The sequence below is a fragment of the Haemaphysalis longicornis genome, unplaced genomic scaffold (assembly GCF_048455015.1).
Source record: "Haemaphysalis longicornis isolate Haplotype H1 unplaced genomic scaffold, Haemaphysalis longicornis Haplotype H1 scaffold_8, whole genome shotgun sequence".
Classification (NCBI taxonomy): Eukaryota; Metazoa; Arthropoda; class Arachnida; order Ixodida; family Ixodidae; genus Haemaphysalis; species Haemaphysalis longicornis.
The window spans coordinates 172,378,144-172,449,989 of record NW_027526445.1 but is presented as its reverse complement, the minus strand read 5'-3'; the positions used below and the strand labels follow the sequence as shown (position 1 = coordinate 172,449,989).

The 71,846-nt window shown below is 48.3% G+C and overlaps 3 protein-coding genes across 3 annotated transcripts; 1 reads left to right on the top strand and 2 right to left on the bottom strand.

Moving 5' to 3' along the window:
- Positions 1-3,263: 3,263 nt before the first annotated feature.
- Positions 3,264-4,949, bottom strand: LOC144148579 (uncharacterized). The gene has a single exon (XM_077680094.1). It carries the CDS (start codon positions 4,947-4,949, stop codon positions 3,264-3,266), a length of 1,686 nt encoding a protein of 561 aa, XP_077536220.1.
- A 207-nt stretch (positions 4,950-5,156) lies between these two features.
- LOC144148578 (uncharacterized) lies at positions 5,157-7,439 on the bottom strand. Its single transcript, XM_077680093.1, has 2 exons — positions 6,439-7,439; positions 5,157-5,292 (listed from the first exon to the last, which is right to left on the bottom strand). The coding sequence occupies exons 1-2, from the start codon at positions 7,437-7,439 to the stop codon at positions 5,157-5,159; spliced, it is 1,137 nt and encodes a 378-aa protein (XP_077536219.1).
- A 6,960-nt stretch (positions 7,440-14,399) lies between these two features.
- Positions 14,400-51,241, top strand: LOC144149134 (uncharacterized). Its single transcript, XM_077680672.1, has 6 exons — positions 14,400-14,578; positions 27,740-27,861; positions 32,767-32,885; positions 43,056-43,169; positions 44,353-44,463; positions 51,165-51,241. Exons 2-6 carry the CDS (start codon positions 27,785-27,787, stop codon positions 51,224-51,226), a joined length of 483 nt encoding a protein of 160 aa, XP_077536798.1. The 5' UTR covers positions 14,400-14,578; positions 27,740-27,784; the 3' UTR covers positions 51,227-51,241.
- The last annotated feature ends 20,605 nt before the right edge of the window (positions 51,242-71,846 follow it).

Below are 71,846 nucleotides of genomic sequence, written 5' to 3'. Positions count from 1 at the left end.
AAAGTTGGAGACCGCCGTTTTCGAGTCGCTTATTATCGTGCGACAATCCGGTGTGTGCAGCGCCAGCACGATGGCGTATTCTTCTGCCTGCACTGGCGTCCTGCACCGTATGCTGCCTGAAGTGACGAGTTCTCTGGTGCTTGCGTTGATGACCACCGTCGCGTAAGCGTTCCGTATATTGTGATATTTGGCCACATCCACATAGTAAGTATGTGGATCGTTGGCGTGGCTTTTGGTTAGAGCCAGAGCCCTTGCTGGTCTTCGCTCTTGATCGTTCTGTGGATGCATGTGTCTCGGTACAGGTGGTATCCAGATCTTGCGCAGTACGTCTCGGGGTAGAGCGGCCGCTTCTCTTGGCGAGGTGTGTGGAATTTCCATGCCGATCCGCTTCAGGATGGCTCGCCCCGTTCTGGTTTGAGCCAGGCGTTGGTATTGCGCTGTTCGTTGTGCATCCATGATTTCTTCGAGCGTATTGTGTACGCCCAAAGCGAGCATGTGTTCTGTGCTCGTGTGGTGATATAATCCGAGGGCGCTCTTGTATGCCTTACGGATGGCGGCGTCGATTGTTTTCTTCTCGTCTGCCCGCCAGTTGTGGTAGGACGCTACGTATGCGACGTGACTGATTGCAGATGACTGTGTTAGTCTCAGCAGGCTGTCCTCCTTCATGCCTTGCTGTCTTGTGGCCACCTTGTTGATGAGCCGAACGGCTCGAAATATCTTTGTTTGTAGTTCGTTTACCAGGGTCTTTTCGTTGCTGCCCTTGTCTCTGAGCCTTAGACCCAAGACTTTGAGTGTTTTGACCTTGGGAATTTCTCCCCCGTCGCCCGTCTTGATTGTGATGTCCACTGGTCTCTCCTTGAAGCGTTTGCCTCGTGGAGTGATTAGCATCAGCTCTGATTTTGCCGGTGAGCACTTTAGCCCCGTGGGCTGTAGGTAATCTTCCACCGCTGACACCGCCTCTTGCAACGCCACCTCGATCTGTCCGTCGCTGCCTTGCGTTGTCCAAATCGTGATGTCATCTGCGTATATCGTGTATTTAACGTTCTGGATGGTGTTTAGCCTGTTGGCAACTCCAATCATCACGAGGTTAAAGAGCAGTGGGGAAATCACCGACCCTTGCGGCGTGCCCGTGCTTCCCAATTGTTTGGGCGGGAGCTGTAGGTCCCCTGCTACTACACGTGCGGTGCGTCCGGTCAAAAAGTCTTTGATGTATGTGAAGGATCCTCTTCCCATGTTGAGGTGAGATACTTGCTTGAGGATGGCCGAATGGTGCACGTTGTCAAATGCGCCCTGTAGGTCCAGCCCCAGTACCGCTGTGTTGTCTTTGGTCTTTCCGTCCATCACTTCGTGTTTTAGCAGTAACATGGCGTCCTGCGTGCAGAGTTTGGCCCGGAAGCCGAGCATGGTGTCCGGGTATATGTTGGTTTCCTCCAGGTATTGCTGCCAGCGGTTCAGCAGGACGTGTTCGAGGAGTTTCCCGGCGCATGACGTGAGGGATATGGGCCTCAAGTTTTCGATGCCCGGTGGCTTGTTTGGCTTTGGTATTAGGACCGTCTTGGCGGTCTTCCATTGCTGTGGTAATTTTCCGTCTTTCCAGCACCGGTTGAAATATTTAGTGAGGGCGGATATTGCCGTATCACTTAAATTTCTCAGTGCCTTGTTGGTGATCTGGTCTATCCCGGGCGCCGACTGGCAATTGATCGATTGGAGCACCGCACGCACTTCCCACTCCTCTATATCTGCGTCTAGCAGTGCGTTGTCCGCGCCGGTGTATACCGGTAACGGATCCACCGGCGTTTCCGGGAGATATTTGTTGTTGAGGCGCTTTTTCACCTCGTCTTCGCCCAGTTCTGTGACCGCCTTGTGCAGGGTTCTGTTGAGTATGTATTGTTGGGTTCCTTTGGTTTGTTGCTCATCCAGCAGGTGCCGTAGTAGTTTCCAGGTCTTGCCCTTGTGTACCTGGCCGTCTGCTTCTTGACATACAGCGTGCCACTGCTGCCAGCACACCACCTTACTGTGTTTTTCGATTTCGATGTTAAGTTGTGCTATTCTTTTCCTTAGTTTCCTGTTGTGGCGTTGTCGTTTCCAGCGATTTCTAAGTGAGTTTCGGGCTTCCATGAGGTGCGCGTGGCGGCTGTCGATTTGTACGCCGTCTGCTTCGGCGTCGACCGTTTGCATGGCGCTCTGGATCGTGCCGTTGAGCAGGTTCGCCCATGTCTCAATGTCCTCTATGGTTTCCGGGCCGTTGGCTTCTAATTTCTGTCTGTAGTCATGCCAATCCACAATGTGCTGTTGTCTGCTTTCCTTGATGTTGCCTCGGATGGGTATCTCTATCTCGAGGATCTTGTGGTCGCTTCCCACTGTCTCCTCGGTGTTTCTCCATTTCACCCTTAGTGGCCTCGTGGTTTCGCCCAGGAACGTCAGGTCCGGGTTTGTGTCCCGCTGCGTTGATGTTAATGCGTTTCTTGTTGTGGTTTCCAGGTCGTTAATCAGCTGGTAGCCCATTTCTGTCATGTCGTCCAACAGGTGTTGTCCCTTCTCGGTGGTTTCTGGGTAACCCCAGAGTCTGTGCTGTGCGTTGAAGTCCCCTGCAATGAAATTGATGTTGTCCCACGCGATCTGCTTCGTCTTCTGGATGAGTGCCTTAAACTTTTGCTTTTGTTGCCTTGGGTTGCTGTAGAGGTTGACTACCGTGATGCTCGTGCGCCTTTTGCGTTTGCCGGCCACGATTTCAGTTGTCACGTGTTCAATAGCGCGGCGTGGCACGAAATCGTGTTCTATTACTGTGAGTCCCTTCTCCACCAGGGTGCAGACTCCCCTCCCCTTTTTCGATCCCGTGTCACGGGCGCTTGGGGGGGGATTTCGCAAACGATCTGTACCCTGGTAGCGTCGGTGCTTCGTTGCTGAGCGTTTCTTGTATGATGATGACGTCCCGCGTATTTTCGGCTTGTAGTATGTATTGTTGAAGCTGTGCTTTCTTCTTCTGAAAGCCGTTGGAGTTCCATTGCCATATTATTAATTTCCCGCTGCGCTGTTTTCGTGCTTGGTGGTTACCTTGTTCCTTTTTAGCAGTGCTATCTATTATGGTTGGGTTAGGTTCAGCGCTTGTTGTGGTATAATGCCTGCTGCAACGAGTGCTTGGATGATTACGTCCATCTTGCGATCGAGTGCGTCGACTTTCTGCTCGAATGCTCCGACTGTCTGGTCTAGGCGGTCTATTTTCGCCTCCAGTTGGTCCTGGCGTTCTTCGAGTCTATCCAGCCTCATGTTGACCCGTCTTTCCCGTGCGACTTCGAGCGCCCTCCGTTTTGGTGTGGTCCGTACGGTCTGTCTGCCTCTCCCGTTTCGGTTTCGGCGTTGTCGTTGTTCTCCGCGCTAGGTTGTGCTTCCATCTCGATGTTATCTTTTTCCTCCTCCGGTGCCGGGGGTTGCGGGGTTGTTTCTTGTAATCTTGGCTGGGGCGAGTGCTCCCTCAGCTTCAGCGCTTGATTGTTCTGCGCATCGAGGAATGAGTTCAGCCTTGCAGTTAGCTCGGCTAGGCTCCTCTTCAGCTGCTCATTTTCTTGTCGTAACGCTCTGTTAATTTGGTCTAGCGCTGCATTGGTGTGTACCGTTTCTTGGGTCTTGGCGGCTTGGGCCCAGTTGAGCTGTCTCGCCCGTTGTTGTCTTCCTTGGTTGCAGTACATCTTCTCTTGCGAGGTAATTCCCCGGCTCGTGGAGCGGCCTCTGCTTTTATCGCGTTTCCTCGAACGGCTGCGCCCTCTCCGGGTTCCAGGCGTCTCGCCTTGCTTTTGTTGCTGTTGTTTCCATTGTCCTCGCGAGGGCGGGGGCAATTCTGGGAAATCCACTTGCGATAGTGATGACCTTTCATTGTTCTTCTTTGCCCATCTGCGCTGAGTGACGACAAAGGGCACTTTGTATTTGCGCGTGCAGCCTTCCGTCCCCGTGGCGTGAGCTCCGTTGCACAGCTTGCAATGTGGCTTGCATTGCCCGGCGTGGTCGGGTGCCGGGTTCGGTGCGCCGCACGCGAAGCAAATTTTGGTCTCCGGCGTGGGACACACGTCGGCGCGATGTCCGATCCTCCCACATGTTCTGCACACGTCGTAGTGCTGCTTGTAGATTCCGCACGGAACTCTGCACGGGCCGTACTTGACACTCCTCGGAACCTTCGTCCCTTGAAGTAAAATGACCACCGATGTTGTATTGCCAATTATGTGTGCTTCCAGCGCTAATGGGTTGGCCGGGTGCACAATGTCGTTCTGTATGTCTTCGTCCGTGGAGTCCAGCGCTATGCCTCTGATGACTCCCTTCGCCGTACCTTGAGGGGCGGTACGGTAAGCGTATGTTTCGTAGTTCTTGCCCCCGATGTACAGGGAGCGTACGTTTGCATATTTGTTTGCTCGATCTTCATCTGGTGTGCTTACCACGATGATGTTTCGCGTCGGGTTTGTGCAAATGGTGTCCGCCATGGCCATGGTTTTGGCAACGCTCGCTGCTGTGGTAACTGCCGATAGGACTACGTCAACTTCGAGCCTTGCGAGGCAGAGTCCTCCCCTTGGTCTCATGATGACTTTCCGCTCCCCCTTCGGTAGATTTACCGGTAGGCGCGATGCTTTGGTAACCCTTGCTACGATTCGCTTTGCTTGACTCTCACTGAATTGCGAGGTGGACTTGCTGTTTTGAGTGTCCTTGCTAGCCTGGGGCTGAAGTTGGACTTGACTTACTTGCTTCGTTGCGGTGAATTTCCAACCTGCGGTGTCTCTCGGGTTCAGGTCGCTGCCTTGGACCGCGATAATGGTGCGGCCGGCGTTGTTGAGTACCTCCGTCGTCCTCGACGGCGTGGTGGTGTTGTTGCTCTCGTCGGCGCCAAGTTCCATGTCCTCCATGGCGAGGGCCGCAATACGGTTGTGGGTGACAGCAGCGTTGGGTTGAGATGATGTCGAGGCCATCTTCGGAGTCGAGGAGCCGAGCGCGGCGAGCGCGCTCGGCTCCTCGCCGAGCTGACGCCGGCAGCCCGGGCGGGGCTGCCGGCGTCAGCTGTGCGCCGCGGCCGTACTCGAGCTAAGCCTAGGCGAGGCCAGTTAGGCTTAGTTCCGCGCTCACCGGTAATCGGCGAAAATTCGGAACTCACTCGGTAAACCGGGCCAAAAATGGTGTCAGTAGATTCCAGAGATGTTCACGGACACAATGGAGTTGAAATCCGGTCGCTCAAAGTCAATTAACTCGGCGCAATTAGTGAAATCTGCGGAGCTCATGCGGAGCACGTCTACTCTCCACGGCGACCGCAGCGCCCTCCTCCCCGGGAGGGAAAGATGTAGTGGCCCGCAGAAGCACCAGGTGCCGCCATATTATCCGTAGATGCCAACATGTGGCACCACCTCTGTAATATGCGTACCCACACACACACACACACACACACACACACACACACACACACACACACACACACACACACACGCGCACGCACGCACGCACGCACGCACGCACACACGCACACGCACACGCACACACACACACACACGCACGCACGCACGATGTGCAGTGCAGTGTATCTGTACAGCCGACATAACTACTTATGCTTACGAACAACCATAGTCCATAGCAGTCATGAAACACTCTATATAACGCCAGCGCATTTGATTACCTGAACAATATTCGCGCTCATTCATACTGCTTTGATTGTAAGATACGCAGTCTCAGACGATTGTGTACAGGATAAAAACGCATCGTTGCTCCGATTGTACTACCGCCCAGACCAACCTGCGAAACCAGTCCGTAAAGGATACCTTCCGTTGTCAGTAGAGTGAACTAGAATGTGAGTTGTAACACCAGCTACGTAGGCCTCACGTTTAACGTCGGGTGAGCCCATGTTCACAGCCAGAAAAGGTCCCTTCTGGCTTGTCACCACTGCTGTCGTAGAACAAAGCCACTCAAATTCCATCAGGGAGATTTTACACATACACCCAACACACCAGCAACAAATAAAGCCAGGACGTTCTCGGCAGGAGATAGGTGACGACGCTACGAGTAAAAACAGCCCACAACGACTTCCTCACGTTCAAATGACGACTTGGCAAGACACAAACGGCGCAGACGACTTTAGAGCCTTATGATGCACTACATTCATAACAGGTCCTACACAAACTTCGTGGACAAATCGCAGACATCAGAAGACGCCATTGTTTCTTTTTTTTTTTACGGGTGCTTTATACCACTAGTAGGCGCTCGTGGCGCATCCACCCCACTTTCGTTAATGCGTGAAACGTTTCGATGGAAATGCTTACACGCGCAGTAATATTTTTACTTTTTATGATTATCCTTATTACTACTTAATGCATAGACGGCTTCTGCGTATTTGTTTTTTGTTTTTTTTTATTTTTGTGTGACGTCACCGGAAGTTTTTGCAGTACAGCGTTTTGGAGACGGAAACACGCGGACGCGGCAGATGCCTGTGGTTTCTCTTTTCGTCTAATTATTGGAGGCTGAAGATTTGCTAGCACACAGCAGACATGAAAAGCATCAGCCATGCATGGGATGAGCTCAGTTGGCACTTTGGTATTCAAGATATTATATATTTTAATTCTCTGGATCATTCTTTCAACGTGTATCCTCACTTGACCTATATTGTACGTGTCTCTAACCTCGTCTGGTGTAAACTGAGAGGCATGTAAAAAAGGGGGCATGACAAGAACGACGTTCTGGTGGTTCCCTAAAACTGTTTGAATGCCTGGGAACCTCTTGTCGGCCAGAATAATATATCCGGCCTGCACAAGGTCAAGAAAACGAGAATCTACAGTGACGTGGACATCTGACAGCCGGCCACCATAAGCTTTTGAGCAGAAACAAATCACACCTCCCGGTGTTATGCCTACCAAACACTTCAACGTGTATGCCCCTTTGTAATGCGAATACAGCACTCTCTCTTGCTGCACAGTTGCTGGCTGCTCAGTCCGTACTTCTGTGCATTCAATGATCATCGTGCATCCTGGGTAATGCACCCTAAAGCTGCCCGGCATTGTAGCAGCAATCACACTCAATGGGGGGCGAAAAATCCACTTTGTTGTTGCAACAGCACTTGTCCTTAAAATGCTGTTAAAATGGCGTGACGCTGATGTCTCGCTTACACAAAACAGGACGGCCAGTGAAGAATAGGGGATTCCAAGCTTCAGTTTCATCAAAAATAAGAGAAGCTTGTCCTCAAGTGTCACATCGCATTTCCCCTCTGTTGAAAGGGGCAACATGCTCAGTAGCAACGCAAACACTGTAGTGCTGACATTGCACAAGTCATGCAGTGCATTGGCCGACTTAGCAACGCTGTCAAAGCCAGAGAAGTAGCTGGTTCGGTGGTCGGGGCCACAGTGCCTGCTACTGACCTCTTGCTGGTGCTGGACACGGCTATCATACCAGTCGACATGGGTCACTTGAGTGGATGCACCCATGTCATTGATGAGGCACAAGAAAACGGAGAATGTCTTGTTGACACCTGAGCGTCTTCTGTTTGTGTTCCCTGCATAAAATTCAAAAACAAAGGAAGAAATGCTAAATGCAGTGCAAAGCTTGCTTTAGTCTGTCATCGTGCACAAGATGATGCAAAGTACGTAAACTTTTCTACTAGCAAATGAAATGCACATTTTTTGTAGTGTTACACACAAGAAAAAAATGGAACAATATACATAGAGCAATACTGTTGACTTGCTGCCTGTCATCATCATCATCATCATCACCAGCCTATCTACGCCCACTGCAGGGCAAAGGCCTCTCCCATGATTCTCCAATTATCTCGGTCCTGTGCCAACTGTGACCAATTTATCCCCGCAAACTTTTTGATCTCATCTGCCCATCTAACTTTCGGCCGCCCCCTGCAACGCTTGCCTTCTCTAGGGATCCACTCTATTACCCTTAATGACCAGCGGTTATCTTCCCTTCGCATTACATGCCCTGCCCACGTCCATTTCTTCTTAATTTCTACTAATATGTCTTTTACACCAGTTTGCTCCCTGACCCACTCCGCTCTCTTCTTGTCCCTTAATGTTACACCTAGCATTTTCCGCTCCATTGCCCGCTGAGTCGTTCTCAATTTAAGTTGAACCCTCTTAGTGAGCCTCCAAGTTTCTGCCCCGTAGGTGAGTACCCGTAAGACGCAGCTGTCATACACTTTCTTCTTCAGCGACAATGGTAGGCCGCTATTCATTATCTGAGAATGTCTGCCATATGCACCCCACCCAATTCTGATCCTTCTAATTATCTCTGCCTCATGGTTGGGATCTGGGGTCACAACTTGGCCCAAGTAGATATATTCGCTTACCACTTCAGCTGCCTCACCACCTATCTCAAACTGCTGTGCTGTCTGAGATAGGTGCCTGTGCCTGTGCTACGTAATAATGCACTGCTTGAAATAGGATTGCATAAAAGCACCACATGTTCCCCGTACAATGTGAGGCATGTCACTCAAAAGCTTACCGTCGAGGTTGCTGCAACATGAAGCTCAGCAGCAACAGCGGAAAGCAGCTGTAGTCCAGAGTTGTCTTCGCACGGCTGGTCCGAGTCGGTTGAGGCATCAACCGTGGCAAAGCAGCTAGTGCCACTGGCTTGTGCTGCTTCAGATGTGTTGGCTGAAGCAGGTCCAGGGAAATCAGCTAATGCAGTGGCAACATGTGACCCAGAAGCAGTAGCAGAAGCAGCAGGCGACGACAGACAGGGAATGGCGCTGTTTCCACCTGCACATTTAACAATATGTAATGGTACTGATTCTTATACATATAACAGACTTTTGTGGCTGGTATATTTGCAAGCATACATTTATTTCTTTGGCAGGAACCAACTGCTTCATTCTGGGAAAAAAATAGTTTCAAACATTTAAGCAAAAAAGCCTGGCACACCAAACGAAAGGTTACCTTTTATATCTAGCCACTTGAGCAGTGGGCGAAGTGGATCGCTTCTTGTAGACTTTGGGGAATATGGTGGGTAAATACCCTGGGTGGTTCTGAATCGTGCTCTTTTCTCCATTCACAAAATGCTTAGAGCACACCCTGGAGTCCCGACTGGGGTACCAGGTCGAATCCTCCGAGCTGGAACAAGTAAAATATGAGCAGTGACGTTAACGGGCAGTAGTATGAAGCTGTGTCAATAAAATACGTCATTAAAAACAAATGCAACACGCACACAATTACTTGTGCAGGCTTTACCACCTCATGCACTTTATACATTGTTTTCCTTCCTTGAACGCTGCTACATGTTTTCGCCGTGTTTAATAATGCACCACACATTGTTCACTAATACTGCACTTCTGATCAACCGGCATGAATTAACAGCGAAGAGGTCCGCGGATAAAAAAAACGCGAGCGACAGCGCCGGGCTGCGGACGCCAACGATGGCTCACAACGACCGCGCACCTTTGCTAAGCACGTGTACGAGTGGTTAAAGCTGCAGGTATGCGAAAATTGAGTTCAGAAAATGGTAAAGTATAATATCCGTGAATTTGATGGCAAGTTACTGAACTACAGACCACCAAATATGTTACGATGTCGAGGTGACCGCTTCGTATCAAATCCAGACTGAGGCTCAATGAGAAATAATTAACGTCCGTAGTCGCTTTCAGAACATGTTGTGATTTCCCGAACAAGCAAAGTTCACTTACTTCAGTCGCCGCTAGGCGACAATCCACTTCTGTCTCCGTGCTTTCTCCCAAGGCTGCGACGGGAAGCAGTAGAGCTTCACGCCTGGCGTGCACTCCGGACTGTGGCATTCCTTGACGCAACCCAGTTCTTTCCTTGCCCCCAGTCTTTTTTCCTTGCGACTGTGGGGTCCCCGCATGATTGCGGGGACGCCATCGAGCCGTAAACTGCAGTAACGTCACCGAAAAATACAAAACCGAGATCAAACTGCCAAATCGCCCACGCTACGCAGCAGCAGCGAACGCGGGCATACGCGAGCGAACGCCTTGGACCTTACACATTCAGCCGCCAGGTGGCATGACCTGCATGTCAAACTGCATTTCAGGAAGCCTATAGAGCCTCTTCAGTTCGTAGGATCACTCACCCTGGAGTTTTGCGTACGATGAAATTCCTGTCAGTATCCAGGTATCCATTTTCGCATGCCTTGAAGTTGATGTTGAATTAATCGTAACACTGTCACCGTAAACACCGAAATTTACTACACCGAAAAGCGACACATTTGCTTGGCGTCACACCATCTACACGAGCACATTGTCGTAGAGTCGAAATTTCCAGCACCGGCAACACGTGCCATGCCCGCGCACATGAGCAAGGAGACGAAATGTGGCTGACTGAGTACATTCAGGTATAAGCAGGTCCATCGCGATAGCAAATGGTGCGGAGATACCTGCCCATCTTTCGATCTTTTTCTAACTTGTTCGCTGGTAATTATTTTTTTGGTAAATACAAGACCGCTTAACGTTTTGTTTTCTTCATCCGAAAAAGTTGTATCTGTTCTCAGTACTCAGGCAAAATTGTCTGTCACTTTCATTGCTGCGCGCAGAAATACTAACACAGGGCGGGCAGCACGGCCGTGTCCTTCGGTACCCATCACCAAAACCAGTATGCCAAACAAGCAACAGAAAATAAAACTGGAAGCAGGGGTGTCCCCTCTACCTTTTCATTGCTTCCAGAATTTCCTCACCGCGCCTCCTTCGGTCCGGCGTGGGTTGCTCTCCCCCTTTCTCAATGACTAATTTGAAAGTGGGCTCCGCGGGAGAAAGAATGCGGTTGTTCGCAGCTTCCACCATATTTCTGAGAGAGCGTAGTGTGGGCCGCGAAAGTTATTTCCAATCTGCTTCGACGCTGTGAGGGCTGTTTTCAGAGAAGCCCGCTTTTTCACTTGACCGCGGCAGCGAAGGGCCGCAGAGGAAGAATTCTCCAAAATTAAATGTCTTCCAGTCAACTTTCATTTGCAGGCTTTGCCGAAGCGCAGTATCCAAAGTTGCAACCTGAATTTGAGCATTAATAAGTAGCTTCCTTTAATTGTACTTTTTCCCGTATTGTTGGTATAATAAGTACGTAACCTTATTGAACAAATACGTTCATATAACTGCCAATCTGTGGTTCAGATGTAGCTAGGTAAATCATGAGTATATGAATTTCGCGTCATAAGTCATATTGAAACCAGCAGATTAGCATTTAATGGTTGCTCGAATTATACCTTTATAGGCTAACACTTTTCGATTAGCGGCTGGAGACTTGGAGCCTTATGTTGCTCACGTATTTAGCTAAAGAAGCCTTTATGTATGCAGGCTCTTAAGCTCAGCGCCAAACGCTTTCTTTATGCCGGCAAAATGTTGCTTAATTATCACATGCCTAAAGGTTTACAGTTATGTAGTGTACTGTACCCAGCCGCAGAAGCTTTTATGGCTGCCTCTCTTTAGCTTTAAAGCAAATTCTCTCCAATTGCTGGCAGAAGACAGCCGTATGGTTCGAAGTTTGTAGACTTACAGCTAAACAACGGCCCGTAGCCAGCCAAATGAGCTTTTATGGCTTTCTCTCTATAGCTTTAGGACGAATTCTTTTCAATAGCTGGCAAAAGACAGCTGAATGGTTTGAAGTCTGTAGGCTTAGAGCGAAACAACGGCCTATAGCCTGCCGAATTAGCTTTTATAGCTTTCTCTGTATAGCTTTAGGACGAACTCTTTTCAATAGCTGGCAAAAGACAGCTGAATGTTTTTGAGCCTGTAGAGTTGGAGCTAAAGAACAGCCCATAGCCAGCCAAAAGAGCTCTTTTGGCTGTCTCTCTTTAGCTTGAGGACATATTTTGCAAAAGCTGGCAGAAGACAGCTGAATGGTTTCAAGTCTGTAGACTTCAAGCTAAACAATGGTCTATAGCCAGCCAAAAGAGCTTTGCCGTGGCTGGTCTAGAGAACTAAGGCCATACATATTTCTTTAGCTGGCTACAGTAACCTGTATAGCTGTGACATAGACTAAACACACTGGGATCTGCCTGGTTGTTGTTGTTGTTGTTGTTGTTGTTGTTGTTGCGCCATTAGGTATGGCACATACCCAATCAGGGGATCGGCCAATCAACAGAGGATGGTTAAAATGAATGGAATTCTTATCTAATCACGAGACGTTTAGGAAAGATAATTTAGACCGGTTGGAAAAATGTTTGAGAAAAAAGGAAAAAAAAATCCTGAAAAATAAAGCGAGGGTGACCAATCGCAATCATAAAGAGAAACGTTTTGAATTTTTAATGTAGCGCAGGAGGGCAGAGCATACATCCCGGCGGCAGGACCCCGTTTTGGATGCCCCGAACGATAGAATAGCCGGCACTGTTAGGGATATCCCCAAACTGTAAAGCGGCACCTCCAGGGACTGACATCTCAGTCGGGAAAAACGTCGGCATGTCAAAAGGTAATGTTCTACAGACTCGTCTTCGTTGCAATAGCTGCACAGAGCTGTTGGCGCCAGACGAGACCTGTGCAAATACCTATTTAACTTGGGTACTCGACAACGGAAGGCTGTAATAACCACCTCTAAGTTACGTGAAGTGCACCATTCAGGTTTCCATGAGAATTTAAGATGATTAAAATGCTTTAATGATAATAAAACCGATTCTTGCTGTACTTGGAGTTTCAGCATCCTCCGGTACCTAGCTGCTGTTATTAAAGGTGTCGGCTCTACGACGTCTACTACAGGCCCAGAAAGTGCTATCCTTGCTAGAGAGTTGGCAGTCTCGTTGAATGTGATCCCTGCATGACCAGGAACCCAAAGAAGGTGATTGCTCTGTGTTCTTTTTCTTCTTCTCTCTTCTGGCCTGCGGCTGCTGGCTGTTCTGATCGCCGCTCTTCAATCATTAAAACCCCCTTCCACCTGGACTCGGCTTTGTGACGTGACATTTTGGTGGAGAATTGTATGGTTTAAATTCTTTAGTGCAGGTTCTATAAAAACTTCAAGAGCTGGCTATAGCCTAATTTATGCCTTTTTATGGGTGACCATAGAGACCCATAGGCGGCCATAGCTCACCATACATTTTTCAATAGACGCCCATTAGGCATTTTTGTATGGGATAGGAATCGATCGATGGCGGTGGTTAGCGCGTGTACGTCCAGTGATCGCGTATAGAAGACGAAAAGCGGGAGTCGAAACGAGGCGCGGGTGCCTGTGTCGGCCCCCTGGCGGCGATCTCAGTGTTCGGTGCATTTCGTTTTTTTTCGGGATGGAGGGGGGGTGTCTGCCAACATTGCAAGAGCAGCGAGAAGAGAATGCAAGTAACGCGAAAAGCCAAACGTTGGTTATCAGTATTACTTATAATCGAAAGTACGCTAGGCGTCGTGTTCTGTAGCGGTGAAAAACCAGTACTTCAACACGTATTTAGAAAACGGATTAGCCCCCTTTGGTCCGAGATTGTCCTGGAATTGTGACTGGCCTTTTTCAAAATTGTATTGAAAGCAAGCCTTGTGGTAAAAAAAAAAACAGTGAGCCATGGCACACACCCCTCACACATGTGGGCAACAACCTGCGTTATATTACGCGATTTTTCCTCTTTCTTTAAACTTAGGTCCGCCTTAAGAGGTTAAGACGTGGCCCTATTAGGCATTTGGTTATGCTGAGTGAAACACATTTCTGGACAAGGTGATTCATGTCTGGATTTGAAAATGTTATATATAAAAATGACACGCGAAACGCCGCATGACAGACGCAAACTCCCAACTGCTTAATTTTACCGAGAAATCCCCCCTAAATACTCTCGCGCATCCATATCTACAAATGTATTTCAAATAATGCGTACAATTATCAACTCAGTATAAACAACGACTGTCCAAAAATGGTATTTATTTTAGAAAAGGTACGGGAAGAACACGATCACACAGGCCCTTGCGAGTGTACAATACGTCCCCGGTAATGTATGGGCGATGGCGCACGGCTCGTGGGCAGTGTAAATGTTTTTGTTTGTTTATTCTTTCTATAAGGAAACAGCGTAATTTTAGCAGGGTGTGGGATTTGCACGCGTATGCACAGGTCTTGTCGCTTCTTACCCGTTTCGCGTACTAAACCTTTATCCTTCAAATAATCACCACGCCAACCTTCAAAAATCACCCTTCGACGTTCCCAAAGCGGCAGGCGGTGCAATGTGTGGAAGCAATGTTTATAACACGTTTCACACTCAAGCGGTGACCACGGCGAAGATGTTTAGTGGAATTAAACCGTGGTTTAACCCGCAACGACCGCTGATTATTGCGTTTCTAGAGGAAATGCGCAAGCAGAGGTAACTTGTCATTGCTTACTGTCAAACGAGTACACATATTGGTTGTTTTCGCGTGTGCAGCACGCGTCTTAAGCCGCACGATACGTGGAAAAGCAGACGACGCGGGTGCACCATCCACACTCACGGCCGGGCTGGAGGAGCGGCCGCTCCTTTGCTCCGTGCCTCCAGTCCGGCCGTGCCACACTAGGAGCGGTTCGTCCCGCCGCCGCCAGGGGCCGACCTTGTTCGCGCTCGGGGCGAATAACGCCGCTATCTGCTACTTCCGTAACCAGCAACGATTGTTTCTCGTATCATCGCCGCACACTTGGATCAGACAATAACGGCTGCGTACCGAGCAGAGACACGAAACAGCCAAACCGAAGTGGTGAGTGCCTTCTTGAGATGAGGTCGCCTTGCGGAATCCGTCTTTATTCTGACGCTCGTCTGGGGATACTTTTCAGAAAAAATTCCCGAATACATGCCCCCGGTGCCGGACAGGTCTGAGGCCATTGTGGGAGCAGCACTTTTTCTAAAAAGTTTCCTGTAGTTCGCGCTCTAGAAGGTTGATGAAGGATTGGCGATTTTTCAAGGAGTTATTATCACCCATTGCGGGTCGAGCCCTGCGTTAATGTTCTAGGGGCGAACATTGAGACAAGGAGTAAGTAAATTGATGCAAAGCCTGTATGCATCAGTTCGTCCTCGCCTTTTTTTTTAAATTTAGAACCTGATTGGTCGTCAGCCTCAGCCACTAACGTTGTCATCTGCGCCACTTCAACTGTTATTTTGTCGCCACCTTCCGGGGCGTCCGGGGCTGGGTCATGACTGTTAGTATCCGGGGCGGGGCTAGGAAACTGAATGTTACGCAGAGCAAAATCACGCCCCAAACTGCCATGATGTCAAACATGGCGCGGCTCTTTGGGCGACGCCCTCTAGACCTAGTAATTAAGCGCGCATGTCGTGGGTTTCCCAAGGACATATGCGCGTGCGCTTTGCCCGAGTAATTGCCCAGCGTAAATATGAAGTAACCCGTATAGGCTTGGATTTGCGTTGGCCGAAAATGATTTATGCTCTACGATTTGCTAAGTTGCATTGTTCATGCAAGGTAGTTTCTCTGTTTTGCTTTCGGGCAGTGCGACGGCGACTCTCGGGATGAAGTTAATGAAATTCGGGCGCGGTTCGCGGTATGGCTGCACTTGACCGCTCGATTCGCCGCGGTGAGGATTGTGCCCTGCACTGCTCCCGCGATTGCTCATGGTGTTGCACCGGTGCAGCTGGAGTGCAGGGAAGCACTGCACGTACTACCCTACGGGTCGCGCGCGCCCACAGATGTTCGTACGCTGCTAATTCGCAGACGGCAATCGCTAGTGGCGGTGACGGCATGAAAATGTTTGAACTGGAAGATACGCTGATCGTGTCGTGAATGCGCTTGGCGTATCGATATGCTAGTAAACTTCGAGCTGCACCAGATGACAGGCGAGGAGGGTTAGCAGACGACATCTCTTCCACCTCGCTCTCTTGTGAGCACGCGTGGGGCACTGCAGTCGTATTGCATTTTAGTTGCGCTGCACCGCGAGCCTGCTTTTTTTCCTCTTTTTCATCCATGGCGCCTCTCCGGACCCCCAGGAACCGGAGAACGTCAGCTGTATTAAACGGAGCTGCCTCTGCTCTTCTAACATTCAATGAGCGAATTATTGGGAGGAGGGTACAGTGTCTGGGCTGTCCCTATTCGCACGAACTGTGTCAACAGATTTGTTTGTAGTTCGCACGGGGCGTGTGAACAATTTCTATCTCTTTGTCACGCGCACACTTTGATAACGGTACTTGCCGCTTGTGACGCTCAGGAAGGTTTGATCGGTAACTTTCCACCCGTGGGAACGTTGATTAATAGGACACTGAAATGATTTGTAAGCATTCCGGCATTGCTGACGCAAATTGTAGTCTAGCGTCGAAAGGTTATGTTTCGACCACTCCCGCTGCGTTTACGCGACTACATTCAGTAGAAAAATCAATTCGAAAATGCTGTCCTCCTCTCTGCTCCTCTTTGCCGATTTTCTGTGACGCTTCGTATGACGTCAAAACAAGATGGCTTGGCTTTCCTGCGCTACTGCACGACTCGCCAATTCTCCGACAGAACCAGTCGGCCCAGCGTTTAGTCGGCAGGCCGCCGGAGGGTCGTTCCTATTCGTTCACTCAACTGAAGCTAAGCCACTACACATTTGCGCCTGGAAGAATGTGTCTTTACTTGGTTAGTTTGTAGACTGTATGAAGCTTTAAGTCGAACTCGCTCCACACAAGCCCATATGCGACGCTTCGATGACTGGTATGCTAGTAGAAAAATCTAAGTCTAATTGAAGGCGGGTGAAGAGCCAGCAAAGTTAGCGTAGGTTGTAAGGAATTAAAAGCAACCGAAACTCAAGGACAACGAAGCACTTCATTGCGCTGGGTTCACTAGCACAGCGGTCAGCAGCACGACCACACATCTGCGAACGCTTATCCGCCTAAGGAATGCAGTCGCTAGACGTGAGATATTTGTGACAATTTTGGGGCCGCTTACTGCACGAGCGCTATTAAAAATAGTCATCTAAGCTACTTCGAATGCTAAAACTAAATAACAATGTAAACTGGCTATACTATATAGGGGTTATATTTTCGCCCGTATCGGCGCTGGCTTCTGGCCGACTGGTCCGGAGCAATGGAAGCTTGCACATGCGAGCCAGATCTAACCTATCCCACAAAGCGTTCTGACCACTGCTGAAACATTATGTGGGCACTTTAATATACGCTTCCTTCCCCTGAACTTTTTCCACAGGCCAGCTTTATAATAAAGTGCACAGTAGTATTATGTTGGCACGATCCTCGTGGTAACCGGCAGATCAAACGCATCATGTAAAAGCATTTAACTGAAGAAAGCTGCAAAACGTTGGAAATCCCGGGCCATCTCCACTACCGTGTAACCTGGTGAGGGGGGAAGCATGCGGTGTATAAGTGTGCTCTTGGAGCCTTGACGTTCTTCCTAACGGATAAGGACCGGTTGGAGCGTAGAGGTATAGACATTTGCTCTAAAAGTCTCCTTGTCGTTGAAGAACGAAGCTCTCTAGCGCGAGGCGTAAACGAGTGTCCCGGTAATTTTTAGTAGGCATTACGAAGCACTCCAGCGCGAGGAGTTAACGAGTGTCCCGGTGTTTTGTAAGAACGCGTTACGTTCTAGCGCCAAAATTAAACTATTTACCAAGTGCTTCAATATCGTGACTACATGAGACGACGCTTACGACGATGACACGAGACGCGAACAGTCCTGGCCCGCAAGGGGCTTCGCCCTTAAAAAAAAAACCGGCGTCCTTTTTGAGAAACTCTCTAGCAAGCTTCCTGCGTCATCGAGTTATACTACTCCGCAAAACACGCGTTATTCGCAGCAGCGTCACTGGACATCCCACGATTAGTAGCCCACCAGATGGCAGTACAAAAGTAGGTGTCGGGTGGGTCCGCATGAAACCATTTCCCTCGTGTTCGTCATTGATAGGGCCACTCTTATTGGTCTCTATACCCTCGCTGTGCGTGCTGGCCAGTGAGTATCGGACATGCCCGTTCACGTGCAATATATATTCAATTCATGGCAAAACACGATGTTATCAACCGCATTAAAATACACTACCCCTCAGGAGTGTAAGCCAGGAAATTGAAACAAAAAAGCTCTAACCCTAAAATATCTCACCGTATTCAGTTTACACGGGCATGCGCGCACACACCAGCGCGTCTTAGGAACCGTCATGACCCGAATGTGGCACTGTACAGGAGAACATAGTTATTGTGACAGTGATAACCTAAATGCGCCTATTATAATTAAACAACGTGTTCACGGGCAAAAAACTATTAATAGGAGCTGTTATAGTGCCGGAAGCGGCAAAGGTTGTTCCGAAAGTGTGCGCGCACGAACTAGACATAAAACTAGTTCGCAGGCGCTGTGCAATCTATAAATAAAAATTGTTTGCGCGGAGTGTTCCAATACGGACACCTTAGTGTCAGGCTCTAGTCGAGTGAGTAACTCAGCGGATAAGTTGGCGGCGTGGCGTCGTGACCGGCTTTCCAGATAGAGACGTACGCTTACTTGGCGATCCAAGAGCTAATAAAACGGGAGAATTCAATCTAGCGCTATTCGCTGCAGTAGAATTGGACAGAGTAATAAAAATAATTGACTGACTGATTGATTGATTGATTGATTGATTGATTGATTGATTGATTGATTGATTGATTGATTGATTGATTGATTGATTGATTGATTGATTGATTGATTGTAGGGTTTAACTTGCCGACGCAACGCAGGCGATCAGGCGCGCCGTAGTGGAGGGCTCCGGATTAATTTTGACCACCTGGGGATCTTTAACGTGCGCCGATATCTCGTACACACGGGCGTTTTTTGCTTTTCGCCTCCATCAGAAAAGCGGCCGCCGCGGCCGGGAATCAAACCCGCGTCCTCGTGCTCAGCAGCACAACACCTTAGCAACTGAGCAGAACTAAAAAAGGTCCCAACAAACCGAGCCCTTTTTTTCATCTGCAATTTCCTGGCTATGGTTGCTTTCTTTACTGGTTTGCCGCAGTTGGACAGAACAATTGCGTGAGCAATAGTTGGGCTAGGTCCGCAAAATTTTCACAGAGCGGTGTAACCTGAGGGAGCGATATAGCAGATGAGTGGGTCTTGCTTCTCCCACGAGCACTTGTAGGCATTTAAAGTCAGGTCTGAGGCCAGTGCGGGCGGCGAAGGAAACCCAATGCAAATAAAGGCGGCGTCGAAGCGCTGATGCCGGTGTGAAAGAAAGAGGCGACAGGTAGCCAAAGCCACAAAGCCACTGCTAAAGTGAGCAGGTGTGGCCATTGAGACAATCGGAGATCTGAGCACGGTGGGCTTGGTGTACGATATACATGCGGGAAACACCGCGTTGCGGACATCTGAAGCAAGGCATGTGCTCAGGTGGAGCCTCAAGTTCCAGAGGGAAAAGTACAGTTAATTCCCACGCATCCTTAACCCATTCAGCTGCAGATTTTTTCTTTCCATTATAATTTTTTTCTCTGTGTTTTCTTTATTAATTGGACAATATAAGACTTAAACCAAAATAAATAGGCTTGTTATGCAAGCAATTAGAGAGTTACAAGTATGACGTCTAATTAGGGCATCAAACAATTCTAATTTAAATTTACAGCAGAAAAAAATGTTCTTGTTTTGGTAAATTTTGGGAAGCAGTTAGTCCACAGACAGAAAACAAGGTCTGATAGTGCACGTATTCTTAGATTAGCAGCTATATCATCAATAAACTAGAAGTTCGGTCATTGGGGTCAGCCTGACGTCAGTTTGTGCTTCACTGGAATGCCTTCCTCTTTCTAGGATTCAGCTTTAAGAAAAAACGAACAATGCTGATAGCTATCGAAAGAGGCACACTTGAGGAACTACTTCCCAGAAAACTAGCTGTTTTGGTTTTGTTATGAAATTGCTAGAAGTCTTTTGGTTTATGTCCTACATATAGGACGCGAGGGCCGAATGAGCCACCAATACACATTTAATTATTTTTCTATGCTTTTACTGGGCTGATTGCACCTAATCTTTGCTCGTTCATCATGTGGTGTGGCACACATTCTTGGGCTCTTTCTACAAAGGGGTTTTTTGTACCGTAATTTCAGCGAGCACCTTATCGCACATGATTGTTTGTTAGTGCGCACTACTTTCCAAGACCAGCTGCTGCACTGTCACGAAATCGACTTTCACGATTCTGGGGCAAAGCACCTTAAAGGAGCTATGAAGACAAAATACAAGTTGGTTTTATTAGAAAGACTGCGTAGTCCCGATAAAAATGATACCAATATCATCGCAATCTTCGAACAAATAACGGGGATATTAAACAAAACGTGTGAAGCAGTCACGACCCCCTAGCCAATTTCCCGCAACTTTTCTATGACGTCACAGAACCTTGTTTGTGCGATTGGCGACCGCCTAACTGACCTGTCGCGACGACACATGACTGGACGTATGTAATGGGGCCTCTAGTTCCATTTGACCGCATCGTTTGAAAGCTAACGTGCAGTTAACGCATTGAAAATTATGTTTCATTGTTGCCCGTATGACGTCGTACGTGCTCATAACGCGTCACTGTGGCGCAAAATTTGAAGGTTTTTAAATACTTCTTGCTTTTTTTAGTTAAAAAACATCTTTTGTGGCTGTAATGAAGCTGAGTGAGATACTGAATCCTAGTTCTTTCAAATTAAATGAAGTTGTATTTTCTCATCATGGCTCCTTTAAGGCCGAGGCTTGTCCAGCGTCTTTGCTCACGGCACAGCACCGTGTAAATCGAAATATCTGTGAACAAAAGATTCACAAAAGCTTATCAAGAACAAAATAAAATGTTCACTGAAGGTTAGTGAAATAGAAGGAGAGAGAGAGACACGGCACCGTGTAAATCGAAACATCTGTGAACAAAAGGTTCACGAAAGATTAACAAGAAAAAAATAAAAGGTTTACAAAAGGCTAGAGAGAGACAGAGAGAGTGCTCCTGGAGAGCCGTGCTAGGCAAGCGCGAGGAGCATTGGGTTTGATTCGATTGTGTTGAACTGGATTTGGATTGGATTGAAATGGATTGGATTAGATTTAATTGAATTGTATTGGATTAGATTGGATTGGAAATCGTTTTAGCAGCAGTAAGCACTCTCACAGGTAATTTACGCTAAGAACGATCCCCAGTGCTTCGCCCGCTCGTCATGATTAACTTCGTAGAGATGCGTGAATTTTTTTCTTCGCTTTGCTACGCGACCAGTGACTGAAAAAAGATACCTGTAGATGCATAGACTTCTCATTGGAGGCATTCACAGGAGTAGGCTGTGATACCCAACTTTGTCTCATCCGCAATACACAAATTGATTTTCATAGAGGTGCTTGTGAGCGAATTCTCAGAACCCATCGTGTCAAATTTGTATGTGGAAAGAGGGAGAGTCGAAACAAAAGAAAGTTCCTCAACCTTGAGCAATGTCGATCTATTAACTGAACACTTTAATTAATGAAAATGACCCTAAATGATATGTAATAATCAAGCAAACAAGCATTGTAACGCCGTTACTAATTTCTGTAAGTTGATATTGCCGCGAACCATGTATGGGTTTGTTTGTTTATTGTTTGTTTAATGCCCGGCCACGCCCGGCTCTCTTATGTGTGTCCAGAGTGACGCGCGTCTTCCATTGTGTATGTTTAGGCCGCACGGGCTACCTCATTCAGATAAGCAGACTGTTTCACCCTAACGTCACTATGCCCAGAATAATCTTCTTTGACTTACAATGTTCTGGATGTAAATCGACGGTTCTAGAAACACTTGCGCCGAAAGATAAAAGCCTGCAGAGCACACGCCGGGGCATTCCATTCGACGACACTGACCTGCGCAAGTCACTTTCCTGACCGCTGCTTCGGCGCCTCTGTATTCTTTTGAGTTGTAAGGGGAGCACAAGTTTGCTCCAATAAACTTGTTGTTTCTTCAATACAGCTGCATCGTCTTTGGCTACGTGACATCTGGTGAAGGTGCGGGGTACCCACCCTTTATGCTACCAACAACCTCTCGAAGCAACGAAACCAGTCCGACTACAGGCAGCCGCTGACTGCAAGGCCTCCCGCCCGAGTTTGGTCTCCTGCCAGAAGCACCGAAGAGAACGACCGCTGCGACAACCACCATGGCGCAAGAAGCAACATCACCAATCGTACTGCACCAGCTACGGGAACCGCCATCATTCCGAGAAGCCCCCGCAGAAGGCCAACAAGAATGGTTGGAGAAACTGGAGCGCATCCGGATCTTCAACAGGTGGGACGACGCCGAAACGTTCCGGCATGCTTTCTTTTACTTGGACGATTCAGCTCGCACTTGGTTCGAGAATCACGAGAGCTCCATGACCAGCTGGGCTCACTTCAAAAGCGAGTTTCTTAAGACCTTTACTACCGTGGTCAGAAAAAAACGCGCAGCACTTTTGATTGAAACTCGAACGCAGCATCCCAAAAAAGGTGTAATGATCTTCGTCGAGGACATGAAGCGAGTTTTTCGCCCTGAGGACCCAGAAATGACGGATGAAAAGAAACTAAGGTTTCTGATGCGATGAGTAAAGCAAGAACTCTTTGCTTGCCCTGTACGAAACCCCCCTAAAACGGTGGCCGAATTCGCGTCTGAAGCTGCCGCGATGGTGAAGACGCTAGAAATTCGAAAGAAGCAGTACGACCTCCCAGTCAAGGCGCTGTTCTCGGAGACCATCGGTGCCGCAACTGGAAGTTCCGATACATTTCGCGAGACCATCCGGGCAGTAGTCAGGGAGGAGCTTTAAAAGCTTTTTCCAACCACGCCGCAGCCTCAATTGGCTGCCCTGACCAACGTAATCCGAGAATAAGTCCAAAACGCACTCGGTACTTCTACGCCGTTGGAACCGCCCCACGCGAACCTCAAGCCATGACCTACTCCGGGGTTGATCGTCGACCCCGACACGACCTAACCTATCTTCAAGAAGCCCCGCCGTACCGCCGTCCACTGTCGCCCGCACGACCCCCTGCGGCCCAGAACCAGAACCCGAGGAAGACGGACGTCTGGCGAACCCCCGATAATCGTCCAGACAGGCCGACCACATCGATGCGGAGATGCCGGCCACATCCACCTCTGAGAAGCCTACCACATCTACCGTCGCTGCCCCTACAGTAGAGGCTCGTTTTGCGAGGGTTCTCCATCGACGAACCCCGCCCCCGGCCCGGCCAGCGCCCATCGGAGATCGAAGAATACCTGTCCAACACCTGCCGTGGACCAGCCCGTTTCAACCGATCGCCATCGCCCTACCCATATTAGTCGCCCAACCGCCGTAGCAATGCTGATTTCGTACGTGGAAGGACCCCCACCCCGCGCGGGGGAAACTAAAAGGAGCAACTTATGGAGGTAAAGTTGCACTACCGCGGAAAAATGAAAACCTTCCAATGACGCAACGACTCGCGGAAGAAGATGATTCCTGACATGCCCTCAGCCCGACTACCTGATCTAACCCGGACGTGACTCCTGAACACGACTACAACCGCACGGCTCGACGCGTACCCGACCAGAACGAACCAGGCGCTGAGAAAACAACGACCGCGACGCACAGTGCCCGACCGTCAACACGCACAAGCCGAGATACGACGCCACGACGCACCCGCAACTCGAAGAAGGCAGCGTCCGACGTTCAGCTGCACATCTACGGCTTTCAAGTAGTCGCCCTCATAGACACGGGAGCTGACTACTCAATCATGAGCGGGCCCTTTGCGTCTAAGCTGAAGAAAGTTATGACCAGATGGGACGGTCCGCACATACGGGCAGCAGGAGGCCACTTCGTGACGACAAGTGGAACGCGCACATCGGGCGTCACCATAGCTGGCACAACGTACCCTGCAGAGTTCGTCATTTTGCCTAACGGTTCCCGCGACGTAATTCTTCGAATGGATTTTTTGACGGACAACGGTGCAATAATTGATTTACAGACCAAGTCCATAACTTTTTCCTCCGATCAGTCCATGACTCCGGAACCGAACCCCGAAGACTGTGCTGCTTTAAGGATCGCCGACGATCATGTCACCCTGCCACTCCGCGCAAGCTTGATGATCACCGTCTACTGTGAAGATGCTGTTCCTGACGTCGACGTTATCGTAGAGACTGACCAAAGGTTGCTCCTCAACCGCGGTGTCTCCGTCGCAAGAGGCATTGCAGGCTTTAAGCAACGCCAATCCCAAGTTTTGGTCACTAATTTCAGCGAGGAATTCTAGCATATAAACAGGGGCGCTGCAATTGCGTTTCTCGAAGAAACGCAAAAAGCAAGTGACGTGATTGCGGTTGCCGACTTTGGACGCGCACCCGAAGATACCTTCAAGCTTCCGAATCCCTTCGACGTTACCACAAGAAGAACGGAAGAAATTGTTGGATTTGCTGCGTCGCTACAGAGAGTGTTTTTCGTCGAACTCAAAACTACGCCAGACACCTCTAGCGAAGCACCGAATAATAACAGAAGATGAAGCCGGACGTACACGACAGTCACCGTATCGCGTCTCTTCTGACGAGTGGGAAGCCATGCGGACTGAAGCCGACGACATGCTCAGTGACGACATTATACAGCCATCGAAAAGTCCCTGGGCTGCGCCGGTCGTACTGGTGAAGAAAAAAGACGGCACATTAAGGTTTTGCGTTGACTACCGGCGACTGAACAAAATCACCAAAAAGGACGTGTACCCCCTTCCCTGAATCGACGACGCCCTCGACCACCTCTGCGACGCGAAGTACTTCTCATCGATGAATCTGAAGGCCGGCTACTGGCAAATTAAAGTGAACGAGAGAGACCGAGAGAAGACTGCATTTATAACCCTGACCGGCCTATACGTGTTCAAGGTGATGCCGTTTAGGTTGCGCACGGTGCCAGGAACGTTTCAACGAGTCATGGACACGGTGCTAGCTGCCCTGTACTAACACGCCTGCCTCATATACCTCGACGATGTTGTGGTATTCTGCCGGACTTTCGACGAACACCTTGCAAGGTTGCAGTCTGTACTCGAGGCCATCCGTACGTCGGGGTTAACGCTGAAGCCTGAAAAGTGCCGCTTCGCGTACGAGGAACTCAAGTTTTTGGGCCATGTCGTCAACGCCGCTGGAGTCATGCCTGACCCGGCGAAAACTTTCGCCTTAGCGGATTTCCCAAGACCAAAAGATAAGAAGGGCGTGCAGAGATTTCTCGGACTAGGCGCAAACTACCGGCGCTTCGTAGCAAACGTCTCCCGCAATGCAGAGCCAATCACCCGCTTGACGAAAGATAGCACCCCTTTCAGCTGAGAAAATGCCCAAGAAAAAGCATTCTGCGAGCTGCAGCAATGCCGGGAAAGCCCACCTGTGCTTGCTTATTTCGACGAAAACGTTGAAACGGAAATGCACACGGACGCCAGTGGTATTGGCTTGGGTGCCGTCCTCGTATACAGCAGAAAAGCGGGGGCGAAAGAGTTATCGCCTATGCCAGCCGTGGTCTGTACTAGGAAGAAAGAAACTACTCAGTCTCTGAGAAAGAGTTCCTCGCGATTATATGGGCAATTTCGAAATTTCGCCCATACGTGTATGGAAGACCGTCAACGTTGTTACAGACCACCATGCGCTGCGTTGACTCACACATTTGAAGCACCCTACTGGCCGTCTTGGTAGGTGGAGCTTGCGCCTCCAAGAATTTGACGTTACAGTATTCTATAAATCCGGGACGAAACACTCCGACGCCGACTGCCTGTCCCGCGCCCACGTCGACCCACCACGACAGGACTCCGAAGAAGACAGCGCGTTCTTCGGAGTCGTGACTGAGAGTGACCCGGCCGCCCAGCAGCGTGCCGACCCCGATCTACGCGTCATGAACGACTACCTCCAAGGATGCAACGTCGCCGAGCCCAGGGCCTTCAAACGCAACTTACCTGCATTCAGCCTGAAAAACTCTGTCCTCGGGAAGAATTTCAGCCTCGGAACGAGAGCGAATTATCTTCTTGTCATCCCGGCAGATCTTCGTGACGAAGTTTTGGAAGCGTGCCACGACGACCCGTCTTCTGGACATCTCGGCAGAGCTCGCACAATGGGGAAAATCAAGATGAAGTACTACTGGCCCCGCCTTGCATCCGACGTCACCCACTATGTCCGGAGCTGCCGGGATTGCTAGCGACGAAAAACGTCACCGACGAGACCCGCCGGACTTCTGCAGCCGATCGCCGTCCCATCTAAGCCCTTCCAACAGATTGGACAGGACATTCTTGGCCCGTTCCCTACATCCAGATCCGAGAACAAGTGGATTGTTGTAGCGACCGACTACATGACACGCTACCCAGAGACCGCCGCTCTTCCGAGGGGTACTGCACAAGAAGTCGCTAAGTTCTTCATCAGCCAAGTTGTTCTGCGACATACAGCTCCGGAAGTCCTAATAATGGACCGCGGAACGGCCTTTACTGCGGAGCTGATGCAAGAAATATTACGCTACAGCAACACGGATCACCGAAGAACGATGGCGTGCCACCCCCAAACGAACAGACTAACAGAACGTCTGAACAAGACAATCGCGGATATGCTGTCAATGTACGTCGACGTTGAACATCAGACTTGGGACGAAGTGCTCCCGTATGTCATCTTTGCGTACAACACGGCTATCCAGGAAACTACGCAGATGACGCCGCGAGGTTGTCTACGAAAGACGACGAACTACGATGCTTGATGCCATGCTTCCGCATGCAAAAGACGGCGAACTTAACCCCGACGTACAAGGATACCTTCAGCGTGCGGAGGAGGCCCGCCAGCTCGCTTGAGTTCGTACAACGGACCAGCAGCTGGTGGATGCCGGGCATTACAACCTCCGACGCCGAGACGCCGAGTACCAGCCAGGGGATCGTGTTTGGGTTTGCACTCCCATCCATCAACGCGGACTAAGTGAGAAGCTTCTGCGTCGGTATTTAGGACTCTAGCAAATTCTACGACGTCTCGGCCAACTTACCTACGAGGTGATCCCTGATGGTGATTCCGGAACTTCACGACGACGCACGCGGCCCGAAGTCGTCCACGTGGTTCGCTTGAAACCTTACTATGCTAGATGACGGACTTTTTTTATTTTTCGGACTGTCTTTTATTTTTGCTTTTTGCTTCGGGTCGATGCACTCTTAGAGGGGGGGGGGGGGCTTATGCCGCGAACCATGTATGGGTTTGTTTATTTATTGTTTGTATTACTGCCCGGCCACGCCCGGCTCTGTTATTTGTGTCCAGAGCGAAGCGTGTCTTCCATTCGTTATGTTTATGCCGCACGGGTTATCTCCTTCAGATAAGGAGACTGTTTCGCCCAAACGTCACTAAGCCCACAATAATCTTCTTTGACCTGCAATGTTGGGAATGTAACTCGACGGTTCCAGGAACACTTGAACCGAAAGATAAAAGCCCGCAGAGCACACGCCGCGGCATTCCATTCGACGACACTGACCTGCGCAAGTCACTTTGTTGACCGCTGCTTCGCCGCCTCTGTATTCTATTCAGTTGTTAGGGGCGCAAATGTTCGCTCCAATAAACTTGTTGTTTATTCAAGACATCTGCGTCGTGTTTGGCTACGTGACAATATATACGAGGGCCCGTACTTGACCACTACTATAGCTGCTGAATGGTTACTGTCATTACTGTTTCGCAAGTCCGCTACGTTTTGGGCCGGCAGTCGCGCAGAGGAAATCTCGCAAAGTTGGGGACATAAGTCACTGCCATCTGACAGCGCGGGTTATCCCTGCTGAGCAAAATGTGCGCGCTCCTTCCCATAGACGCCTTTCTCATAGGAAGGTCGCCATTCATAGAGGCAGTCGTGTGCTGTTCAATTCTGCTTTTGTGTGCTGTACACGGCTGCGTTAACAAGATAAACAACGTTTTCTGGAGGCGATGTCGGCTTTTACCACTCCAAGTCAGTATGAGACAAATTTAAACTGGATCACATAACTGCTAATATGCAGCCGTTGCAGTGCGGTGCAAAATTGTATTTTTTTCAGCTCTCCAGCTGAAAGAGGACAAGAGGACGTGCACTAAAGGCCACCATGCTTCATATACTTGGCCTCTCTGGGCTTGTCTTGGTACACCTGGCCTTCCCGGCCCACGGTGCTCTAGTTAAAAGGTAAGCATTGTTAACCTTATTGTTAAGTCGACACTACCCGCAGAACGAAATTTTCTCTTTACTGAAAGAGCGCACGTGTGGTAACTGTCTCGGCTTCTCTTCGGCGAGAAACGATGCGTTATTTGCTCATAAATAAGTAAATACTGCAATCATCTCTCTCCCTTTTTTCGTTAGCCTTTGCGTCACAAAGTAGGAGCGAGGCACCAGTGCGGCTTAGCCGCTCTCACGTCGGCAAAGGTAGCTTTTACATCTCCAAGCCATCGCCGACCCCGTCAGCGTTTCTCTGGCCGAGGTTTCTGGCTTGGACTTTTATGATTTCTTCACAGACGGAATGAAATACTTTTGATTGCTCGAGCGGCCGGGGTGGCTGCCTATACCGTCCTCCGTGACGCCATTGTGCCGGATACGGGCGAAGCCCCTTCTGAAGCGGCAGCCACCGTTTCGAATATCATGGGCGTCGCCCCGGGCTAGCGGGGTTCAGGCAGGGGCTTTCGCCTCACCTCATCCGGCAATCACAGGAGTCTCATATTTATTTGTCTCGTCTGATTCTAGCGGGGGAAAAAACTCTCTTATCGCGGCAGCCGTGTCGAGTAGAATTCGTTGCCCGTGCCCTGACTGGCGAAACATAACAAGGGCAGAGCGACGCATGCTTTACGGATTTACACCAGCAGCTTGCGCAAACGGAAGAGCACATGGTCCGATCGGTCAGCTAACCAGCTGCAGGAAGTACTGTACATTTTACGGGCGAATAGGTTCGAACCAGGTACGGGAACACTTTATTGACAGTAAAATCCGCGGGTGGAGAACGGGAGCTTTGAAATCTGGCGGGTCGCTTAACTACCTGAGTGCACCTTGTTCATTTTGCCTCTTTTAGTGTTGGGGCTTTAGCCGCTTCCTGCCGGGGATATTGCTTGGCGAATCTCAGGCGTTCACCGTCGTAGGTTATGGCTAATTGCGCACTAATGATTTTCCAAACCCAAACTGCAAGGCTGAGTGAATAGTGAGGGAAGAAGTCTGCCTCTCTTGCTTGTTATAAAGGTTGTAGTCTGTGTTTTCTAAATAAGATGAGCTCACAGAAAGTTGCAATTTATATTTATTTTATGTGCCCAATCACTTAGCCACTGTTAATTTCAGGAAAATATCTTCGGATGCTCCTCCAATGAGCTCTCGCCCTTCACAACTCTTTTTACGCCACAAACTGCAGTACCCAAAAGCTTACGGTGCGTCGGCACCTGTTTTCCAGTTTCTGGCATTTTCTGCCTTATTAAACAACTCGAAGTTGCGAGAATGGAGTATTTATATTTGCAGCACCTTAGTATGCAATACTCTATAACTTGTTTTACCTTTAGTGTCCCTTTAGCTTGAATTTGGGCTGAACGGCACATATTACTTCCCTGAGATCGCTCACGGACTCTCTCCCATTGAAAGCAGCCGGGCCGGAACTTTCTCATGTATAGACAGGGATTCGTGGGCTTCTTTTCTCCATTCCGTAGCCCAATTAAGGGAATAAAAGCTACCCTTGTTGATATACAAACTCACTTCATAGCATCATAGTAAGGAGCCCCATAGTAGTTTGACAGGCTCTTAAAGCACAAACTAAAATTTTTTTTATTCGTGCCGATGCAGCAACCTATAAGTCGCTACAAAGGAAGACGGCATGGGATGTGCGATAAACACGCAGAATCCCGAAAAACAGTTAAAAAGTTTACTGGAATGCCGTGGCTGCAGTTACCGTACTCAAGGAAAGTGTAGGACAAGAATATTCTGGGGGCGTGCATTTATGATAGGGCAGATCTCCAGAGAGCAAGTGATTGGAGCTACGCAATGAAATTGCCACGCTGTCGATGTTGCATGTGGAATTTCTCAGCTGTTTTGCGTCAGTGTCGTGCTTATGTGTGAGCAGGCACCTTGGCTGTTCGAAACCCCTGAGTACACCTTGCGCAGGCGATGCAAACTTGCAGGCGTCAGCAGCCTATTGTAACCATTGCACTGCGGTCGACAATACAATTTCTCGCATAGACTACTCTTAAGAATGTATTTACGGGCCACAGGAAAAGCGATATTTACTTAGAGCACAAAGCACTACAAAGAATGTTTCGTGCCTTACGGGGTTTGTGGAAGGGAAAGTGTATTTGATTTTCTTGTCTTTCAAGCCAACAATATCGTGTAAGAAAGGGTTTTGGGTTACAACGGCCATTGGAAAGAACAGCCCTCTCAATCAGGCTTAGGGAAGTATTAAGGACTTCCTGGTTTGCAAAATCACGAACTCAAACCGTCAAAGAAGCAACCACCGTTTCAATCAACCAAAGAAACGTCTCCGCATCTGTGCAAAATTCCAGGTATTATTGACGCATGCGGAAGAATTGACGGGCCGCTTCCGCTAAAGCGTACGATGCTGATGTATCCTGGAGGATACAATTTCGTCTGGATGATTTCAAGCGTATGAAATAGGTGTCGGACCCAAGAGCCAGGTGAAACTAGGCATGGGAAAAATAATTCCAGGCCATCTCCACTAACGTGAAACCTGGGGAGGGGCGAAGCATGCGCTGCATAAGTGAACGCAAATGTTGTAAATCTCTGACTTGCTTCACGGCGCGCGTTCATTGGGCGTCTGAGAAGCGCCGGTTGGAGGAGCAATCGCTCGCTTGCTGAGGTGATGGCGGCCTCTCTTGGATTGAACCGGATGTAAGCAATTAGATGCGGGACAGACTGGCCGTAAGTTGTCTACGTGTGATATGCCGCAGCATGCTAAGAAGTATGCTTTACAGGAATAAACCTGGCCTTTGAAACCAATTTCGAGACAGAATTTAACAAATTTATATTAATGCCATTTAATCCGGGTTATTCCTGTATTTCCAATTCCGTTAATCATGTTATTTTATTTCGACACGGTTTTATCAATGATACCCTTGTTTTTTTTATCGTCGTTTGACAACTTGATTTACCGTGACGACATGAGACGATGACACAGGAGACGCTGACAGCCGGAGCCCTTAACGTGATTCGCCCCTAAAATAAATGGTTTTCAGTCATTCTTAGGCTAACTCTCTCACTTTCGTTTTCTAAACATTTGGTTGTACCGCGGTCTTGCTGTGTATTCGTTCCTACCGTGATTACCGATTCAAAGATCTCGAACTTTACCGTTTTGCCACACATGAACACCATCTCGCTGTCTGCATATTGCCCCTCTCGACTAAGATTGACCACAGCACAATCACAGCTTTACCGAGCCTGCAACTTTGCCCTTTAGATCCGACCGCGGCATTATCAACTTGCAGTTCATACCTCTGAAAATCTGCGCCACCGTACATACGGTGATCTCTACATCTCAGTGAGCGACTTTTGGTTCACTGTCTTGTTTATCTATCGCCTTTGATATTCTCCTCAATTGACTTTGCAGCACGGTATTTATCCCTTCTATTATTCATTACAAAAGGCTTTATTTCTTGTTGGTGTGCCAGAGCGCCTTATATCCTTGACTCATTCAAACTACGTCAAGAAGCTGCTGATATAACGCATTCACTACCTGTGGGCGGAACGCGAGGTACATGGTGCTCTTCCCACTGCGCCTCAAAACCTACACAGAATCAAAGGCTACGAACGCGCCTTATATCCTTGACTCATTCAAACTACGTCAAGAAGCTGCTGATACAACGCATTCACTACCACCAACTCCCCAAACACTAAACGTTAACGCAATACACCCACCCCCTATGCGACGCATTTACTCGAGTCCCCCTCGCGGGGAGATGGGCCCAATTTTTTTATTCCCACTACTCGGACAGATAACATTCCTTTCTTTTAGTATGGTCACACCTTTACCGAGGTTTCAGTTAGGGCTTTCTTTGGCTTTGACATCGAAGCACCAAGGAATGTTACTCCTGTCGAAAACTTCTTTTCAATTTCAGATAGCTTTTGCTCTGAGGCTTGCCTGGTGCGCTTTGATGTTCTAGAGAACTTGGGTTGCTTGACATGGGTTTCTACATGTGTGCTTGTTCTCATCATTTATGCTGTCTTGCTGAGAGTTGATGTTCTCATCATTTATGCTGTCTTGCTGAGAGTTGAGCCTCCAGATGTGGCATAAAAATATATTGTCTTCTGACTCCTCCAACAACGCAAAGCTAGTTTAATCTGGTACGGCCTGGTCGCTGTTCTAGAATTGAAAGCCTGCTGCTTTTCTCCTGTTCCCCCAATGCTCTAGCTAAATGGGCGAGCACTATTGGTTGATAGGAAAATAATGCAAGAAATTAAAAAGCAAATATTAAGACATGATTGCAAAGCAGACGACCAAAGTAGCTTACATTTTCATGACGAAATGCTGGTTCTTTAACATGCTGCGAATACAACAAGTATTTTTTACTGGTCCCTCCAGTCACTTAAAAGGTGGTAGGTATGGTAGCGGCTTGTATGCGCATTTACGTATTCAAAGCCAACTAGTGATAACTCCTCATTGGTGCCACTATGTGGACGGGAAATTATTTTGCGCTCATAAATTTTACACAGGTGCGTTCCACTTCAGCTAACATACTGCACCACAGGTAGAAGTCTTGTTTTGCGGAAAGTTCGCACATATTACGCTTCCCTGCACTGTAAGAAAAAGCCAACCACAATGACTTGCCATGCTGTGAAGTTCTTTAAGGCATGACGGATTCTATAGCTCCGTTATTCCTCCGTTATTGTAAATTTAAACGTTTCAAAAGCTTGAAATACTTTTTTGAACTGTAAAACAGTGCTGCGAATCAAGCGGAATGAGAAAATTTATCTACGAAGTCTTCAAAGTGTGGATTGTTTGCACTTGTCTACAAAAATATCTACAAGCAAATTGTGCACCAAATTACGTACTGTGCGTGCTTTAACTCCTGAGATTATTTAAGGCATTCTTTCCTTTACGCGCAACTTTCTTAGGAGCACCCTTGAATGCACCGCCAGCATTGCCGATGCGTACTGCAAACTCTGGATCCAAAGTTCAAGGAATCCGACTGGCAAATGCAAAGATGGTGCAATCGTGTGCTACATGACCTCCCGTAAGTATATATTTTTTTAATTTCCAATATCCTTAGAGACCGGAAGGGCTACAGCCCGATAGGGGGAAACGTAGTACAGAATGCAGGCAATACACGACTAGCTTTATACAAAAGACACAACGGTGCTAAAGGAACACTAATCGGATACAAGAGGAAATTGTTGAGGTAGCTCTTGTAGCACCATGGCAGGAGAACAAATAAAATATACTACGTACGTACTAAATATAGATGAACAAAAGTTTACGTGTAACGAAGGAATTTGTTCCAAGGAATTAAGTGTAGGCTCATTGTTTACACTTCAAGCCGTCATCTATCATGAACTGCAAACAACATAACAAGTATGGAAGTACTGAGGTGTTCCAATGTAGCGCGAGATTGGTTAGTTGTCACTGGTTTTTACGATAAGTAATGTTGTTTAAGTGTTTTAAATGTCCACTCCACAAAAAAGGGTCGCTTTTGTTGTCCAGTTAGGAAAGCGGCCACCGCTCTAAAGAGAAAATAAAGAATTTTAACTTGGGTCTGTAGAGCAGCAGCCTGGTCCTCTATGCTATTTATGCACCAACTGTGTTATTTACGCCCGTCGCCAGCTTAAAACAAAAGTTGCCTTTGTTGTTCCTTTCTTGGGACACATGCACTACTTGGGGGATTGACCACCAATCCAGAGCTTTCAGGGACAATGTGCCCGCTTCAGAAACTTCACGAAATTATCACTTGGAAACATAAAAGCTGAAAAATATTGTGTGGCGTGTGAAACTTGAACGTGATTGCACAGGAGTAGAACAATTGCACACCAGCTACGCAGAGCCTTTTTTTTATGGAAGCTGTGATGCGGTGCCAGTGTTCTTGCGGATTTAATTCTCCCCGTAAATAAAGAAACGAAAGCGAACAAAGAGACGGTTATACAGGGCGGTGCGCACTCTCGTATCCGGCTCCCACACATCATTTTTTTCAAATTCGTTGCTTAGTCCAATAAACACCGCCCTCCTTTCAGTTCCCGCCTTGCAGTTACCATCGACAGTAGTAAGGATTTCGTTTGATAATATTTTTACGAAAAATGCTAAGCTTCTCCCGACTAATATAATCAATAACTTTCTCCTGGCTCATATTTCCGAATACCCATCCCACGTGTTCGTTGCAACTGACGCTTCGAAAAAAGACGAGAAGGTTGGGGTGGGTATTTTCTCTCCGGCTTGAACTGCTCTTTTTCATTGCGATTACCAGATTTCATCTCAATTTTTTATGCAGAATTTCTGGCGATTCTTCTTGCAATCCTGAAACTTGATTCGGAGCATTCCCCCACACTGGGTACCTTGTGCAATATTGGTGACGGTACTGGCGATACCGCGAACCCCAACCCCCCATACTCTTGCTGTAATCTACCGTGGCTACGCGTTGTGAAATGAAGGGCAGAAACCACCAACGGTGGCCGTCGGAGCTCAGGTCAAGCTCCGGCAGATGGGCTCCCTGTCTGTTTACCAGGCAGGGAGCTTCGGGACCTCTCTTGGTATGAGGGTAACCCGACCGAAGGAAGTTCCCCCGTCCCCTGCTTCTGTACTATGCTATATGGTATTATCTAAACCCCAACCCAAACGTGATCGGCCTCCGAAAAGGGGCCGCAGTGAAGTTTCAGTCCCACCTCTTTCAACAACTGCCTTTTCAAAAAATGTGAATAACTACTCTCGTTTTCTTGTGATCGAGTCAGCTGACTCAGCAAGGCCTGTCGCTGTCAGCAAGGTCTGCCAGCAAGGCCTGTCGCCTGTCTGTATTCTTGGTTTCGAAAATCCTGCAAAACACAATAGGTGGAAAGTATCAAGCTAAAAAGCTCAGGACGGGAGAAATCCTTGTAGAACTCAATGCCGAACAACAAGCTCGCACTCTTCTTGCACAAACCCTCATCCAAGATCTGGACATCAGGGTCTCACCCCACGGGAGCCTCAACAGCTCCAAGGGTGTGATTTCTGAGAAAGATCTTCTTACGGAAACAGATGCTGACCTTCTTGAAGGTTTAAAGGATCATGGCGTCACAGCTGTGCGCCGCATCACGATGCGCAGGGACGATACCATAATCCGAACGAAACATATTATCCTGACCTTTAACCGGTCCTCGCTTCCGGAAAATATCAACGCAAGCTTCATTCGATGCTCCCTTCGTTCTTACATTCCGAACCCGCGCAGCTGGTTCAAGTGCCAGCGGTTCGGGCACAGTACAACCTCTTGCCGCGGCAAAACAACGTGTGCGAAATGCGCCGCGCAGGACCCCCCACCGACAAATGTAATTCTGACATCCTCACTTGTGCAAACTGCAGGGGCCCACATGCGGCCTACTCCAGGAAATGCGAAACGTTCCAAATAGAAAAGAAAATAATCAATCTCGAGGTAACAGAAAACATCACCTTCCCGACCCGCCGCGGTGGCTCAGTGGCTAAGGCGTTGCGCTGCTGAGCACGAGGTCGCGGGTTCGATTCCCGGCCGCAGCGGCCGCTTTTCTGATGGAGGCGAAAAGCAAAAACGCCCGTGTGTACGAGATTTCGGCGCACGTTAAAGATCCCCAGGTGGTCAAAATTAATCCGGAGCCCTCCACTACGGCGCGCCTCATCGCCTGCGTTGCGTCGGCGCGTTAAACCCTACAATCAATCAAAACATCACCTTCCCAGAGGCGCGAAAGAGTTTCGCCTCTTCTCCCCTTGGAAGGTATGCCGATGCAGCTCGCCAGGGGCGGAGCGGCGCCTGGTTTCCACAGGGACCCAGTTCAGCGAGTCTGACTTGGTCCTTCCCCCGCCCCCCGCTGGGTTGCTTCAGGCAGCCCAACCCGGCACCACGAAGCTTGCTCAGGCAGCAGCGGTTGTGGTGCCAACTGTCTCTGTCGGGACCGATGCCGCTCCCGCCACTGCCTCCCCGTCCTCCAGTGCGTTGGAGGGTGCCGTGGGGATGGACACCGGTGGCCGCGCATCGGGTTCCACCACCACCGAACCGCCCGTGCCACTTCTGGCGCCCCCGACGCCTGTGGCCGTGGCGGCTCAAACGAAGGGCTCCTGAAAGGGGACCAATTCCGTGGTGCTGGGGCCGTCGGGCACCGCTTTGATATCTGACGAGGAAATGGATGTCGGGACGTTCTTCCTGCAACGCAGCGCAAGGAGCGGCCTCCTACATCCAAGCCTACGGAAAGGCCCATATGGGTCAGTGCAGAGTAACAGAGTAACAGAGTGGAGAGTAACAGAGTGGAGAGTAACAGAGTAACAGAGTGCAGAGTAACAGCCCCGAACGACGACACATGAACACACACACACACACACACACACACACACACACACACACACACACACAAACACACGCGCGCGCACATACACACACACACGCGCGCGCACATACACACACACACGCGCGCACATACACACACACACACGTACACGCACACGCACACGCACGCGCACGCGCACGCACACGCGCACGCACACGCGCACGCACACGCGCACGCACACGCGCACGCGCACGCACACGCGCACGCGCACGCACACGCACGCGCACGCGCACACGCGCACACGCGCACACGCACACACGCACACGCACGCACACACACACACAGAGGCACACGCACGCACACGCACGCACACGCCCACAGGCACACGCACACAGACACACGCACACAGACACACGCACACGCACACTCACTCACTCACACACTTCATTCTTAAACGCAAATAATGGGAACAGAAAACATAATTCAATGGAACTGCAGAGGCCTCCTTAAAAATCGTGACGATGTGTATGACATGCTGCATACCAATCAGCGAAATGTCATGTGTCTGCAGGAAACACATCAATTCCAAACTGACAAATTTCTTAAGTAGGTACATGGTATTCAGAAAGGATAGGTTGGCTGCACACACTCTTCGGGGAGTGTAGCCATAATCACCCGGAAATCCTTAGCATTCCACCCTGTCACACTGAACACTGACCTTGAGGCTGTAGCAATTCGCACAAGATTATTCAATAGATTGATAACGGTATGCTCCATGCACATTCCTCCTGATTATGCACTTTCGAGCTCTGACTTGGAGGCGCTGGTCGACCAGCGGACTAACCGTACATCCTAACAGGCGACCTCAATGCACACAAATCTCTTTGGGGCTCCTCCAGAACAGGTGCCCGAGGTCGCCTGATAGATAAATTCGTTACATCTTCAGCAGCATGCCTTTTGAACAAAACACAGCCTACATACCATAACTTAGGACACAATACATACATCTTGACTTGGCTATTGGTTCTGCAATTCTCTTTCCATGTCTTCAGAGAGAGAGAGAAGTGAACTTTATTGAAGTCTCCGGCGGAGGTAGCAGGGTGCCACGCAGGGCCCTCTTGCTACCTGACTATGTGGGGGCAGTCTTGAGTGGGGCGTGGGCACTGACCCATATGGTAGTGACCACTTCCCCACTTCACTAACGTATATAGCTAGATGCCCAAGCAGTCCATCTTCCCATAACAGGTTTAATGAATCAAAAGCAAACTGGAGTACATTTAAAGAAACATCTAAACTACACCACACATCTATAAAACACCTACACGTGAAGGAAGCTGCCCAACTCATCATGGTGCACATTCTCGACGCCTGCCAAAAGACCATTTACCAGGCCTCCAGTGCGTCCCGCAACCCACGGAGGCCCTGGTTGAACGAGGACTGTAGGCGGGCGCGAGAGGCCCAGAACAAGGCGTGCGGTGTCCTTCGCCGGTACCCCACGTCGGATAATCTCATTTGCTTTAAACGGGCAAATGATTTGGGAAGCGTGTGCGTCGTGAGGCGAAAAGGGATAGTTGGCGCGCCTTCCTCCCTTCTATCAACTCGTACACCGACACTAACAAAGTCTCGACACGAATACGCAAACTAAAAGGACAACCGACACACAGCCTGCCCCTGGTTAGCACAACAGGGGACACCTCGAAGACCAGGCTGACACGCTTGCACAAAATTTAGAACACGTGTCCAGTTCAGCACACTACCAAAACAGTTTCATAAAACACAAAACATCTGCGGAGAAGTCCCTTCGTAATAACAAGTCGCACACTTCCTACGATTCTCCTTTTTCAATTCGTGAGCTGAAGGCCGCTCTGACCACATGTAGGCCTTCAGCTCCAGAGGCAGACAAAATCACATACACAATGTTACAACACCTACACCCAGACACTCGTGAAACACTCCAACATCTATACAACAACATATGGCTTTCGGGGCACATTCCACTGTCTTGGAGGGAGGCCATAGTAGTGGCGTTCCTGAAGGAGGGGAAGGACGCTTCCTCTCCTTCCAGTTCCCGGCCCATTGCTTTGACAAGCTGCCTGTGCAAGCTTCTCGAGAAGATGATAAACAGGAGGCTGGTGTACTTTCTTGAGTACAATGATGTTGTCGAGAGTTGCCAGGCAGGCTTCAGGGCTGGGAGATCCACCAACGATCAACTGGTTGTATTGGAATCGTATCTAAAAGCTGCCTTCATTCATAAACATTATTGTATAGCAGTCTTCTTCGATATGGAAAAGCCCTATGTAATGGCCTGGCGGTACGGCATGTTGTGTGACCTCAAGTCGTTTGGTGTTTCCGGCAGCATGCTCAACACGCTCGGTAGCTACATGTCGGAAAGGACCTTCCGAGTGAGGGTTGGAAGTGCTCTTTCGAATGTATACGTGCAGGTAAATGGCGTTCCTCAAGGTGGTGTCTTGAGCTGTACACTCTTTATTGTTAAGATGAACTCTCTTCGGAAGGCATTGCCATCAACCATTTCCTGTTCTATATGTGTAAATGACGTTCAAATATCTTTTAAGTCCTGTAACTTTTCAATTTGTGGACGCCAAGTACAGCTTGGGGTGAACAAACTTGCTGGCTGGGCGGACTCAAACGGTTTTAAACTGAACCCTAGAAAGAGTACTTGTGTTGTGCTCTCCCGCAAGCGCGGGATTAAGGCGGACCCTGAGATTACCGTTCATGACGCTTCTATTCCTGTAAAAAAATTCACAGCATATCCACGGGGTGAATGATGATGAGTGGGCGGAGCTCATGAGGGGAAATCATCTCGTACGGCAGGATATTGGCGGCGGCGTCGCGCAGCTTCACGGAGCGCTTCTGCCTCGCGGGCTCGCACATCGGGATTCTGTCTGCGAGCACGCGCTGCCGCCGCCTTGCGCGCTCGCCGCTCTGCAGCATTAAGGCCGACCTCCATGCAGCGAAGTTTCTCGGCGAACTTGGCGCGGCGGACGCCGTGGTTTGACGCGCCGCTCAGTTTTCGTCCACCCCAACCTCCATGCAACGTGACCCGGCGAACGCCGCCGATGGAAGACAGGACAGGAAGTACAACGAAGTACGAGGCTGTGATTGGCTGCGGCCTCAAAATGCAGTTTGCCGCTTCCGGTCGCGTTCGCCGCCGCGCGTTCGACATCTAGCTCGCGTAGATCGCCGACGAACAGCCGTATTTTCGACGCCGGTGGCGGAGCGGCCGCCGCCGGGCGACGTTCGCCGCCTTTTCGCCTACATTTCGCTGCATGGAGGTCGGCCTTTATCCATCGGGCGACTACGAGCGCGCGCCAACAGCGAACGGATTTTATTACAATGCTCCCCGCCATCTAGTAAACAATCCAAGAACTAAACTAGAGGTAGCCACGCCATCTAGTAAACAATCCAAGCGCATCTTTTCATCATATACAAGTACCGCCATCTAGTAAACAATCCAAAAACTAAACTAGAGGTAGCCACGCCATCTAGTAAACAATCCAAGAACTAAACTTGAGGTGGCTACATACATACGTCGAGGATGGACAGACACACACCTTGAGGAGCTTTGCCCCTAAAAGAGCCCAAGTTTTTAGGTGTCATATTTGATCAAAAACTCTCGTTCATTCCACACATCAAACAACTTAAAATCAATGCCTGAAAACACTAAACATTCTCAAAGTACTCTCCCACCAATCCTATGGTGCAGACAAAGAACTCCTTCTCCGTGTCTCTACCGCCTTAGGCGGGTCTCGGTTAGACTACGGTAGTGTTGTGCATGGGTCGGCATCAAAAACAGCACTACAAATGCTTGACCCAGTGCTCCACTTGGGCCTGCGCCTTGCGTGTGGTGCGTTCCGCCCTAGCCCGGCCCGGAGTCAGTAGGCTGAAAGTAACAAATGGTGCCTGAAACATCAACGAATGTACATAGATTAATTATATGTATTTAAGGTCTCATCATTGAATAACCATCCTTTTAAACCTGTCCTCAACGATACATCTACAACTCAGCTATTCTCAAATAGTCCATCTGTTTCTTTGCCCTACTCTCTGAGGGTGAGAGAGGAAGATTCAAGAATTTCCGTTGGGTTTTTATATGTATGCACATCATCATCGTTTTCTGATTTTATACCACCATGTTATAGCAGCCTGTTTGTTGTGATGTTTCTTTTATGAAAACAGATAAAAACAGGGTTCCGAGAGCTGCGATTCTGCAGCATTTCTTGTCGCTTCAAGATAAATATAAATGTGCCGAATTCTATAGCGATGCCTCGAAAACTTCAACTACGGTCTCATGATCCGCTCACAGTCCCAACTTTAATTCTTGCAGAACCATGAATGTACACACCACTATCTTCTCAGCAGAAGCATATGGCATTCTACTCAGCGTTCAGCACATTCTTAAAAAACAAATTCCTAAGTCTGTCATCTTTACAGATTCTATGAGCGTTGTGCGTGAATTGTCTTCACAGAGACCGAGTAAAAACCACATTGTCAATCTTGTCTTTAATGCCATAATTTCTATATATGATAAAAATTTTCAACTAATCCTCTGCTGGGCTCCAGGCCATGCGGGAATCGCGGGGAATGAGACCGCGGATCAAATGGCCACCGCTGCTGCACTTGCAAACACAGTGGACATACCAACAATACCCTACATTGACCTCAAGCCACACATAAGGCAACACCTTCGCAAGACATGGCAAGCCGGCTGGAGTACACAGACAGACAACAAGTTACACATAATAAAACCACACTTAGGACAATACACTAGTGACTCACACAACAGATTCATCAAAGTTGCCCTAGCTAGATTACGGACAGGCCGCACACATGCGACACACTCCCATCTGCTCACTGGATCTCCAAAACCCCTGTGTAGCAGGTGTGGGGAGGGCCTATCCGTACATCTCGTCCTTATAACATGCAAATCACTCCACACAACAAGACGCAAGCACTTCCCTCAACTCTACAGACAACACATTCCACTACACCCAGCAGTCTTTCTAGCGGATGATCCTGTGATTCCTGTACAACGCACTTTTAGGTTTCTTAGTGACATCAAGTTTTTACACCTCATTTCCTATCACGCGTAGTTGTTTTTAAACCTTATTTCATGCCATGCACCTGCACAACCTGGCCTTTGCACCAGCCATCCTCATTGTCGTTTACTGATTTTACTTTTGTTTTGTTAAACGATTTTACAGTTTAACTTTACATTCCTTATACCTATCCACTGTTTTGGCACTCTCTGCCCTCGTTGGCCTTGCGCCATTAAACACCCACCATCACCGATTCGGCGCATTCTTCCGTAATGTTACTCACCGACTCCCTGTCCGTGTGCATGGATCTCTCCTCGGAAAGTGTACATCCTATTCTTAAAACTTTTTATTCCTGCGTCCCCATTCACGTGCGGGAGATTCGGCACGTTTGGCTGCCCAGCTACCATGGGTTAACCCTCAATGAAACCGCTGACGTATTAGCTTAAAAAGCTTTGGCTTTACCGATTGTAGAGGTTCTTCCCCCGTTTTCTTGCTTTTTGTTTACCCGTTATCGCCAATACCTGTTGAATCAAGATGCCTCTGATCACGGTGTGAACACTTCTCCTGATCTTGAACATCTCAGGTTCCGCTGGAAAGAAGTATCTGCGAAACTCCCTTGTGCGAAGTATTGCTGACTTCTTTTCGCAGTGGTGTGCCTCCACTTAATCGGTACCTATACAGGGCTAATCTGCAACCTCCCCTTGTGCCACTTTTGCCAAGAAACTTCATCCGAAGGACATTTCTTCCTTTTTTGCCGCCGATTTTCTAACCATCAGAGAACGCTGCTATAGATTACCTGCGACGTCTTGGACTGCCTTTGACTTTACCGGTGCTTTTGTCGTTTGGGGGCACTAGGCTAAGCCGGTGCTATAGGGACGTGTGCAACGCCATCCATTACTTCATTTTGGAGACAGCTCGTCTGCAGTGTTAAAAATATTCCGATTAGGCTGACTTGTACCTTGTTGTCCTACTATTCTCTCTTGGTTTTTCGCGTTTTTTCTCTATCTCTTGAACTTAGACAAAATTCTTCCTTCTGCTCCACTACTTTGCATCGCATGATTGATTGCAACAGAAAAAGAACTCTTCCATGCCAATCCCCCTAATTGGGTGTGGCCAACCCCCCTAATTGGGTATGTGCCATTTTTCGGGCCACCACCACCACCACCACCGCACTTCAAGGGAACCAGCGAGTGCGTGGCCGCTGCGCTCGGTGGAGCACAGAGGCCACGCTCTGGCCGGGTCTCTTGAAGTGCGGACTGCTCTGTAGATGGTGTGGCAGGAAAGCCAGTCGAAGTAACTTACCCCAAAAGAAAAAAAAGCAGACAGAAAGAAAGAAATACATGAAACTACAAAGTAGCAGTAAAAGAGTTAATAAGTATTTCGAGGCTTTTGCATTTATAGCACGTAAGCCGACTTAAGTTGCAAGGGCAGTTTTTTGTAGCGTGAGCTACACTTGCCGAGGTTGAGCAGATTCGCGTGCCTCCTGGAGAGCCGTGCTGCACATGCACGAGGAGCAGTGACGTCTCACGGCGCACAGCTGGCTCGCCGGAGCTGCCGCCGCCGCGATAGGAATGGATTGGCTTGGCTTGGATTGGATTGAATTGAATTTAATTGGATTAGATTAAATTGAAATGTATTGGATTGGATTGGATTGGATTGGAAATCGTTTTAGCAGCAGTAAGCATGATAATTAGCTAATCCTAGACAACCATCAAACCTTAGAATAACCAGTTGAACCTCAGCTCACGCTACGTATATCCTGGTCTGGCCGAGCTAAGCCACTAGTAATTTTTTTAACTTCTGTTGGACCATTCTGTCCACTTAACTCGAACCTATGAAGCTAATTCCCAATTTTTCGCATCCTTCGCTATGCAGCAAGATGCACGAATGCAGCAGACTGTGAAGGCGCCTGTCGCCCCCTGGCCGACAAGGACATCTTCGTGCAGCCCCAATGTATCCGCAACCAGTGTAGCTGTGAGGTGTCTGATCGTAAGTATAAATTTCACATGCTCATTTTACTGTACAGAGGGATTTACGCCTGGCTACAAGCACAGATGTATGAAAAAAAAGAGTCTACGTGACAATGTGAGCATTTTGCGCTTCCCTTATCATCACGCAATCTCCTCTGTGTTCATTAAGGGACCATGAAGCAGCGATCCCAAATTGAACAGAGGCTTCGACACCAACTTCCTGCCAAAATTTCACCAGATTTCACCAGCACTGAAAAAATGTCAGATATGACGTATTTCCGGCTATTTCACTTATTCTTACACGTCGAAAGCAAATCACTTCTTGTTGATGTTCTTTTTTCATTTTCAATGCCCTCTTACACGGGAAATAATATGTTAAAGACGTGCAACAACGATGGCCTTTTTAATCATGCAGTCGCGAAGAGTAGCCCCCAAGATAGTGTTTTCCTTTTTTATTACGGTGCCTCTTGTCCCGGAGGAGGTATATTTTAATGCCCTTTTGAACTACATTGTTAAATAGGCTTGAGAAAACTAAAATAAAATTACATATTGATATCCGCCCAGTTCCTAGTTGTCAAAACAGAATAATCGAAATACCAGGTGGTAATATTAAACGAACAGTGATCGCTCCTCTTTTTGTTATATACTTTCGCTCGCTGCATAAGGTACCAGTAGCCATAAACACTTAATAGATGTGGAGTGAAGGATACCGTGTTATTTTCTTTATGTGCTTCTGTTGTAAATCGGTGCTGCCGACTAGAAAACATTTCTTCTTGAGGTACAGAGAATTAGAAGAATACTACGGCCATGCAGGCACAGAGTTACGGTCCATTCAATCGAGTGCTCGGTGTGTTCTGCACCACGATATTAAAACACCCGCCCTTTGGGTGAGATATATTTCCTTCAAGTGATATGTGATGCAAGGGCGTAAGCATTCACTCGTTTTGTACGTCATACCAATCACGATTCTGCGAACGCGCTCGGGATGAGTGCGAAACCGCCGTACCCATGTGTTTAAATTTTTTGGCCTACGTTTTAAGGCTTTTCACTGGATACTTTTATCAGTTTTTGTGTTATACTGATGTCGTGCCCGCTGCTGCCACAGAATTCGTGTCTTCGTGAGCAATTTCGTTCAATGACATTTTTGCTGTACTTCAAGAGAATGTGAAGTTCCTATTTTCTTGTCCTTTCAATACGCTCAGAATGTACCGAGGCCAACTGCAAAGAGAGTTGTATGATTGTATTCAAAGGAAAGAGCGTTCAATCTTCGGAGTGTCTGCCAAACAACACATGCATCTGCAGCTTTTTCGACTGTAAGTATATATTTTCTTTGCCCTACACATGGTACTCTGACACAGACTTTGGCAGTAATTGCTAAAGGCATAATTGGAAACTGACTCCCGTCCCATGAGCGGTCAGCTGTCACTGCACTGCATGCTTCAATGGGGCGTTTTGTGCGGGAGTCGGTGGCGAACAAGATATCGCCATAAAAGAATGCTTTCTGTATTGTTTTCTTAATAGAGCTTGCCCGCGTGCAGCCTTCCCCTCTGTGTGTGAAACGAAACGCATTTTTTCTTCCCTTTTCTCTGGTGTAAACATAGTGCACAAGGGACAATATGTATAGTTCAGTGAGTCTATGCGGTCACATTGACACTTACGCTTTTCTGCGTTGTCAAATGAACAGTACACAGTGATGAATACGAGTACTTATGACTATGCTTGTATTGGAAGTAGGTGTGCACGGAAGTATGACCGCGGTAATATTTTCTTGCTAGCTATACGGGGACTGTCTTTAATTGAAATCGTAGTGCTTAAAGGTGCTAGGAAAACAACATATAACTTTGTGTATTTTCGAACTGTTTGATTTTGGTAGTGCACTAGCTACATTCTAGCTACAAAAATCTTGCAACAACATGGCTGTTTAAGAGTTTAGTTCCTTCATACGGCGTTACCAGAAAAAATACCAAGAAAAAAGGGCGACTGAACGTGTGATGCCAGCCCGTGAGGACCGTCGGTCGTCGGCCATGCTTGCACATGGTCTTGCTTCACGGTAGTATCTCGCAAAAAAAATACCAAGAAAAAATGGCTGCGACTTAGCTCCGCTAGCCTTCGATATGCAAAGCAAAATCTTGGCTTAGACTGGTTAAGTCTAGGTGTCCGCCGCAGGCGTGGTAGGAGCATTAAAAGACCAGGGAATAGAGGAGACCTGCATAATACTTTTAGAAGACATATATAAGGAGACAGAGGGAGAGAAACGACTTTATTGAATGTTCGCCTGCAGTAGAGACGAGCAAAGGGTCCGCGGAGCGAGCCCGTCTCTCGACGCTGCCTAGGGCGTCCTCGAAGCATTGCTCCGCAGGCGTCCGCCGATTCGGCGCGCGAGGGGCCTTCGGGGATGTCCCCTCGAGCACTCTGTCAGCGCCTCCCCGCGCATCTGCGTGGCGAGAGCCGCCTCGAGCTGCTGGACGGCTTGCAGCTGCTCCGTCAGGTCCGACGATGCAACCGCTCGTGCGATGGGATCCGGCAGCCGCCCCTGTGGCGCGGCCACTTCCGTTGGGTAGCGAGAACAGCGAGAATAGCGAGCTGCCGCGCGGTAGCGAGAATAGCGAGCTGCCGCGCGGTTGGTGAGCGCGCGCGCGGCGGCGTCCGCCGTCTCGTTGCGGTTGGGGTGGCCGCTGCCGTTGTTGCTGCTGCCTGCTTCCCGCGTGTTCGTGTGCGCCGGGAGCCACCTCAGGTGGGTGGCCGGCACTGAGTCTCTCACTGCACCACGCGCACTGCACTGGTACACACTCTGTTGCGGGTGAAGTTCATGATGGCCGAGCTGGAGTCGCTCAGTATCGTTGTGCATTGCGGGTCCGTTAGCGCTAGCGCGATCGCGTCTTCTTCCGCGTGCCGCGCGGACGGCGCGCGGACGCTGCACGCACTGTGCACTTCGCCGTTAGTGGCTTTCACCACCACCGCAGCGTAGGTGTTGGGTCTGTCCGGGTATCTGGCCGTGTCCACGAAGAGGGCGCCGGTGTCGTCGATGCACTGACAGGATACCTCTCATCAAGCAAAACGAGAAATTCTTGATCCGAAAGGAAGTAAGACCGGGAGGTACCACCTCGTTAAAATTATTCATAGCATGTCTGGACGGGGTATTCAAAAAGCTTGACTGGGAAAACACAGGATAAAGCATAAGCGGGGAATACTTGAGTCATTTGTGGTTTGCGGACGAGTGAGACAGCATAACACCTGCAACAACGCTTGAGGAACTGCAATCAGAAAGCACGCCGTGGGGCTAAAAATAAAGAGGAATAAATTTCAAGTAATAAGGAATAAGCATTCCTAAAACGTCCTCTTCAGCTTAGGCAACGAGATGCTGGAATAAGTAAAAAAATAGGACTACCTCGGACAGGTGGTTAGGGCTGACCCATCCACAAGAGCTAAATCCGACGCAGAATAGGTATGGTTTGGGGAACACTCTGCTAGGTCTACAAAATACTTCTGTTCCTAAACAGAAAAATCTACAACCAGTGCATACTGCCGGTGATGACATACAAAGCTGAGACTTGGCGCCTGAATAAACAACTAGAGATGAAACTTAGGTCGGCTCAATGGGCCATAGAACGAATAATGTTAGGAGTAACACTCAGGGACAGGAAACGAGCTAGCTGGGTTGCGAGATGATAGTTCAAATAAGGATGAAAGGATGAAACTAGAGTTGCGAGATGATAGTTCAAATAAGGAAAACGAAATAGACTTGGGCTGGACATGTAATGAGACGGACCTAGAACCGGTGGAGAACTAAGGTGAATGAGCGGAAACAAAGAGGTGGGTCTAGAAGAATGGGAAAGAGATTAACCCGATAGAGGGATGCAATAAACAAACGAAATTCGAGGGGCAAACTGTGGACTCGAGCCGCGCAGGAAAGGAGTGGTTGAACGTCAATGGGAGAGGCCTTCGTCCTGCAGTGGACCTGAGTAGGCTGATATTGATTATTATATTATTCGTCCAAAGCCTTCCTTTTTCTATGCTTGTCGTCCGCTTTCCGACATTTTCCGAGCCGAACGGTTCGCTCTTTCTCAGTCTGCGACGATATATTCGTGCGCTGGCACTCCTCTATTGGAACAGCTCACCCGGTGATATCCGAGATATTGTCAATTGCCGATTTCCGCCGACGGCTCAAGGCCTCTAGCTCTCGCTCAATGTTGAGATAAGAGAATACGGCCCGCCACCGCTCTCATACAATGCCAACCTCACATACGCACGCGGCGAGTCACGTGTTCAGGCGGCGAACCAGCTGTAGAGAGCCCAAGCGCCGAGCCTGCACTCGCGGCAGCACCGGGCGTCGTGCGAACCCCGGACCTCGGCACGGCGAGTCACGTGCAGCTCAGCTGCGGGCAAATTAAGGTCACATCATCCGCGACGGCGGAACCGCTGGACGAGATTAGAAAAGTTTCATATACCGAGGGCAGCTGAACGCGCTGAGATAAGCCGCATTCACGCCTCAAGTGGGAAGAAACACGTCGAGTTTTGGGTAGATAAGCCACGTTCGCGCCTCAAGTGGCAAGCACAGACGTCGAGTTTGCGCTAGATAAGCCGAGTTCGCGGAGCCGGTTACCGCGGTTTCAAGCTAGTGCTAACGGGGTCCACTTTGGGAGAGTAGTAGTAGTAGAAAACTTTATTATAAAGTCAGGCTAGCTCTCTGAGGGTGGTGCCCTTAGTCCAGGGACCCATTTGCTGCTGCGATCCGTCTTGCCCGGTCGATCAGTCCGCGCTGCTCGTCCAAGGCTAAGCTGGAAAGAGCGGCTTCCCATCCGGAAGGGTGGGAGGGGGGTGGCTGGGTATTTGAAAGGCTGCGGACAAAGCGATCCGGGAGTGCTAGTAATGGAGAACTTTCAAGCAGAAGTATAGAAATCCATGGGAGGCGCAATTGCCAGGTCTCCGACGAAGGAAGAGAGGCCGCCAGTTCTGCTCCAGCCTTGCACCACTATTGCAAGCTGCGCAAAAAGGATTTAACTGAAATACCGCAAGAAATGTTGAAAAAAGTTTGAATATCGCGCTACAGCGACGTATTATGCACAGGAGCGACGTAGAATACGCCAGCACAAAAAGTATAGTTATCAGTGCGCGAACTGCGTGTTAGCACTCAAGAGACACGATTGACGGAAATGGCGTCCTCACTAAAATCGCCCAGTCATGTTTATTGGGGTGGCTTAGGAAGGGGGCCGCCAGTCGCACACTCGAGCTTCTGTAATGTAATAGATATGGTTCCGCAAAGTGGTTTTGGCCTCGCCACTGCTTCATCAAACCTCGGCAAAACTGGGTACCACTCATTCACACTCGCACAGAAAAGTATATTTTTCCTCATGCACTCACTGCCACTCATACTCACTATTCTCCCTCACCACTCACACTCACTCGCACTCACTCTCACTCGCACTCACGCTCACTACGCGCCCTCCGACACTCTCACCCACTCACGCTCACGCTCACCATTCACCTTGACCACTGCCACTCACTCTCGCTCACGCTCACCTCTGGCCGTCAGCACTCACTCGCGCTCACGCTCACCGCTCGCCATCACCAGTCGCACCTACTCACGCTCACTCCGCGCCATCACAACCCGCACTCACTGGCGCTCGCGCTCAGCATTCGTCATCACCTCTCGCAGGCGAGTGTGTGCAGCAGACCCTCCATGAACCATGAAACGGAACAGTGTCAGTGAATTACGTTGTCAGAAGTACATCCAAATCAAATTCCTAAATGAACACGCCACGAGAGAGTTAATTCTGCGATGCCCCATAGCAGGAGCTCAGTGACGACTTGTTCCGAAGCTAAAAGCAATCCCGCCATTTACAATCATGACAGCGAGCGGCTCCTGCGACGAATATCCACCAGCGAGTGAAAGCGCAATAGCGGCGATCACCGCGGTAAGCCCCGCAAATTGAGCGAGTGCACTCGCGAGTGGCGAGCGGGGTTCACGGCGAGTGGCACTTGCACACACGAGTGTGAGCTGGGCTCACTGCGCGTGGGGCTCTCACTCACTCGCACTCACCGTCACCAGTCCAGAACGATGGCGAGCCTTACCACTCACTGATGAGTGGTGAGTGGGAGGTGGGTGAGTGCACTCGTAAGTGAGCCTGCGGAAGTATGTGCTTGATATATTAGATGATATAATATTTTTGTTTACCGTTACTGAATCGGAGACTCTTAGCTTAATTCTAAAACTAAACAGCAGCCGGGCATGTGGGGTTGATGAATTCAAAATAACGCCGATAAAAGCAGTCGCGCAATATAGATGTCAGCCACTTTCACATATATGCAACCTGATACTGAATTCTGGTGATTTTTCGGATGTTTTGAAAATTGCCAAAGTTTCCGTAATTTTCAAAAGTGGGGATCCAAATGACATGAACAATTACCTACTGATTTCAGTTCTCCTCATTTTTTCAAAAGTAATAGAACACGTAATCAATACTCGAATCTTAAGCTTCTGTAAAACTAACCATATCATCGCCGAACAATGGCTTTCAAAAACAAAAATCAACTGAAATGGCAATACTAAATATAAAAGATAAAATTATTAATAACATTGAAAAAAAATTAGTTACTATTGGAGTGTTTCTAGATTTTAAAAAGGCTTTCGATTCTATCAAACACGATATTTTGTTTCAGGAACTTGAGACATATGGAATCAGGGGAACCTGTCTCAGTCTAATCAAGAGTTACTTACATAATCGCCTTCGATACACCGAAATTGGTCACGCCAGGTCCAGCTTTAGAAAAATTAAGTACGGTGTTCCACAAGGATCTATTCTCGGCCCGCTATTATTTTTATATATATAAATGACATTGTTAACTTGCCTTTCAACCCGGATATAATATTGTATGCAGATGATACAAACGTCTTTTTTTCTGGCAGAGATCTGGCTCTGCTAGAAAGACTAACAAATTTATGGCTTGAAATTTTGTCAAATTGGCTTAGTACAAATAAAGTGAATTTAAACACAAGAAAAACAAAATATGATTTTTCGAGCTTACAACAAACGTTTAGGGCAACAGGTTTTCCTCAATTTCAGAGACGAATGTATTGAACAAGTTAGTTCACACAAATTCCTCGGCATTGGGTTCAATAAAATTTTAAGTTGGGCTCCACATATTGACAAACTTCAAACCGATATATTCGTGTGCATTGTTATTATTTATAAGATGAAATATTTACTACCAGCTTGGTTAAAAAGGCAACTGTACTACAGTCTAGCACATTCTCGCCTTAACTACTGCCTTCTAGTGTGGGGTTCAACAGGAAAAACAAACATAGAAAACCTATACCGGCTCCAACAAAAGTCTTACGCATAATTGAAAACGCACCCTACATCAGTCACAGTTCTCCATTATTTAAGAAACATGAGGTATTGACAATTATGAACACTCTAAATACAAAACACTCTTTAACTATTTATCACCACATAAGGACAGACCCTAATGACTTTTACAGAAAATACACTTCACGAAGACATGAATACGAGTTTAGGCAGGTAATATACACAAAGCCAAAAACTCGCACAAACTACGGCCACCAGAAATTTAGCTACCAGATTCCCAACGTTTTAAACAGTCACCCTGCAATTTTAACCATGGCACAAGATGCTAAATCTGAACAGGGATTTAAAAAGAAAATAGACATGTACCTTTTGGAATTGCAGTAAAAAACGTGTATTTTACTTTTTGTTTTTTTAAGAAACTTAGAGGTAATTTTTTTCCGCTCTATGAAATCTTGTACTGTAATTATTGTTTGTTTAGGAAACCTGAGATCTGTTTTTGTTCTTTCTTGCTGTGAATTCGTGAATTCTACTTATTGTTTCCTGAAATCTGAGAGCTGATGTGCATGTTTTTTTTTTCTTCTTAAGGGAATTTTCATTGTAATTAATGTGTCTTTCTGAACAGTGAAAGCTGATTTTCTATGTGTTACTTGTGTGCATTCTTCTAATATTTTTTATTGTCACAAAGTACGTACCATTTCCCGCAGGGTCATACCAAAACGGGAAGGGGGAGGAGGACGTCACCTTGTCAGGCTTTTTTTTTCTGTAGCCTTTTTGACCGTCCCCCTCGACAACTGTATAGCCATTCCTGTACATGTTGTCGCAATAAACTTTCAACAACAATAACTTTCAACAAATCATCTTTTGAGCTCGCCTTGTCCCTCCTTGGTCCGGCGTCTACCTTTCCGCCTCATCCCTCCTTCCACGCCAGCTGTAATAACGCCGTTCTTTTCCTCGCCGCTCTGCTCGTCTCGTGCCGGCTCAGGAAGACACCGGCAACACTGTCGCTCCAGGAGCCCTAACCCATAGAGTTTCTCAAAATCGCCTAGAGCGGAAAGTGTCGCGGCGATGGCACGCCGACATGGCAATTGTGGGTAGTGTGCGAATCGGATTTGCAGCAAGTGGCTAGTACAAAAGGCTATGGATTAGGCTTCTCGGCTCGGAAGTGCTTGTTAGTTGTTTTCGGTATGCTTTTCCGTTTTCGGGATGCCACTTTCTGGCATTCAATGGCTATCACATGTATGAATAAATAACAGCGTGATTAGCACTTAACGCATGTGCTCGCGTTAGTGGCGAGTTTCTTAAGACGAAGGGGTGACAACATGCAGTGACGGCGACAAGCGACGCCGAAAACGTTACTCAAAAGGTACAACAGCAGAGTGCACTGGGTGATAGCGACAAGCGAAAAAAAACTCCCCCCACCTCCCCGAAGGGGATCGTGCGGAAATGCGAATGCATTGGGTGCACCGATGAGTGCGCTACGGCAAGCAGTCACGGAGAGAGGGGCGCGTGCTCCACTGCATTTATATATATATTTTTCCGAGCGCAGCGAGCGGAGAGAGGGTACGCGGAGAGGAGAGAGAGACCCGCGCAACACGCCCGCCCCGCGCGCGAGCTCTCTCCGCCGAGCTCCGCGATGCGAGCGCCCTCACACGCCCGAGCGCGCTCCTCCTCTCCACTCACTCTTCGCTACTCCGCCCGAGCTTCGCGATGCGAGCGCCCTCACACGCCGAGCGCGCTCCTCCTCTCCCCTTGCCCTCCGCTACTCCCGCCCGAGCTACAACGTGCTCCGGTTGCTAGGCGTGCCACAGCAGTTGGTAGGCGCACGCCGGCCAACGCACGACAACCCCCGACTAAGAAATGCATTCGCATTAAAAAAAATTAATACACTGCCGCCAATCTCCTCTGTCGTCGTCGCTCGTCGCTGCAATTCACTGTATCGCCGCTGCCACTCGCTTGTGGGCTGCTTCTGGCCAGCAAAAAGCGAGCGAGGGTCCCAGCGGCCTGTTATATACCGCATCATACCGCTTGCCGCCGCCGCCCACACTATAGCCACAAAATAAGCTACGTCTATGTATACACGTCTAAGCCACACTATCCGTTTTCTGCACACATTCAGTTACGATTTTCGCATCGCTCGTCGACGCCGCTGCGTTTACTTTACTCCTTCTAGCATGGCACTACCTTGGCCAGGCGCAATGAGACAACATACATAGCTAATCAATAGGATTCAATAGGATTCAATAAGAGTTTATTGGCATAACTTCCATACAGCTGAGAGCCAGAGGCAGCCAAAAGGCAGGAGCCCATACACCAGAGTGCTGGCTGCCTCCTCAGCTGTATGTTAACAATATGTAGGACATGTGAAAATGATTATAACATATATACAGATGAGGGGAGTTATAGTTATACATACAGTAGTACAGTAGTATATACGGGTGAGGGGAGGTGAAGTGGTCACACATCTCTGTACCGCACCAAGTCTTTGAATTCCCCGACACTTTGGGCCCTCCTAGCGTCGACTGGCAAGGAGTTTCATAGCTCAGGGGCTTGGATGAAGAGGGAGTAGGAGGCACTGGTGGTGCGTGCGAGGCGCTGCTCGAGTCTCAGTGGGTCCCGTCTTGAACGCCGTAGGTAAGCCTCCGGGATGGGACAGTCGCCGTGCAGAAACTTGTACAGGAGTACCAGCCTGGAGAATAGTCTGCGTCCGTCAAGTCGAGACCACCTCAGGGTCTGCAACCGCCTCTCGTAGGGAAGTTTGGTTGTCCTGTCCAGGATATGAAGCACCGTGTTTGACGCTTTCCGTTGAACGGACTCGCCAGTATTTATTTGCCATTAAACACATTCATTAAATTTCATAATGCTTTCGCGCGTGCTTGAAGACTTTTTTGTGGTAATAAGCTACGCCTCCAAGTTTATTTATATCTGCCTGGACAAAGCAAATAAATACGACGCGATTGCATCATTCTTGCATCACTAAGTTGCATCTGCTTCGCCTGCCAAAACGCGTAGCATACGATAATGATACTGTGTTCAGAGCAAGCAAGAACACAGTTTAGGACAACCTAAATATTTTAATGACGATAGTCTTTCTTGGGCTACTTAAACCCAGAAATTTTGGTCTGTCTGTATGTCTGTCTGTCCGTCTGTCTGTCTGTAACTCGAATCAGCCACCCGGCCAATGCTTACTGCGCAATAGTCTTATATACTCACAGCCAAATGTAAACGTCTAAACCCGGTTTATATGTTCATACTTGTCAACTTTGTTGAACAAGAACAAGATATTACGCAAATATAAGACAGGAAATTACTACACAAGTGATATTTACAGTGTTCCTTTATTAAAAAATTCCTGGGTGCTTGGTTTTTCGATAGCAAATGATATTTTACATCTACTGCAGAAAACCGCCGCCTCCTGGCCGCATATAAAAAATCACGCGGCAACAGCAACGAAAGGTTCCACTAGCTAGGTTCCACGTTCTACATGGAACGCACGTGGAGCACAGCCACGCGGTTGTATAAACCTTATAGTCGGCCGCCCTGATTCACGCGCGTCTACGCCGTACTGCAGCGCTGGCATCGAGGAACTCCGCCTGTAGCAGTGGAACGCGGTAAATTCAAATCGCCTTGAGCAAACCTTTAGTGTGTTTACCTTGGGAGGAGCGCGACGGAACAGGAACAGCATGAGAGGTGAGCGGGAAAGCAAAGGGGGGCATTTCCTTGCAAATGCCTACAAAGACTATCGTCTTTCGACGACATTTGCAACGGAAGGAGCAGATACGCGGCCAATTTTTTTATCAGCTTAATATTACAAGAAACCAAAGAAAACCTGAATCAGTTTGGAGTATGTAATATTTAAAAATATATCCGGGAACGCCCGCTGTATCTGGCAGCGTGAGCCATATGCAGGACTCTTGTTTTTCTTGCTGACCCTCAAATTCAGTTAATTTAGCACTGGAACACAGCATTTTATACAAAGTAAAATTTTTTAACATCGGCACTTTTGGCAGCAATATTTTAAACAAAAACTCAATTTGCGTAGCCACAAAGTCGTTGCCGGCCATGCCACGCCGAACTTCTGGCCGACCTACACACTATGGCGGCACTCATGGAGGCGTAGAGCGCCTTCGCCGAATCACGTTGACGCTAGCGCCAGATTCCACTCTAGGTGAGTTAGTTAGAAACTCTCTGCCCTAACCAGCTGTGATAACGCCGCTCGCCTCCTCGCCGCTCGGCTCGTCTGGTGCCGGCTCAGGAAGACACCGGCAACACTGTCGCTCCAGGATCCATCTCATGGTCGGGGCTATGTCCCTCCCTTGTTGCGCCATCCACCCCCCCCCCCCCCTGCGCATGCGCGTCTCTGCTCCATTCTCCTCTCCAGCTGTATAAAAGCAGGTGCGCGCGCTGCGCGGCGTTCAGTCTGCTCCGGTGTGGAACCAACACGGAATCCCCATGCTTTGCGTCACCACATAGCTCCCTTCGGGGAGATGGTGTAATTTTTTAAGTGCGAATGCACTTTATAAGCGACCCCAAACCATCCACCGGCGGCGGCGGCGGCGGCGGCGGCGTTCGCAGTGCTCCTCTATATTTAAAAAAGAAACAGCATCCAGCGCCAGGTTTCGATCCGAGGACTTTGCGGCCGCAGCGCGACGCTCTACCGACCAAGCCACGGACGCGACGGTGATATCAGTGTTAGTGACGCGCCTTATATCTTTAACGCATTCAAACTACGTCGTCAGCGGCGTGCGTTGGCGACTCAGCGGCGTTATACCGGCTTGATAACTGCGTGGTGTACACGTGATACTACAAACCCGATGGAAGAGAAGGCGGCGAGGCGGTGGGCTGCGGGGGCCGAGCGCAAGCGCCGCAATCGGGCCGACAACCGTGCATTCGCACTTTCACATTCTCCCCCTCGGGGAAATGCGGGGGAATTTTTTCTTTAATATCTCGAATATTCGTTTGAGGTCTACGGTAAAATTGGTATATTTTTATCGGGGCAAAGAAGTCCTTTTAATGAACCAAACTTGCATTTTGTCTGCGCGGCCCATTTAATTATTACCATTATCATTAAATGAACCGATCTTGTGATGCCGCGTTAAGCCTCTATGCGGACTAGAGAAAACGGTCAGCAGTCCGTGCAGGAGAAAGCGGTTTTGAAATGCGACTTTTTTTTCTACTGTAAGGCTCGCTACGTCGATGCCGATGCCGATTCCCCATCGCGTTTGTATTGACATGTTTTGCTTTTTACCGGAAAAGTTCTCCGGTGTCCAAAATATTCATAAATGACTGAAAGGCATTTCTGTGATGACAGAACTTACAAGGACGCTGGGACTGAGATATTTTAAGGGGCCGTGAAGACAAAGCTGAAGCTTGGTTGATTCAAACGATTGCCTCGTAAAAATAGCACTGAGACTACTCTTAACCTAGGCCTTACTCAAATTCTCTATAAAATGAGGAAAAACAAAGAATAGGCATTGCATTCGCACGCCACTTTTCCGCCCTTATGACGTCATAGTAGCCACTTGCTGTGATAGGGAAGGGCCGACAAAGTCTAGCGCAAATGAAACAGGAATTATGAGCTCCAAGTGTCTCCCCCGTTTTTAGAGCGAAGCGGTATACCTCTAACCCCAACGGTTTCATCTTCGTGGGCGAAAATGCCAAGGCAGCAAGGCCTAAGACGCCGAGCGCATGCGTTTGGCTAATCAGGCGTAGAGTATAGGTGGTATTCTTTGGAAAGCTTAGCTCTCCATTTTTTTGCTTGGAAACACTGGAAAAGGCCAGGGGAATGGCCGATGCGCCACAGACATGGAGTGGCTTGCGCCACTGTGCCGGTGCGCCGCAGAAAAAAAACACCGGCGTGCGTCGTCTGCTCCGTTTCAACCCGATTCTCGACGGCGGTGTCAACAGAGATGTTATTAATCGCACTCATGTTGGAGCCGAGGTATTACTTCGCGTTAAGTGGGGTAGAGTTTGAAACGTCCAACATACATCATGTGCTTATATAGCATGGGCAAGTACGACCATCCCGCTGAGCCCGACGTAACCAGCCACGGCGCACTCACACGGTTGCCTGAATGCGTGCCACGCCTGTGAATTCAAGCTGTACAGATCAGAATTTGTTTAAGGAAACCACAAAACAAGCAGCGAAACTGCATTATTGAGGGTAAAACGCTTGGGAACACTGGTATCCCCCTTCCCCCGCATGTGTTAATGGTAAAGATTATCTTTGCAGATTATCTTTGAAGGCTATGCAGAACTAGTGTCACTAAATATAGCAGTTCTTGCCCAATATGCCGACCGCGTGCGTCAGGATAGGCAGGACCCAGCATTTGCCGCCGGAAAAGCCGAGGGTAGTTTCGGTAGATAAGGTTTCACCGCACTGCCACTGAGGCACGAAATTCAGAAATGGCGGCCATTTTGGCGTTTATCAGTGCTGCGATTTTGCCGCACCGACGGCTTCTCCATTGACTTCGATTGGGTGGTTTGTTAGCAACACTACCGAAGATGCAGTAAAACGACAACTTCGGACGCACTTGTGCAGCTTAAATGCTGTTACACGCGTTATCTTTCAATATATTCGGAATGACGTCAGCCGCCCGCAGCCGCAGAGCAGGGAGGACAAGCTAATCCTACCAGAGTTGGCCAAGTAAAACGCATAAACAACAAAACGGCGGCGCCTATGAACCATCGCGCTGTGAACCAATGCCATGTAATGTGAACTGACCAATGACCATGGCGGCGCCACGGAGCAATAGGATAAAAAGAGTGCCCATGCTCTGTACCTTTATCTAGTGACACTAGCCGAGCGCAAGCGACAAGACCGCCGAAATTACAAGGAGTATTTCATACCCTCCTCCAGACACATTGGTAGTGGTTTACGACAGCTTTGCTAGACATCGACTGTCGCAAGGCGGAATGGCTACCATTTTTTTGTGCTCGTTTTTGTGCGGTCGTCCGGTTATGTAAATTTTTCATTTGTCAATAAACAAAGTGTGCCTCTCTTCCGGAGAAGCGCTGAGCGTGCTATGAAACACCAAATCGTTTGATATAACACAATTTGTTATTTTGTTATTTTGGCCTTTTCCAGAACGGTTCACTTGTAATTGTTTAGGGGTATTACGTAGATTTCTGTTTTATACAGGTGTCTTTGTACCTTTCCGACAATTTTCCAAATTTATTCAAAAACAGTTATAAAATGCATGTAAACGCAAAGCCATTTTCGCGCGAGGCCCGAGCACCGCAGGACAGAGGTCAGTGGGAATGGTTTTTGTCCTGCCGTGGGCTGAGCAGGCTGCTGCTGCTGATGATGATGATGATATTGATGATGAAGATTTTGGCGTAGAAAAATGAAGCACACCCAATCGTTGCGTGGATATGGGAAATTCCTAGTTCCGTCTTTCGCCTGCCGTATGTGATGGCTTGTAGGTGGATGCTTCGTATGGCCTGGTGGCTTGACGTTCCTTGAGCCATCGCGGAAATTTGCAGACAAAAAATTCACGTGCTAACCATAACATCATAAAAAGGCAGTGTCCATGGTGGTATGCTGAGAGATGTGATCGCAATGCAACATATTTTTTTTCTGTCGCACGATCCTGGTCCACCCTTGTGACTGCCCAACAAGGCATAGAAGAGACAAATAACTGAAAAGCATTCCCGGGGAGGGCACGACTTATGCTAAGTTCTAGCACAGCCGTCCATGCGCCGATTTATTATGGGAATGAAATAATATTATCGACGAAACACAGTGTCTCAGCATGTGTGTTGGCGGCGGTTGCTTTTTTGCATCCCGCTTCCTCCACGCGCCACGAGATGGCGGGCCACTCCCAGCGCGGGCAGAGGCCGAACACCAAAAGAACCCGCCACTGACTTCCCGTGAATCATGGGAGGCAGCCCCCGCCAGCCCCGACTTACAGATCCAAACGGACCTAATCAGCCGGGCGAAGGCGGGAGCAGAAGCCACTGGAGCCCTGGACAAAGGGTTCCACCTATGATTATTTCATCCTTTTCTCCCCTTCCCCTTTCTTCCATCTTTACTTCAATAAAGTTTATTCAGTCAGTCAGTCAGTCAGTCAGTCAGCAGAGCCTTTATTATGGTTAGGTAATGAGTTCTACGCGTCATGCGTAGAACGACAATGTGGACCGGTTTTGGTCGAGTGCGAAACTGCAATATCCATCATTCTTTTATCTTGTTCTTTTAAGAGCCATGGACGGAGACAAAATACATGTTGGCTTGTTTGCAAAGACTGCTGCATTCCTATAACAGTGTAGCCTAGTTTATCGCGAACCTCAGGCAAAGAATCATGATATTAAAGAAAACATATCAGTGGCGAATATTTACAGTCACTTGTCGGCGATTCTTCTACGACACTGCAGAATATTGTCTGTGCGATTGGCGGGAGTCGACATAAGTCAGCGCCAAGAAACCGGACTGGGCGGTTACTGGGGGGCCTCCGGTTCCATTAAAAGGTATATCCCTTCAATGCTAACGTGAAGCTATTTAAAGAAATGTCTTTAGTGCGGTCCGCAGTACTTTATAGGTAACTCCCGACCATATAACGTAACTGCAGCGCGAAATTTGAAAGTTTCCGAATGCATCTTGCGTTTTTTCGCCCAAAAAAGGTCTCTCACGGCTGGAATAAAGCCAGCTGAGTTATAAAGGGCTAGTTGTTTCAAACTGAAGAAAACTGTATTTTTTCTTCATGACCTCTTTCACGTTTTACATTTCGAAATAAACACCGTTTCTGTTCATATTAACGCGAAGCTTTACTGTTCTCACTAATTTCGTCTGTAACGCGAAAACGCCGAGGTGAAATAATAAACCTTCCCGGTGGCCGGAATCGAACCTAGGTCCCTCAATTTATGAAGCCGGCGTCTACCCGATTGCTCTATTTCGACAGTTTGTTTTTCTTTGCGGCATGAAAAACTGCACTCATTACATCCTACAAAAGGCGTCAGTCATCCAAGATGTACATCACTGCAGCTAAAATAAGGCATCCGTCAAAACTCCGGCAAGCAGACGCACGCGTACAAACGATGCAGCTATTCTGCTGGGTCACTTTGCGCCGCATTACTGCTACCCACCAACGCAGCCTGCTCCCGACAAATAGACTTCGTTGGGCGAGGGGCTTCCCAGTGCCCGTCAGTCATGGGGCACGTCTACGCCATGACCACAAATATATCGTTGGGCACTCCAGTGGCATCTCCAAAAGGCAAGAACCGCATTGTAGAAGGGGCAATGTGCATTTACGTTTTAACAGTTCGTTGCAACACATCCCAGAAAAAAAGACCCCATCCCGGCCCAAAACAAAACAACGATATGGTTTCAAGTTGATTACATAAGCGGCAATTGCCACACCAAGGAATAGACATGCCTTTTTCGCGATACCATGATTTCATTGAGAGTGTTAATGTATGCAGCTTTAGTAAAAACGTTATTGCATTTGGCAGAAAACACAACGTATGACACGCGTCAAAGTACTCTCCTTATGGTGGCCATCACTGTAAGGCTACTCGAAACGGTTTGGAAAACTTACACGACAACAAAGGACTCCGTCACGAGAAAGCTTAGCGTCAAACCGTCGTGGTCGTTTGACGAGGGGTGCATGATTTTATGTTGACGGCGCACCAGCAGTTGTGGTAATATCTGTGTCTGCATAAGCTCCTGGCTTCATGCCATAGACATCCACCTCAGAGACTATATCTTGTTTTTTTTTCATATTCCATCCAGATGCATGCACAAGTGACGCGGATTGCAGATCTGTATGTAAGAAGTACCCAGGAAAAAAATTAACCTCGACGCAGTGTCAAAGCGACCATTGCCTTTGCGAGTATGAAGAAGGTGACTCTCTCTTTACTTGCTTTGCTCTGTGCTTCGTATGTGGCCTTCGACACAGATGTTCACACCTATTATTTGTATTCTCCGGGGAGTACCCTTTGTATCAAGCCTAATAAGTGGGGCTTAAATTGGTTGCTTAAACCTTTTTCCCTAATGGGGCTCATCCCATGCCTTACTTCTATCCCATGGCTTTCATACTTGCACTTCACTGTCTCGTGAACTGAAAGAAATAGTTTTCGAAATGAATGAGTGCAATAACGAGTTTTACCATACCATTACCAAGTCAACCTGAATGTTCCTTCCTAAACAATATCTTGACAACCTGAACGGTCAACCTAAACAATATCTTTGATTCAGTGTGTATACGGCTTAAAACATACCTAAGATCGACAACTCCGGCATTGAGGAATCAGAAACACATCAAATGGTTCATGTGCTCGTGCTTGATAAGAAAATGCTACAAATAAGTAGTAAGAAAAGATTAGGACATGATGGAAAGGTACTGGAACAAAATATTTACAAGCCTGGCCACTCACCAATGGAGGTATCTCGATATGCTGTGAATGCCGAAAATAAATTAGACTAAGTGCGGATCCCTCCAGTCATCCATTCGCTTTGGTGGTATGGCAGTGAATTGCACGAGCAGTGCATTACTGCAAGCATTGCTAAGAAGCAAACACCCCTTTTAACTCCTAACAATATTGACAATAATGCGTATATTTTGAATAGTTGAACACTGCGATATCTCCGAACGGAGACAGTGCGTTGCAAATCGACTCGAGTAGCGAATACAATCGGAGCAGTATTCCAAGTTTTCAATAGTTGCATAGCTTTGTTATATACAAATATACATAGACATTTTCGGCCTATGCTGTGATACGAAGCTGCTACTATCAAGGGGTTACTACTAACGAGTTATACACTCACACCTAGCATGACAATACCAACATGTTTTTACTGCGTACGAAACTTTATCTCCATTGTTGTTTACTTTGTTCCTTCTGATTTTCTATTTCTCACTGAACAGCCTTTTAGATCCTACTAAGTTGATAGCACACCAGCGGTTGTCCCAGGATCTGTGTCCGCACAAACCTGTCTCCAGGGCACAGATATTTAGCTCGGCGCTACATCGTGCTTTTTCTTGTTGTTTTTGTCTCTCAGGATGTACAGGGATATTCGATTGCAGAATGGTGTGTGCGAAGACGTACCCTGGCAAAAAAATGCTCTCGACGAAGTGTGGCAGTGATAAGCAATGTCGCTGCATATATTTGGATGGTAAGCTTATATTTTATGGTTTCTTTTGTGCTCCGAATGTGCGCCTCCGATGCAGATGTTGGCACTCATTGTTTAGGCTCTTCATCAAGTGCTCTTCATCGCAAGCATAAGACCGGTTGATTCAAACGGAACTTTATGCAGGCCTGTCTTTATGTGGAAGCATATATGTGACGGCCTAAATTTAATCCCTCCAGATTGATATTTTCTCTTGGCTTGCTCTTGAAGTGGGCAGGATAAGCTTTTCAAAGTGATTGCGTAAAATATTGCTTGGACAAGGAACAGGAAATATTGCATGGAAACGTTACAAGCTAAATTCTCCATACGCAGTTTGCTCCCTATACACAGTTTTCGTTAAATTGTAATATTTATGCGTTACCATTTTCTATTAGCAGCTTAATTTAGCGACGCAACTGCGTTTTACACCGCTCGGTTAGATAGTCTGCTAGAGGTTGACCTTGACACTTATTCGTTACCGCCTTTATATTTGTCTTGATTTTTGTCAAGGGAAATGCCTTGGTTCATGCAATGCATTGATGGCCAGAAAGTATTGCCGCAAATGGTGGCAGTGATGAGCACGCTCAGATTGTCTGATATTTATACGTCAGGCTGTGGTATTGATGGGGGCTTGATATAAATTTGTACGACATGCGTCTTAAGAGGCTGGTGTTTGGTGCTGCAAAACATGTTTGAAGGCATTTGAGTCTCCTGACTTGCCTTGAAGGCAATGGTCTTCCCCTGGCGATACTTATCAAATATTTCTTTACTTCTGAGGACGGAAGCAAACAGTGTGTTTGCTTCCGTCCTAATGAAACACATTCTTTGCTTCCCCTCCCTACTTTCCGGCCCCTGCTGTGGTCTTACTCGCATTGGCTGGGTTTCTTTGTACATCAAGAAACGGCGCTCGCCTCTCCGCAGAAATCATGGGGTTTCTTTTGTCTTATAAGTGACATGTGTCTTGGGTGTTCTTTTATGGCTATCGCTGTTATCCTGGTGCTGGATGTACTCCAAACTAAGGAGGTGAACCAATCCTCAATGTTCATCAGAGGGTTTCCTTCATCAGTGCTATAAAAACACACGCAGTAAATTCACTTGGGAACCCACACGTTGCTGTCCACAACACGAGACCCCTTTTGCTCCATGTGTTTCTACTTCACCGCCACCGCAAGGAGAAAATATAAAACCTGAATATTTTGACAACACGTTTTCGACGTGACAAAAAGCTGGGTGTAAATAAATTGCAATAATCCACACCTATTTTTCCGCAGAAATGGCGGCAGCTTGTTCCTTTGTTCCTTAGATGCGGGTGGTAGCTTTCAGATAAGCTGCTGGTTTTAGTACGCCCTCGGATTTCCCGCGGCGAGTAACAAGAAATGTAGCTCCTAATGTGCAAGAAACAGCACCCTGAACGGGAAAATAGGCTGTCATGGAAGAAAGCGTTATATTTTACGCCGTATTTCTAAAACGAACATGAGAAGCTTATTTCTCTCCGCCTGTGGCACAACTTTCATTGCAGGTGGCACTGGAACAGCTATACGCCCATCTGTGCTCACCATCGCTATCATCTTGCTGACAACCTTGGCAATGATTCCTGCTCCAGCTGAGGGGAAACTCGGGGCGCTGCTGATACCATCCGCCATTTTGGGGCTCTCAACCAGTCAGCTTGCTTTCGGCTAGCATCACGGCCGCCCAGGTTGCTTGGCTACCCGCATGTTTCGCTTCCTTGTTGGCTTGCAGTTCGGGACCAGAGCACCAACCATGGAATTAGTGTCAAGACGATCAACGACCTGTTCCTAATTATTTTTATTTAGATTTTCGGGCGTGGGAGCTACACCTTGGCTGTGAATACGTACTTTAGTTAATGGTTCCGGATTAGTTATGCCCACACTAAAGATCTTTACCTGCTCCAAAACCTCGACACGCGGAGTTTCTTCCTTTTTTTGCATCCGGAAAGGCAGCCAACGCCACAGTGACCGAAATTGAACCCATGAGCATCACAACGTTTTTTTCTGCGCAGCCACCGTGGCAAGCAATTTTGCCAGTTTTAAACATTTCGACTTTACACCCGCTCTCTTCTTGCCAGATTGGTCTGGACACTGTTGCGTTGTGACTAAAGACGAATACAAAAATTTGACATCTAGCTGTCAGAGTTTGTCATGGAATCTCATGATAAGTGTTCTACGCCTGCAGCAAGCTGCCAGATGCAGTTTGCGTGCTCTATGGTTAGATCAAGGTTACCCGTGACTTCTTATTCACAGGTTGCGAAGTGCAAGCACTGCCTTTCCCACTGCCTTCCGAATGCCATGAAAGAACCAAATCTCACGGAACACCACTTGTATACCATGTTGGCGCCATCACAACCCGCTCGATGCCGATCTACGCCGAGAAATACTGTGTTACCTTGGGTCATAAACCCTGAAATGCAAACCATAAAGTTCATGAACTGCCTCCTTGATGATTCATGTATCCACGCCTTTTTCTGGGTCAAGGCACCGTTATAGGCTGGAGAGTTGGAACAGGCCTAAGGGTTCACCGACATTCTAGGTCCTGATTGTCCAGGCCAAGAAACTCGACACCAGCTCCAGAAAAGTAATTCGACATGGTAAAACGCTCGAAAAGGCGGAGACGCAAGAAAGCGCCCTTCTCAGGACCGTCGAACGCGTGAACTGGGGCATTGTCGAAATAAGAGCAATATAGATAATATAGCATACTTACATATGAACTTCTATGTGAAAGCTGCGCCATCCATGTATTTGGTCATGCTTCTGGCGCAAATATATGCATATTGGTCTTTTTTGCAAATCAAGGTCTAGATGATGTCGAGTGAAACTTTCCTTTCAGTGTTCTTGTGTCCCCGTCTTTTCCCGCTTTTTACCATGTCGAAGTTCTATCACCAATTATCCCAAATTTCTGAGTTGTCCAGAGAAGGAAGAAGTACTTTCAATTAAAACCCTGGGTCGAGCACACCTAGGATCGTCATCCTGTAAATGTAGTTAAGATTAATTTGTTGCTTGTGAATTTTTTGGAGGAAGTACAAGTCTGTGCATCTTAACTACAAACAACCACAGAGATATCAGAACAGAAGGACTGGTTCAGATTAATAACTGATCACTTGCTTCTTCTAAGCACTTGCTTTAGAAAGTCAAGGCGAGTTGTAAAAGGGGCAAAAAGTTCCCAGGCTTTTCTTGCTCGCTGTGTAGTGTGTGTTGTAGTGTCAGGTGCGTGGCGCAAGCTTGTCTAATGCTTACGCGCAAGAACCCAGCGAGCATCTTTCATCCATGAATACGTACTTGCTGTGCAGTTTTGTATGTTTCCACCTTCTTCGTTGTTCACGTCTATGTGCGGAGTTTGCTTTGCTCTCTAAATGGAGATCGTATTTTCGCTATTATAGGAAACAATGTGTCCAAGAATTGTTTGAGATGTTTTGCCTGTTGCTTCGAAACTAAGGACGTCTCAGCCTTTTCTTGTAGTGGTTGTTAAGCGAATCGAGGGGTTTTCTGAATTCTCCAAAAACAACGGCATTTCAAGCCGCAGAATGTAGTTAAGTTTAGTTGGCGGTCAACAGTCTTAAATGCAGCTCTGTCGACAACTGCGCTCCATACTCAGGCTCCCTTTTGGCCGCAAGTTGGTCACCAGCCGGATTGCAAAACTGGCCACCTCGATTTACCCTGCAGTTGCCCCAACTATAAAGTTATGTTTTGTGGACATTGGCCAGCACGGGGATGGGGTCTTATCATTTGTGTGCACGAACGCCATTCTACAAACTGACCCAGTGCTCCACGTCTGCATTGTCTATGGTGGTCTCAATCCTGGCGTTCATACTAGGACACCATAACTAAGGGGGTAAAGGTGCTCATTGTTTCATAACGCGGGGCCGTAGTTGCACCTCAGAGACGATGGATGCTACGAAAATCCGTGATTGGCACCATTTGTTTAGCCGTGCTACTTATTACTTGGGGCAACGCCTTGTGGACGTGGAATGACTGAAGGATTGGTAGAAGGACGAAGTTGACGCACCACCCTTTACCAAATGATGAAAAGCAAAACTTTCTGTTTGTATTTATAGTAAGTGCTCCAAAATTACGGTGTACGAGGGATTCAAAATTGGAAAGATCACCATCCCTTCTTCCGAAAATTCTGCTTGTGCTCAGGAATTTTTTAAGTAGAGAGATGCTCCATTTCCTTCATGTAGTAGAGCTTGCTATTATCACTTCAGCTGCAGCGCTGAGAGCTGCAAGGACATGACCCAAGTGTTTTTCCGGCAGGTGTGAGCCTCGGTTGTACAGGCATGAGCTTAAGTTTCCCTAACATTTTAGCGGTGACACAAGGTAACCGCTGCGCCTTCAGGTGACGCGACGCCTGCTGTTGAGACCGCGCACAACGCAGTCGTAGCCTGTGTGCATCACCTATGCCTCACGATCCGATAAATATGCGCCAGGTGAACCTCGCTGACTTTTCAGGCTGGTGTTCAACACACCTTCTGTGGAAACAGCATGACCGCGTAATCGGCGGTTAGACTGCTCCACAGACGAAGTTGGCGGGATAGTGCTTGTATCGACTTTATGGCTCTTTTGCGTTCTCCAAAACGTGCATTGAAGCAGACGAAAATCAGTTTCAGAAATAAGGCGGTGGACTGGAAAGTTCCAAAATCGAAATATTTCTCTAGGCGATGAGTAGTCGAAGAAATAAGGAGGCACGAAAAAGCACTTGAAAGTATAGCGTGCAGGCAACACTGATAGGCGGTGCCTGAGCAGTGCGGGAGTCTCAGCAGCAGGCACCCCCTCAACCACTTTGGCAAGTGCTTAGTTTTCCCCACCACTCCCGCGGTCATAAACTGAAACTCATGGCAGTACCTAATTTGCACCACATTGCAGTTGCAGCAATAATGTTTCACCAAAGAAAAATACGTGAGCTTGTTAAAAGATATCCTGAGGGGACAGTCCTAGTGCATGTGTGCTCCACTTTATGTTCTTATGTTTCCTTTCCTTGTGTATGTGCCTTGAAAAGTACTGCAATCGCTTTATTAAACCAAGTGTAAACCATCATTGTGTCTCTGTATGCTTGCTTGGGTTCCGTAGTTTGGGCTTTTCATGGTTTACCTGCCGTGGTGTTCCATCACTCTTCTTATTACGTGTGGGCACCAGCGAGCAATCCAACGCTCCGCATGGTCACCGTTACCAAAGTTGGCAGCAATAGGTGGTGCGGTACATGTGTTCTTTTTTTCTACCGTGCGTTTCTCTACTAAGAAGCTCCCGTATGAGATGTCTTTTTTCGTGCTTGTACTGAAAGGGCGACTTCCAAAATTATACTCACGACATGCCAAGTCATACCCACTCAAGGCAATTGGCTCTTAGGGATAAGGATTTATTTGTAGAGTTTGTCTGCTTTTCCTTAGTGCCCTCATATTAATACTGTTATTTTTGTAGTGTTCTTCAGGCAAAGAGTGAGGTTGGACGCCGATATGTGATTGACAGGCATAGCGTTGACGTACAACAACGTCAATCAGACAACCCGCCGTCTGACGTAGAATGAATTTGATTAGAAAACACGCCTGCATGTTTTATCACGCTGCGGAACACATTAAAGCAAGATCGACCATTATGGGCCCGGAGAAAAGAAGGTCAGAGTGTCTAGGCTCTTTTCAACAAGAGGGGCTCAGACATCCCGGTCCTGGCATTAATTCATGGCTCCAAAACCTAAAACAAGAAAGGAAGCAAATTCGGCCACCTTTGTTATTGAGATGCGAAAACTGAGGAACCCGCGCATCTGGTGGTCTTCGTTAACTTGACATTCCTTGGGTCTGCGACTGTTATCCGTAGATCTCAAACTGATGCTGCCGAGCGCACGCCGTCTCTCTCTGCTAGAAGAACACCTGCCCGTCAGCGATTACATCATCACAAGGCGCATGTGCGCCTCAACGGGCACTCTCCCCGCCTGCTCGACCGCTCCTTTTCTGCTGGCAACTTTCCCTACATTTTTGGCCCAGAATTTTCTTCCTCTACACTGGGCTCCGCCTCCAAGGTTTGTCGACCCGGTATCTCCCTAGCTTGCTTTGGGTCCACACGCGGAAGGAGTTGAAAGCGCAGTCGGTGAGCGCAGTCGGTAAGCGCCGGAAAGCGCAATCGGTAAGTGCCCGGTAAGGAAGCACACCAGAACGCAGTCACGCTTGCCGAGTTAAATGTGGTGAGCCTAACCTCACAGAAAGGTAAGCATTGGCTGGCCAACCATCTAAATAAAAAAAACAGACACACCTTTCCTGCAACAAACCAAAATTGCCTCACAAGAGGATGCCCAAAAATTTGTTCGGTTTTTTGCCACAAATTTGGGCGGGCGGAACCGCCATTATAACCCGAAAGCATGATTTCTAACCGTAATTGACTGTGAGCTGGCAAAGGACGGGCGTTTTTTTATCGTCGACGTCCTGGTCGTAGGGGAGCTTACACACTTTGTGGGCGTTTATGCACCGAATGACCAGGCAGCGTGTGGCACTTCTTTTCTTCCATTCGGGAGATTTTCGAGGTTCCGGGCCGTCTCGCCCTAGCAGGCGATTTAACTGTGTTGTCAATGCCAGCGTCAGAGCGGGTGCTCTGTTTGTGGTGGATGTATCGGCTCGTATTTTGAAAGCGATCCTTCGCGAAGGTGACCTGATTGACGTGGGGCTGCAGCACGGGTGGTCAACCATTCGCTTCACCAGGTGGCGGGGCACGTCTCAAGCTCGTTTATATCGAGTCTACTTGACGCGTGACGCTCTATCCCTAGTGACCGATTACGCCGTCGCCCCTGTCGCTTTGTCGGACCATGGCCTTGTAGTATGCCCCCTCAAAATCAAGCCCGAATTCAAAATAAACGTCGGCACTCGTTGGCTGAGGAACGCTATGGTCCTTGACAACGCTGATTTCCTCGACCGCAGAAGAGGGGAGATCGAAGCGCTCAACGCTTCAACCGTCGCCGCAATTGCGTGGGAGCGTTTTAAAATGCGCGTCAAGAGCGCAGCTGCCGCAGTCGATCAACAGGCGGCGCGAGAAAAAAAGGCGAAATTAAGTCGACTAGTGGAATATCTGCGCTCCCTAGTAGAGGCGGATGAGGAGAGACCGGGATTGTTCACCGAGGATATACGCAGCATCAAAGGACAAATCCGGTTTGAGCTCGAAAAACGATATTAGGGGGCTCTTGTGCGGAGCAGGGAGGAACGAGTAGTGTCCGAGATACAGCCATCGAAGCTCTTCTGTGCTTTCAAGAGAGCAAGGACTGTCTCTAAAACAATGTGCGAAGTGAACCACTCTGGTGGTATTGCTAGTGGGAGCGGGGAGTTCGCGACTGCCTTGTGTGAGTACTACGGTAAGCTGTTTTCTTTGCGCTCAAAACTTGACGATCCCCCACCTGATGTCCTTGGTGAGCTGCCCACGGTCGCTGAGGACGTCAGGGCCATAATAAAAAGCCCGATAACGGTCGAAGAGGTAAAACATGCGATAAAAAACTGTCAAAGGTTAAGTAACCGGGGCCTGGTGGGATTGTTTCTGCATCCTACCAGGTATTCCGTGCAGAGATCAGCCCTGTTCTGGTATCTGTCTTCGATAATATCCAAAACACAAAAGTGCTGCCACCTTCAATGTGGATCAGTAATTTGGTCCTCATACCCAAAAAATCTGTCTACGATATGGTACCGAATGTGGAACCTTTCAGGCCCATCAATTTACTGTCGACGGGCTGCAAAATCGTAGCACGCATCCTGGCCCGACGACTCTAGATGCGGATTTAGGGGCCGCTTCATTAACACCAATTTGCATCGCATGTGGACGGTCTGTGAGGTGGCAGAGTCAGGCACTCACCCTTTAGCTGTTCTACAACTCGACCTTAAAAGGCCGACCATTTAGACTACGCATTTCTGTTCAAGCTTTGTAGTCAACGTGGGATAGGTGATGCAATATCAGATCGGATAAAGATCTGCTACACAGAAATAACTACCAGCGTCATCATAAACGGAAAAATGGGGCCGCCCATCAACATCGGAAGGTCGGACAGGCAGGGCTGCCCCATGTCCCCTATTCTATTCGCCCTGTATATAGAACATATCTGCAGGATGGCAACAGCGTCCAAGTCGATCCTAGGCTTAGTTCTCGGAGACGAAAAAGGTCTTGGCCCTGGCGGACGATGTAGCCTTTGTGTGCTGATTGACAGAGCAGGCGGGAGAGGTTGTTGCAATGGCCGAAGCATTTTGTCGATTCTCCGTGGCTCAGCTCAACCTTTTGAAGTCAAACGGAGCATGGCTAGGCGAACGTCTCACCAAACCTTAACAACTCCACGGAGTTCGATAGAAGGGGGCCATAACCCGCTACCTTGGGGTAAACCTAGAATCCGGCACAGCCATCGCCCCCCGGTGGCAGACGAAACTAGCAGCTGCTGGAAGGAACTTAGAGTCCTGGAAAGCGCGGTATATTGCCCTCTTTTCTAGGGCACATTTTTTCAACGCCATGGCATATCACCGTGGCAACGCCGTGCCATAGCCCGTGTCTCGACTATTGATGCAGGATCAGTGGCCAAGCTACAGCGTTTGTTTGCGGTTTTCGTCTGGCGATCCACTTATCAGCCAATGCGCCGCACCAACATTTTCTGGAGTGCCGAAGCCGGGGGTCTTGGGCTTATTAACATTGAACGTTACCTGACTGTACAGAGATTTATGTACTTCCGTGATCACAGTGATGGTTTCCTCTACGTAGTTCTCCAAAGTGTAGGCGCCCTACACCTGGCCCCATGGTTTGTAACAGCACAGCTTGCATACGGTGCCAGTGCAACAGGCTTTTACAGGGAAGTGGCGGGGGCACTGGTCCTCTTGCAGGAACTCTTCGCCCGGGAGTATTTGTGCGCAGTGAAGCAGAGAAAGCTCTACTGGGATTTGGTGAAACAGACCCTCTCAACCCCCCTTGTACCGCTCACAACTTCTAGGCCGCCTAAAAGGTGACGTCTTACGGCGTGTGCGGAAGCTGCCCATCCCAACAAGTTCGAAAGATATCTTCTTCTGTCTGTGCACAGGGATACTCCCAACCAAGGCGAGGCAGGAAGAGCGGGGTTTCTTCCTCCCCGGAGGGGCCAACTGTCCGCTGTGTGGAAGGCGGGAGACGGCTGAGCATGTAGTCTTGGAGTACAATACGGCATTGCATTTCTTGGACGGGCTGCAATGCTCGTGTGGCACACAATGGCAGCTCACCTGGAAACACTTAAGGTTCTTGGATGCTGAAATGGAATGCCCACACCACCGAAATTGTGTCCGTGTCATAGGACTCCACTACAAACACCTACAAATCAACCCTTTCTGACGTTTCACCATCATGGCAGCTTCGCCCCGTGTCGTGCGACGTGTCTTTTGTAGCAGTTGATAAACACGAGTGCCCACAACTGCAATTCTGCACCACTTCTTGTTTCTTACACATAAATACAAGGGAGCACAATTTTTTAGCGACGCGTCAAAAACAGCCCTTACCGTGTGTTGTGCTGCGCACGGACCTGATTTTAGGGTATCTAGTACACTAAACTCGAAAACCAGCATTTTTACGGCTGAAGCCTTTCCAACATAAAATTCCCAAGTCCGTCATCTTCACAGATTCCGTGAACGTAGTACGTGCATTGCCATCTAAACAGTTTTGTAAGAATCGCATTATTTATTTAGTGTATCAAACCATTAGGTCAGCATATGCGTTAACTCTTGAAGTGACCGTTTGCTAGGTGCCAGGTCGCTAGAAAAAGAGACAGCAGATCAAATGGCCACTGCTGCTGCACTTACAACTACAGTTGACAAAACAACAATACCTTACACTCTCCTTAAGTCTTGGGAGCATACGCCACTCTTGGGAGCATGCACCACTGACACATACAACACGCACAATGAAGTTACCCTGGCTCAATTACGGATAGGCCACATGCATGCAACACACTCCTGCCTGCTCACGGGATCTCCCAGACCCTGTGTAGCTGGTGTGGAGACGGCCTATCCGTGATCCATGTGTTACTTTAATGCAATGCACTCCATAAAACACGTCTCAAACACTTTGCTGACCTCTACGGACAACACATTCCACTATACCCAGCATTGTTTTTAGCGGATGATCCCGTGATTCCTCTACAACGCACCTTTAAATTTCTTAGCGACATCAAGTTATTACACCTCATTTCCTACCATGCTTAGTTTTAAGCCTAATTTCTTGCCACGCACCATCACAACTTGGCCTTTTACACCAGCCATCCTCATTGTTTTTTAGTTATTTTATTTTTGTTTTTGTTGAACGAT

Coding starts and splice junctions, on each gene's coding strand:
- LOC144149134 (XM_077680672.1), top strand. CDS start 27,785: ATGCTTCATATACTTGGCCTCTCTGGGCTTGTCTTGGTACACCTGGCC. Junction 27,862..32,766: donor CACGGTGCTCTAGTTAAAAG/GTAAGCATTGTT, acceptor CAACTTTCTTAG/GAGCACCCTTGAATGCACCG. Junction 43,170..44,352: donor TAGCTGTGAGGTGTCTGATC/GTAAGTATAAAT, acceptor CAATACGCTCAG/AATGTACCGAGGCCAACTGC.
- LOC144148579 (XM_077680094.1), bottom strand. CDS start 4,949: ATGGCCTCGACATCATCTCAACCCAACGCTGCTGTCACCCACAACCGT.
- LOC144148578 (XM_077680093.1), bottom strand. CDS start 7,439: ATGGGTGCATCCACTCAAGTGACCCATGTCGACTGGTATGATAGCCGT. Junction 5,293..6,438: donor AAACCACAGGCATCTGCCGC/GTCCGCGTGTTT, acceptor CCCGGGGAGGAG/GGCGCTGCGGTCGCCGTGGA.